This window comes from Heterodontus francisci, chromosome 4 (genome assembly GCF_036365525.1).
Source record: "Heterodontus francisci isolate sHetFra1 chromosome 4, sHetFra1.hap1, whole genome shotgun sequence".
In the NCBI taxonomy this organism is placed as follows: domain Eukaryota; kingdom Metazoa; phylum Chordata; class Chondrichthyes; order Heterodontiformes; family Heterodontidae; genus Heterodontus; species Heterodontus francisci.
Genome location: NC_090374.1, coordinates 185,602,340 through 185,674,428, shown reverse-complemented (window position 1 = coordinate 185,674,428; position 72,089 = coordinate 185,602,340).

The following is a 72,089-nucleotide window of genomic DNA, read 5'->3' as shown; positions in this document are numbered from 1 at the left end:
CCATCCTCAATGATGGGGGAACCCAGCACATCAGTACGAAAGATAAGGCAGAAGCATTTGCAACAATCTTCAGCCAGAAGTGCCGAGTTGATGATCCATCTCGACACCCTCCTGAAGTCCCCAGCATTACAGATGCCGGACTTCAGCCAATTCGATTCACTCCACGTGATATCAAGAAACGACTGAAGGCACTGGATACTGCAAAGGCTATGGGTCCTGACAATTTTCTGGCAATAGTACTGAAGGCCTGTGCTCCAGAACTTGCTGCACCCCTAGCCAAGCTGGTCCAGTATAGCTACAACACTAGCATCGACCCGGCAGTGTGGAAAATTGCCCAGGTATGTCCTGTACACAAAAAGCAGGACAAGTCCAACCCGGCCAATTACCGCCCCATCAGTCTAGTCTCAATCATCAGCAAAATGATGGAAGGTGTCATCAACAGTGCCATCAAGCAGCACTTGCTTAGCAATAATCTGCTCAGTGATACCCAGTTTGGGTTCTGGCAGGGCCACTCAGCACCTGACCTCATTACAGCCTTGGTTCAAACATGGACAAAAGAGCTGAACTCAAGAGGTGAGGTGAGAGTGACTGCCCTTGACATCAAGGCAGCATTTGACCGAGTATGGCATCAAGGAGCCCTAACAAAACTGGAGTCAATGGGAATCAGGGGGAAAACTCTCTGCTGGTTAGAGTCATACCTAGCACAAAGGAAGATGGCTGTGGTTGTTGGAGGTCAATCATCTGAGCTCCAGGACATCACTGCAGGAGTTCCTCAGGGTAGTGTCCTAGGCCCAAACATCTTCAGCTGCTTCATTAATGACCTTCCTTCAATCATAAGGTCAGAAGTGGGGATGTTCGCTGATGATTGCACAATGTTCAGCACCATTCGCGACTCCTCAAATACTGAAGCAGTCCGTGTAGAAATGCAGCAAGACCTGGACAATATCCAGGCTTGGGCTGATAAGTGGCAAGTAACATGTGCGCCACATAAGTGCCAGGCAATGACCATTTCCAACAGAAGAGAATCTAACCATCTCCCCTTGACATTCAATGGCATTACCATCACTGAATCCGCCACTATCAACATCCAAGGGGCTACCATTGACCAGAAACTGAATTGGAGTAGCCATATAAATACCAGGGCTACAAGAGCAGGTCAGAGGCTTAGAATCCTGCTGTGAGTAACTCACCTCCTGACTGCGCAAAGCCTGTCCGCCATCTACAAGGCACAAGTCAGGAGTGTGATGGAATACGCTCCACTTGCCTGGATGGGTGCAGCTCCAACAACACTCAAGAAGCTCGACACCATCCAGGACAAAACAGCCCGCTTGATTGGCACACCATTCACAAACATTCACTCCCTCCACCACTGACGCACAGTGGCAGCAGTGTGTACCATCTGCAAGATGCACTGCAGCAACGCACCAAGGCTCCTTTGACAGCACCTTCCAAACCCGCGACCTCTACCACCTAGAAGGACAAGGGCATCAGATTCATGGGAACATCACCACCTGCAAGTTCCCGTCCAAGTCACACACCATCCTGACTTGGAACTATATCGCCGTTCCTTCGCTGTCGCTGGGTCAAAATCCTGGAACTCCCTTCCTAACAGCACTGTGGGTGTACCTACCCCAAATGGACTGCAGCGGTTCAAGAAGGCAGCTCACCACCACCTTCTCAATGGCAATTAGGGATGGGCAATAAATGCTGGCATAACCAGTGACGCCCACATCCCGTGAATGAATAAAAAAAAATCATGTTTAACTTACTGGAGTTTTTTGAGGAGGTAGCAGAGGGTTGATGAGGGTAATGCTGTTGGTTTGGTGTACATGGACTTTCAAAAGGCATTTGATAGAGTACCACACAACAGACTTGTACACAAAATTATAACTCATGGAATAAAAGGGATGGTAGCAACATGGAGATGAAATTGTCTGAGTGACGGGAAACAGAGAGTAGTGGTTAATGGATGTTCTTCAGGCTGGAAGAAGGTTTGTAGTGGACTTCCTCAGGGGTCAGTATTGGGACTCCTGCTTTTTCTATATATATTAATGACCTAGACCTTGGTGTACAAGGCACATTGGGCGGACAAGTAGCAGATGAAGTTCAATGCAGTGAAATATGACGTCATTCATTATGGTAGGAAGAACATGGACAGACAATATAAAATAAAGGGTACAACTGTAAAGGGGGTGCAAGAGCAGAGGGATATATGTGCATATAACATTGAAGGTGGCCTGACATGTTGAGAGAGTGGTTAATAAAGCATGCAGTATCCTTGGCTTTATTAATAGGGGCATAGAGTACAAGAGCAAGGAGGTTATGTTAAACTTGTATCAGACACTAGTTCAGCCTCAGCTGGAGTATTGCATCCAGTTCTGGGCGCTGCACTTTAGCAAAGATGTGAAGGCTTTGGAGAGAGTGCAGAAAATATTCATGAGAATTGCTCCAGGGATGAGGAACTTCAGGTACAAAGACAGATTGGAGAAGTTGGAACTGTTTTCTTTGGTGAAGGGAAGGGTCAGAGGAGATTTGGTGGAGGTATTCAAAAACATGAGAGGTCTGACAAGAGTGGATAGGGAATAACTGTTCCCACTTGTGAAAGAATTGAGAACGAGAGGGCACAGATTTAAAGTGATTGGAGAAAGAAGCAAAAGCAACATGAAGAAAAAAAATTTCACGCAGTGAGTGTTTAGGATTTGGAATGCACTGCCTGAGAGTGTGGTAGAGGTAGGTTCAAATGAGGCATTCAAGGAATTAGACTGTTATCTGAAAAGGAAGAATGTACAGGGTTACAGAGAGAAGGCAGGGGAATGGCATTAGGTGAAATGCTCATTCAGAGAGACAGTGCAGATATGATGGGCTGAATGGCTTCCTTCTGCACTGTAGCAATTCTGTGATTCTTACCCTGTGCCTCAATTTGTCTCTCTTACCCTCAGTGTCTATCTGCCTCCCAAGCCTCCCCTGTCTCTTGCCATTTGTGTCTCTGCCTCTCACAGCTGTCAGAAATTATAACATTTAAATTTCCTATTGATCAACAAAACAAATGTAATGCTAATCACCCTGTTTGGAAGAAAAGCATTCAAAAATGTAAATTTTCTGCTCCAAGAACAAATTAGGATGAAGAACAATACTGCCAATTTTATATGCCTTATAAAGTATGATATATAGGTTTTATTTCATAATTTAGTTGAAAATATACTCAAATTCATCATCCAGTTATCAAAAGCACATAACTATTGTGTATAGATACACAAGTTGACTTTCTACTAAGAAAAATAAATGTTTGCCATTGTCATGCAGATCCCTACCTGCCAAGAATGAGGCATTTTAATTTTGTCATATGAACATTGATTTTAAACTACTGCTGGAGTGAAGAAATGACTTATTTGAAGATCACCAGACACTGGGCTGGAAGGATATTTGCATACGAAGAAACGCTGCTTGTGGAATCAAAGGACTATTCCCTGCTCTAATTAACCCAAATGGATTTTGCTCACCAGACATTGAAAGTGTAAGGAAGTGCATTCCAGAGACTGTTAATGTAATACAATCCACAAACCTCACAGGACAGACTGTTCCAAATAAGGAGCTAGTCACATGACTAACCTGCTGGGCAACCTGGGTTTTTTGAATTGTGACACAGAAAGGAACAGAAGGCAGTGTGCAACTGAAGCTGGAACAAGGAAGCCCCTCTCTCTCTCTCTCGCTTTCTCCCAAGCCACTGGACCCATGGAAAGCACGTAAACCTCAAGAGAGAAAAGACTCCTACATCGGGGCGGCACAGTGGCGCAGTGGTTAGCACTGCAGCCTCACAGCTCCAGGGACCCGGGTTCGATTCCGGGTACTGCCTGTGTGGAGTTTGCAAGTTCTCCCTGTGTCTGCGTGGGTTTTCTCCGGGTGCTCCGGTTTCCTCCCACAAGCCAAAAGACTTGCAGGTTGATAGGTAAATTGGCCATTATAAATTGTCACTAGTATAGGTAGGTGGTAGGGAAATATAGGGGCAGGTGGGGATGTTTGGTAGGAATATGGGATTAGGGTAGGATTAGTATAAATGGGTGGTTGATGTTCGGCACAGACTCGGTGGGCCGAAGGGCCTGTTTCAGTGCTGTATCTCTAATCTAATCTAATCTAATCTATCGGAACAAGTTGAAGTGTAAACTGGGCCCCAACGAATTGCAAGACTTACCGGCAACCAAAGACTCCACATTGAACTTAAAGGACTGTAATGACCAGATATTGCTTCAAACTTTTCCCCTTTATTCCTTCTACTTTTTCTGTCTCTATCTGCATGTGTGTTTATCGTGAATGCATGCTAGCGTGGTCGCGTTGCATATTCTACCTTTCTTGTTTAAATCTAAGGAAACCTGTTTGATTTCTTTGTCTTACAATTGGAGCAGTGAACAAGGATTCACTGAGGGGGAGCTAAAAACACGGGGTTTAAAATTAAACCCTGTTACGGTTAAACCAGGCAAAGGCCGAGAGGGAACCCCTAGACTCCTTTTCACCTGGTCGTAACACCATTCAAACATAAACAAAAGCTACGCTAGATGGGAAATCAGATTGAATGCAATGTTTGCAATGGAGTTGTCTTTATTCCCTCTTGCTCTAACATGTATACTTGTGAAAGTATACATGCAGAAAACATTCAATGCAAACAATTAAATTTGTCCGGTCACTTTTCTTTAAATAAATATGTACAAACAACCTAACTCGTATTATTGTAAGCTGAAGAAAGACATTCTCGCTCTGAGGCTGAGTAAACGTTGTTGATGTTTCTTACGAAATAGTGCTGACTGGACATGCTCAAACATGGGGATCTGCCTTCACTCTACTGAGTCACAGCTATGAAACGGAGTTCCGAAGAAGGGTCACTGACCCGAAACGTTAACTCTGCTTCTCTTTCCACAGATGCTGCCAGACCTGCTGAGTGAATCCAGCATTTCTTGTTTTTGATCCAGATTTCCAGCATCCGCAGTATTTTGCTTTTATTTTAGAGGAACAAAGGGATCAAGGGGTTTATATTTACAAATCACTACAGGTAAACAGGTTAAGAAGGCCATAAAATGCAAACAAAGCACTGGGGTTAATTTCTCGAGGAATAGAATTAAGACTCAGAGAAGTTATGTTCAACTTATATCGAGCCTTGATAAGATCACACTTACAGTACTAGGTGTAGTGTTTGATTGATCAGGATTTGATCAAGCCAGCTAGAAGCTTCCACAGAACACATTGCTTGGATCTTCTACAAAAAAGTCACTGCTCTAATTGTAGTGAAATCCTGTAAGACCCTTTATAGTTTTTTTTTTTCATGCAGGCCCCCCTGCCAAGCATGAGGCATATTAATTTCGCCACATGGACATTAAATTTCAAACTGTTGTTGAAGTGAAGAAAGGACTTGCTTTAAAAAATTGCCATATCTTGGCTGGAAATACATTTGCATATTAACAGACAACATTTGGAAGGACAAAGCAGCCATTCTCTGACACATTCAACCCACAATGGACCCTTGGCTGGAAAGACATTTGCATATTAACAGTCAGTGCTTGGAAAGGACAAAGGACCATTCCCTGACACATTCAACCCACAATGGACTTTTGATCATCAGACATTGAAGGTGGGGGAGCTCGCATTCCAGGTTGAACTGCTAAGATGGCCGAATACGCAAACGGGCATGGTCAAACCAGCTAGTCACATGACTAACCTGTTGGGCAACCTCAGTTTTTTGAATTTGTACAAACAGTTTGGGCAGAAAGCAGAATGCTCCTGGACTGAGAATATCTCTCCTGGCTTGCGGCCACCACTTCTCCTGTCTGCCTGCTCCTATCTCTTTCTCACAAGCATCTGAATCCACATTAACCCCAAGAGAGAAAAGTCTCCTACAACAAACAAGGTTTAAGAAGAACACTGGGCCCCAACAAAAAGTAAGATCTACCTACAATCAAGGACTCTACAGTGAGCGCGAAGATCCGTAACAAAAACTCTTTAGATATTGCCTCAAACATTTCCACTTTATTTCTTCTCTTTTCTGTCTCTATTTGCATGTGTGTATCGTGTATGCATGCTAGCGTGGGCGCGTCGTGTATCCGTAGGCGTCAACTGAATTAGAGTTTAAGTTTAATAAATTTCAACTTTTCTTCTTTAAATCTAAGAAAGCCTGTTTGTGCTGGTTTCTTTACCTTATAATTGGAAAGCAGTGAACAAGGATTCGCCAATGGAGAGCTAAAAACACGGTGTGTTTAAAATTAAACCCTATTACGGTAGGATCAGGTCTAGGAACTCCTAGACACCTTTCTCACCTGGTCATAACAATAGTTAAGAGCTGTAAATAAACCAGTTGGTTATTTAACACAGTGTAATATCTGCATTGCCCTGAGATTAAATCAGATATCAAAATTAAACCCAGTAACATGGCGTAAACATAACAAAAGTGTGGCGACGAAGATGATTCAACAAATCTAATGTTACCAGCTCCAGAACCTTTTCTGCCAATGCCAGGAAATCCTTCTTTGTGCTGGGTGCGATGGATTCCGGGTTCAAGACCTATTTGCTCACTACGGGGATGGGCAGCCCAGATATAGCAACAAACCATAAGAAAGCAGTACTCGTATAGTGTTTAGGAGCAGAAGGACAGCCAGTCTTTGAGCAGATCACAGAAGATCTACATTTGATACGGCAGTGAGTGCTCTCAAAAAATACTTCGGGCCAAAGAAAAGTGTGATGGTAGAGCGATACACATTCCACCAGTGATCCCAGGGACATTGTGAGCCCATTAAACAATACATGACAGCATTGCAGCAATTGGCATCTACATGTAAATTTGGCACACTAAACAACGAGCTAATACATGAACAATTAATTGAAAATACTTCAATTCCACGAATTAGGGAATGTCTTCTCATGGAGGATGATGACTAACTTTGGAAAAAGCCATAACCTTGGCAGTCCAGGTCGAATCTGCCATGTTAGATTCAAAGAGGTTATGCACACATGAACCCTTAGACTCAGAGTTGCAGACACAGCTTGCCCAACCAGCTTCAGTGCAACGGTTAAGGCCAAGAAGCCTTCAGCAACCTCATCAAAATATGTCCCATCATAGTCAGTTACCTTCAAAACTGTGCCCAAATTGTGGAAATCCTCATCAAGTCACAATGCCATGTCCAGCTCAAGGGAAAAAGTGTAACTCATGTTCAAAGTGCAAAGGAAAAGACTTCATCAGTTTGACATGTTGGGAAGACTCTTCCTGAGAGTGAGGTGCAACATGTATATTTCATCGCAAAAAGTATCACATCAGGTCACTTTAAGAAGTTCTCAGTCGAGATCACAGGCATCTCAGTGTAATTTCTTATCAATGTTGGCACAAAAGTATCTATTTTGAGTGACAAACTCTACCATCAATATTGTTCACAATTCTCTCTCACTCCTGCAACAGACACTCTTCAAGCTTATAACAACACTATCATTCCAGTTGCGGGGATGATCACAGTTCCAGTACGCTACAAAAACGTCACTCTAGACAGCTTCACTTTCTATGTAGCTAAAGGCCAAAGCCTTATAGGGGTAAACCTTTTCGATAAGCTTGGATTCAAACCTGAAGACCCCACCGGAACACACATTAATGGGATTGATAATGCAGATTATATATATATTCCTTATTTACTGGATTTGGGGAGATCAAAGGGTACTGTCATGCTCCTTGCGTCAACACATCAATTCGACCAGTTTCACAAAGTTTTAGCAGGTTGCCATTTGCAATCTATGCTGAAGTGTTACACGAGCTGAAACGACGAGAAGGAGACAGTGTCATTGAATGAATAGACTCATCACCGTGGATATCAAATATGGTCATTTCATTGCATGATGGAAAAATGGCGAACTCCAACTATGCATTGACCTAAAGACAGTCAACAAAGCTATCATGCCAGACAAGTATCCACTTCCTACAATTCAGGAACTGTCAGCATCAATTCATGACTCCACAGTCTTCATAAAGCTTGATATGCGACGATGTTATCTTCAAATACCTCTAGCAGAGCAAAGCCGATATCTTACAGCTTTTGTTACTCATGAAGGTGTGTTTCAGTACCGCAGAATGCCATATGGACTAAGTTCAGCACCTAGCGCATTCCAGAAGATAGTTTCTTCAATCTTGTCGGATGTAGAGGGGACGCTCAACCTACTTGATGACGTTGTTGTTCACGGATGGAACAAAGCTGAACATTTTCAATAATTATCAGCAGTGCTCACTCGACTTATAAACCGCAATTTGACGCACGACAAGGGCAAGTGCATATTTACAGCACCCGAGATTGACTTTCTCGGTTACAGAGTGAGAGCAGCTGGAGTAAAGTTTACACACGACAAAGTCAAAGACTTTCATGCACTTCCAACACTGTCTAATGTGAAAGAATTGGCATTGTTTCTAGGTACTATCAACCTCTATCATAAATTCATTCCTAATTATGCAGAGATTGCAGAGCCTCTTCGGAGACTACTTCATAAAGAGGCTCAGTGGGAATGGACTGTAGCACAGCAATCAGCATTTAAAACATTAAAGGTGAAGATAGCATCTCCGCCAGTCCTCATGCATTTCAGCCCACATGTAGAAACATATGTCATGACAGATGCATCAGGAACTGCAATTGGCGCTGTACTCTCACAGTCCAGTGATGGATGTGAATGACCAATAGCTTATGCATCACATCCATTGTTGGACACTGAACGTAAATATTATACTGAAGAGTGGGAAGCATAAGGCTGTATCTATGCATGTGAGCATTGGCACATATATCTTTTTGGTAGAATGTTTACTCTTCGCACCGATCACCAAGCGTTGACTACATTATTAGCTACGTCATCGATCTCTATGCATCTAAAGATGGTCAGATCGTCGACATCAGTATAACTTCAAGATCGACTACCTTGCAGGTTCACACAACCGAGTAGCAGATATGCTTAGCTGTAATAATGTCGCAGATAGTGTTAATGACAGCACAGCAACTTGCGACGCTGAAGAACTGTGATCGCAGTGATTTCGCATGTGACCGCAAATCTTGTTACACAAGAGGAGTTGGAGACAGAGTCAGCAGCAGACAACATACTGCAGCAAATAAGTCAATACCTCAAATCTGAGTGGCCTCGTGATATAAGGGAAGAACTGATCCCATTTTACAGACTACGCAATGAACTCGCATTGATTGGCGATAACTGTATTGCATGTGGCACTCGGGCAGTTATTCCAAAGGCACGACAGCAATGTGTATTGCATCTTGCTCATGAAGGACATCCGGGTGTCGTTAAGATGAAACAACGATCCAGTGAAGCAGTCTGGTGGCCAGGAATCAATCTCTGTATAGAAGAGTTCATTAAGAACCGTGGAGATTGTGCACTCAGTGAAAAATCTGCTAAACCATGTGTTGCACTCTACAACTGACCCCACGGCTAATAAAACCATGGCAACAACTCCAAGTTGATATATTTTGCAAGCAGACCCTAGGAATCAATGTTTTTTGTTTGTTGTTCACAATCTCCATAGCAAATGGCTGGAAATTGCTGCAACAAGTTCCATTACAACCACTTCAGTCATCCGCATCCTGGACAAGTTACTTACAAAATGGGGTTTGCCGAAGACCATCACTGCGGACAATGGACCACAGTTTGTTTCCAGTCTATTCACACAATTCCTAGCAAGTTATGGAATCCATCACCAGCTGACGTCACACTACAACCTGCAATCAAATGGTGCCATTAAATGATTCAACAGGGGGATAAAGGAAAGTCTGAAAGTTAGTATGTTGGAGGGGAAAACATTCGAACAGTCGGTTCACATTGTACTCCGCACATGCCGATCCACCCCACACTCTCTGACCAGCAAGACACCTGCCGAACTTATGATAAGTCGTACCTTTCACATGCCACTGACTATTCTTCAGCCACCTCTACCTGTTAACAAGGATGTCAGAGCAAAAGCAGATGAAATCACAAAGCGACAAGATAAAACAAAAACATACTTTGAAAAACATACAGGTGTAAGGGAGCCACAATTTAAAATTCGAGATTGGGTTCAAATCAAATGGCCAAATCACAACCACAAAATTGCTTCATCAGTATCAGGTCCAAAGCAGTTTATATGTTTGCTTGGTACAAGTACTTATCTGTTGATTGGCAACAGCAAGTGGAATGCCAGACGTTTGATTGGGAGCAGACCAGGATATTTTGAGGATAGTGATTATGAGGATACATTTCCTTATTCTATGAATGATATTGATAACCCGCCTCATCAGTTGATCATAAATTCACATCGTCAAATTCGTAAATCTAATCGAAGACCTAAGAGACCTTCCTATTTCAAAGACTATTTCTGTACTTAGAGAAAACAGACAAGTTGAACACTAAGAAATAACTTGATGTATTTATGTTTGATGTTTAGAATATTTTAATTTAAAAAATAATATCTTTCATCAAAAGGGGGGGGAAATGTAGTATTTGATTGATCAGGGTTTGATTGTATCAGTTTGTCCACTTATCTGTGTTCACTGTGTTTGATTGCTTAAGTCTCTGGGTGGAGCTACAGAGTAAAAGTGAAACTAAGCCAGCTAGAAGCTTCTACAGAACACACTGCTTGAATCTTCTACTGAAAACACACCACTCTGATTGTACTGAAATCCTGTACGAACCTTTATATTTAAGTGCTATAAATAAACCAGTTGGTTATTTAACACAGTGTAATATCTGCATTGCTCTGAGATTAAATTGGATATCAAAATTAAACCCAATAACCTGGTGTAAACATAACACTGGGCACAATTCTGGTTTTCATATTGGAAAAAGGATATAGAGGCACTGTAGAAGGTGCAGAAAAAAATTACAAGGATGATACCAGAACTTATCAGGAATGATTGAACAAGGTGAGATGAATTTTTTTTTCATTCATTCATGGGATGTGGGCATCGCTGGCCAGGCCAGCATTTATTGCCCATCCCTAATTGCCCTTGAGAAGGTGGTGGTGAGCTGCCTTCTTGAACCGCTGCAGTCCATTTGGGGTAGGTATACCCACAGTGCTGTTAGGAAGGGAGTTTCAGGATTTTGACCCAGCGGCAGTGAAGGAACAGCGATATAATTCCAAGTCAGGATGGTGTGTGACTTGGATGGTGTTCCCATGTATTTGCTGCCCTTGTCCTTCTAGTTGGTAGAGGTCGTGGGTTTGGAAGGTGCTGTCTAAGGAGCCTTGGTGCATTGCTGCAGTGCATCTTGTAGATGGTACACACTGCTGCCACTGTGCGTCAGTGGTAGAGGGAGTGAATGTTTGTAGATGGGGTGCCAATCAAGCGGGCTGCTTTGTCCTGGATGGTGTCGAGCTTCTTGAGTGTTGTTGGAGCTGCACCCATCCAGGCAAGTGGAGAGTATTCCATCACACTCCTGACTTGTGCCTTGTAGATGGTGGACAGGCTTTGGGGAGTCAGGAGGTGAGTTACTCGCCTCAGGATTCCTAGCCTCTGACCTGCTCTTGTAACCATAGTACTTATATGGCTACTCCAGTTCAGTTTCTGTAATAAAGTAGAAGGAGACTTGTGTGGCGCATAAACTCTGTCCTTTCTCTATGCTGTAAATTCTAAGTAAGCACATTAAGAGAGCTGAACACAGATGTAGCTGAAGAGAAAACAGACAAATAGGAAAGCCCTGGGCAGGTATAACTTGCAGCAGGCATTTACATTTTAGAGTATATTGCAATTAAATTAGCTGCATTTTTTCTAGTGCAGGACTCAAACCAGGATTCATATCAACAATAATAAATTTCAGAATTATTTTTCTATTATTTAGGTTTGGTTGGAGACTCTGGATAAAAGTTTTAAATCTAAATATGTTTTATTTAAGCACAAACCCTCTGATAGCATTAAGTACTATTGTAGAAACATATGTCAAAGAAAGAAAAATACCAATTTTTTACTATCTCATTATATTTTACATATTTTTTGGTCTTCACTATAAAAAGTCACCTTAAACAAATGGACAAGAAAGTTTGGCAAAGATTGTTTAATATCAGTTTTAGAGATACAGCACTGAAACAGGCCCTTCGGCCCACCGAGTCTGTGCCGACCATCAACCACCCATTTATACTAATCCTACACTAATCCCATATTCCTACCACATCCCCACCTGTCCCTATATTTCCCTACCACCTACCTAGACTAGGGGCAATTTATAATGGCCAATTTACCTATCAACCTGCAAGTCTTTTGGCTTGTGGGAGGAAACCGGAACACCCGGAGGAAACCCACGCAGACACAGGGAGAACTTGCAAACTCCACACAGGCAGCGCCCAGAATTGAACCCGGGTCGCTGGAGCTGTGAGGCGGCGGTGCTAACCACTGCGCCACTGTATTTATTTATCTACCTATCGCGGTAAGGAAAATGGGATTTATTTATTTTGTTAGCAGGAACCAATTAAAACAGATCATCTAATAAGATCTCTTAAAAACTGCTTTCCAAGTTCTCAGTTGAAATGTGCAACTCCCACTGTTACATCCGACCTTGCAAAATTAAGATGTCTCATCCATGTGAGAATTACCACAAGAGGTCTGTTAATACATTAAGGAACATTTAGAGACACGCACATCACATTCCAATTGTCACCTTGTTGCACGTGCAAATTTCTGTGTCCCATGTAAAAGTGGCAAACTGGGCAGGCTTTCTGGCTGCTGAAAATGAGGCTGGAAAATGGAGCAGATGTTAAAACGGACGAAGGTCCAACAGAACTGTATTCTGCTCTTATTTTCTAATCAAAGCCACCTGATTGTGCCAGTTAAATGGATTCTCCCAGTTAGAAAACCCAGGCTACAATGTCAATACATATCTTTGGCATACAGCTGTACAGAATAAAAATACATCAGCAAAGTCAGTAAGCTTTAGTCCTCCTCAGTTCTTGCCTCACAGAACAAAAGTAAGCATCGACTCTCACAGACAAAAGCTACCATGGATTGGTTTGTAAAGCCTATTTGGATAACTTGTGATCATAGAATGTTAATCATTTTTCAGCATTCATAACCGTACCAGTGCCATTTACATATAAAGAATAAGTCAATTATTTTTACATCTTGTTATCGTGCATGTGTATGTCCCTTAATTAGAAATTCGATGCGATTGACTCATGCACCATGTAAGATATATTTGCAGCACTCAGTGAGGTTTTCAATCATGGCCTGGGACACATGTACTGTTTTATTTTCCTTTGGAGCTAAACCTGTCCCTGGAGAAATTATCGCCAAGGTTAATGTCTTACTGAAGTGGCAGACGCACAACGGTTTGTGAAGAGAGTGAGAGTGCTAAGGACATGGGGCTAATGAAGTGTGAAGAAGTAACAGCAGTGGTAGCTGGTAGCCTGTGAAATCAACATATGTACTCTCATAAACAAGAGATGCGAAGCTCACTTTGAATATCAGCTAAGAGATGCAGTTGCTGCAAAATAAAACACGACAGGCCAACCTGCTGTTTTTATATGAGATTAATCCCGACTTTTTCTCCAGAAATATCTTTGAGATTATGAGAGATTGCCGGGTTCTACAAAAGAAAAATGGATAACTGTGTGTTGCACAGCATGAGCTTGGTACTGACAATCTGCTGTGGCCTAACATTTACTGGAGGTCTGGCAAAATTTCACATCATGGAATGACAGCTCAACGCTGACTTCAACATTGCTCTGCAACTGTCAAAATGTGAGAATAGTTTCTTTTGCAGATGGAAAATAACTATCACATATATATATAAAAATGAAAACACATGGGAAAATGATTTTCTAAATTTACTTAATTCTCTAAATTCATTCTCAAACATATCACAGTCTCTGAGACTCACTGCAGATATTAAACAATGTAAACGGTATTAACAATGCAGTACATTATCACAAAGTAGGGAGTGCTAAACTGAATCAGAGAACACCAATGAGACTGGTACATTAGAAGTTCACAGATCACCCTTTTAGGCACTGCATTCCAGATCACAACAACACACTGCATTAAAGAAGATTCTTTACATCACCTCTAGTTCTTTAGCCAATCACCTTAAATCTGTGTCCTCTGGTTATAGGCACTTCTAGCATTGGAAACAGTTTCTCTTTATCTGCTCTGTCAGCACCATTCTTGATTTTGAGCACATCTATCAAATCTGCTTTTAACTCTAAGGAGAATGACCTCAGCTTTTCCAGTTTCTTCACAAAGCTGAAGTACATCATCCCTGGTACCATTCTAGTAAATCTCTTCTGCATCCTTTCCAAGGCCTTGACATACTTCCTAAATTGTAGTGCCCAGAATTGAACACAATACTCCATCTGAGGCATAGTCAGTGTTTTATAAAGGTTTAACATATCTTCCTTGCTTTTGTACTCTATGTCTCTTTTAATAAAGCTCAGGACTCTGTATGCTTTATCAACAACCTTTTCAGCTTGTCCTGCCACCTTCAAAGATTTGTATACATACACACCCAGGTCTCTCTGTTCCTGTATCTCCTTTAACATTATACTATTTAGTGTGTATTGTCTTTCCTCATTCTTCCTACCAAAATGTATCACTTCACATTTCTCTGCATTAAATTTAATCTGCCATGTGCCTTCCCATTTTACCAGTATGTCTATTACTATTCTCCTCATTATTTACCACATTTCTGAGTTTCAGATTATCTACAAATTGTGAAATTATGCCCTGTATACCCAAGACCCGGCCACTAATAAACATCAAAAAGAGCGGTGGTCCTAACCAATCCCCAAGGAACACCACTGTACACCTCCCCTCTGTCTGGAAAACTAATGTTTGGCACTAAACTCTGATTTCTGTCCTTTGGCCAATTTTGTAACCATGGTGACACTGTTCCTTTCATCCCATTGGCTTTAATTTTGCTAACAATTCTCTTATGTGGTATTTGTCAAATGCCTTTTTGAAAGTCCATATACACAACATTAAAAGCAGTAGCCACATCAATACTTTCTGTTTCTTCATCAAAGAACTCAATCAAGTTAGTCAAACACAATTTGCCTTTAAGAAGTTCACAGTGACTTTCATTTATTAGCCAATACTTTTCAATTGTCAGTTAATTTTGTCCTGGATTATTGTCTCTAAAGGTTTCCTACCACCGACGTTAGCTTCGCTGGCATGTAACTGCTGGGCTTATCCCTTTCCCTTTTTCAGAATATTTGCAATCCTCTAGCTGTCTGACACCACCTCTCTATATAAGGAGGATTGGAAGATTGCGGCCACTGCCATTTCTACCTTCAGTAACCAAGGATGCATTGCATCCTGACTGGGTGACTTTTCTACTTTGAGCATTGACAACCTTTTGAGTACCACCTCTTTATCTAATTTTTATCCTATCCAATATCACTACTGCCTTCTCCTTTATGCTACATTGGCAGCATTGGCTTCTTCAGTGGAGACAAATGTGAATGCTCATTTAGTACCTCAGCCATGCCTGCTGCTTCCACAAGAAGATCTCCTTTTCGGTCCCTAATTGGCCTCAAATTTTCTTTCACTACCTTTTTTTTTACTATTTAAATGTTTATAAAAGACTTTTGGATTCCCTTTTATCGTTAACCACGATTCTAATCTCATATTCTCTCATTTTGTCTCTCTTATTCCCTTCTCATGATCTCCTTTGTACTTTCTGTATTCAGCTTGGTTCTCTATTGTATTATTAACCTTACATTTGGCATAAGCTTCTTTAACAACTTCATTCTAATCACTAAGTCTTTAATCATCCAGGAGCCCTCGTTTTGGATGTCCTTCCTTTCCTCCAGTAGGAATATGCTAATTCTGTATCCAAACCATTTTCTCTTTGAAGGCCTCCATTGTTCAATTATAGTTTTGCCTACCAATTTTGATTCCAATTCACCGGGGCTGGCTCTCTTTTCTACTCAATGAAGATTACACGCCTTCAGTTAAGTATTTTTATGCTTGATTGTTCCTTGACTTTTTCCATAACTGTTCTAAACCTGATATCGTCATAGAGTCATAGAGTCATACAGAACAGAAACAGGTCCTTCGGCCCATAGTGTCTGTGCCAGCCATCAAGCACCTAACTATTCTAGTCCCATTTTCCAGCACTTGGCCCTTAGCCTTGTATGCTGTGGCATTTCAAGTGCTCATCAAAATACTTCTTAAATGTTATGAGGGTTTCTGCCTCTACCACCTCTTCGGGCAGTATATTCCAGATTCCAACCACCCTCTGGGTGAAAATATTTTTCCTCAAATCCCCTCAAAACCTCCTGCCCCTTACCTTAAATCTATGTCCTCTGATTATTGACCCCTCCGTTAAGGGAAAAGGTTTCTTCCTTTCTACCTTATCAATGCCCCTCATAATTTTGTATACCTCAATCAGGTCCCCCCTCAGCCTTCTCTGTTCTAAAGAAAACCTTTTCAGTCTCTCTTCATAGCTGAAATGCTCCAGCCCAAGCAACATCCTGGTGAATCTCCCCTGCACCCTCTCCAGTGCAATCACATCCTTCCTATAGTGTGGTGCCCAGAACTATACACAGTACTCCAGCTGTGGCCTAACCAGCATTTTATACAGCTCCATCATAATGTCCCTGCTCTTATATTCTATGCCTTGGCTAATAAAGGCAAGTATCCCATATGCCTTCCTAACCACCTCATCTACCTGTGCTGCTGCCTTCAGTGATCTATGGACAAGTACACCAAGGTTCCTCTGACCCTCTGTACTTCCAAGGGTCCTGCCATCCATTGTATATTCCCTTGCCTGTTAGTCCTCCCAAAATGCATCACCTCACACTTCTCAGGATTAAATTCCATTTGTCACAGTACCGCCCATCTTACCAGCCCATCTATATTGTCCTGTAATCTAAGGCTTCCCTCCTCACTATTTATGACACCACCAATCACCAATCTTTGTGTCATCTGCGAACTTACTTATCATACCTCCTATATTTGTGTCTAAATCAGTAATGTACACTAAAGACAGCAAGCTCCCTGTGGTACACCACTGGTCACAGGCTTCCACTCGCAAAAACAACCCTTGACCATTACCCTCTATTTTCTGCCACCAAGTCAATTTTGGATCCAATTTGCCAAATTGCCCTGGATCCCATGGGCTCTTACCTTCTTAACCAATCTCCCATGCAGGATCTTATAAAAAGCCTTACTGAAGTCCATGTAGACTACATCAACTGCTTTACCCTCATCTACACACCTAGTCACTGCCTTGAAAAATTCAATCAAGTTAGTTAGACATGATCTCCCCCTAACAAAGCCATGCTGACTATCCCTGATTAATCCCTGCCTCTCCAAGTGGAGATCAATTCTGTCCCTCAGAATTTTTTCCAGTAGTTTCCCAACCACTGATGTTAGACTCACCGGCATGTAATTACCTGGTCTATCCCTGCTACCCTTCTTGAATAATGGTACCACATTCGCTGTCCTCCAGTCCTCTGGCACCACTCCCGTGGCCAAAAAGGATCTGAAAATTTGTGTCAGTGCCCCTGCTATCACCTCCCTTGCCTCACACAACAGCCTGGGATACATCTCATCTGGGCCTGGGGATTTATCCACTTTTAAGCCCTCTAAAGCATCCAATACTTCCTCCCTTTCAATGTTAATATGTTCAAGTATATCGCAATTCCCCTCCCTGATCTCTACACCTACATTGTCGTTCTCCACAGTGAAAACATGTGAAAAGTAATCATTTAAAACCTCACCGATGTCCTCCGGCTCCACACACAGATTGCCACTTTGGTCCCTAATGGCCCTATTCTTTCCCTGGTTATCCTCTTGCCCTTAATATACTTATAAAACGCCTCAGGATTTTCCATTATATTGACTGTCAATGTTTTTCATGTCCCCTCTTCGCTCTCCTAATTACTTTTTTAAGTACCCCCCCCTACACTTTCTATACTCTACCGCCTCTGCTGTTTTCAGCCCTCTGAATCTGTCATAAGCCTCCTTTTTATTCTTGCTCCAATCCTCTATATCCCTGAGTTCCCTGGACTTGTTTGTCCTACCCTTCATCTTAATGGGTATATGTTAACTCTGAACTCTCACTATTTCTTCTTTGAATGACTATCACTGGTCTGATGTAAACTTTCCTACAAGTATTTGCACCCAGTCCACTTTGGCCAGATCCTGTTTTATCAAATTGAAATCAGCCTTCCCCCAATTCAGTGCCTTTATTTCTGGCCCGTTTTTGTCTTTTTCCATGACTACCTTGAATCTTACAGAGTTATGGTCACTATCCCCAAAATGCTCTCCCACTGATCCTTCTACCACTTGCCCAGCTTCATTCCCTAGGATTAGGTCCAGTACTGCCCCTTCTCTTGTAGGACTTTCTACGTACTGGCTCAGTGGGCGGCACAGTGGCGCAGTGTTTAGCACCACAGCCTCACAGCTCCAGCGACCCGGGTTCAGTTCTGGATACTGCCTGTGCGGGGTTTGCAAGTTCTCCCTGTGTCTGCGTGGGTTTCCACCGGGTGCTCCAGTTACCTCCCACCTCCAAAAGACTTGCAGGTTGATAGGTAAATTGGCCATTGTAAATTGCCCCTCGTGTAGGTAGGAGAATGGTGGGGATGTGGTAGAGAATATGGGATTAATGTAGGATAAGTATAAATGGGTGGTTGTTGGTCGGCACAGACTCGGTGGGCCGAAGGGCCTGTTTCAGTGCTGTATCTCTAAATAAAAATAAATAAAAAGCTCTCCTGTATACATTTTAAGAATTCCTCCCTCTTTAAGCCTTTTGCACTAAGATTATCCCAGATGATATTAGGTAAGTTGAAATCCCCTACTATTATTACCCTATAATTTTTACACCTCTATGAGATTTGCCTCCATATCTGTTCCTCTATCTCTCCCTGACTCTTTGGAGGCCTGTAGTACACTCCCAACCAAGTGATTGCCCCCTTTTTGTTTTTAAGTTCTATCCATATGGCCTCATTTGAGGAACCTTCCAAGATATCATCCCTCCTTACTGCAGTAATTAACTCCTTGATCAACAATGCAATACCACCTCATCTTTTATCCCCTCCCCTATCATGCCTGAAGATTCTATACCCTGGAATATTGAGTTGCCAGTCCTGCCCCTCCCTCAGCCATGTCTCTGTGATAGCAATAATATCATAATCCCATGTGCTAATCAATGCCCTCAATTCATCTGCCTTACTAGTAAGACTCCTTGCATTAAAGTATATGCAATCCAAGGTTGCATTTTTCAGTTGTGTCTTAACAGGTCTATATTTGCTCTGCCTTCCAGACTGACTCAGTTTCTCTTCTATATTTGGCTATGCCTCACCCCCTACTGTACCTCCACTCTGTATCCCATCCCCCTGCTAAATTAGTTTAACCACCCCCCCCACTCCCGCCACCCCCCCCAGCCAACAGCACTAGCAAACCTCCCAGCAAGGATGTTGCTCCTGTTCCGGTTCAGGTGCAACCCGTCCAACTTGTATAGGTTGTACCTCTGCCAGAAACAGACCCAGTGATCCAGGTACCTTAAGCCCTCCCCCCTGCACTATCTCCTCAGCCATGCATTCATCCACTCTATACTCTTATTCCTATACTCACTAGCACATGGCACCGGCAGTAATCCAGAGATTACAACCTTTGAGGTCCTGCTTTTTAATCTGCTACCTAGATCCCTAAATTCTTGATTCAGGACCTCATTCCTCTTTCTACCTATGTCGTTGGTACCAATGTGTATCACAACCTCTGACTGCTCACTCTCCCCCTTCAGAATGTCCTGCAGCTACTCCGAGACATCCTTGACCCTAGCACTAGAGAGGCAACATACCATCCTGGAGCCTCGTTTGCAGCCACAGAAACGCCTATCTGCACCCCTTACGATAGAATCCCCTATCACTATCGCTCTTCCACCCCTTTTCCTTCCCTGCTGTGCAGCAGAACCCTCCGTGGTGCCACGAACTTGGCTGTTGCTGTTTTCCCCTGGGAGGTCATCCCCCCAACAGTATCCAAAGCAGTGTATCTGTTTGAGAGGGGGATGGTCACAGGGGACTCCTGCACTACCTGCCTGCACCTACTACTCCATCTGGTGGTCACCCATCTCTTTTCTGTCTGTGCTGCCATTAGCTGAGGTGTGACCACCTCACTAAACATGCCATTCACGACGTCTTCAGCATCGCGGATGCTCCACAGTGAATCCACCCGCAGCTCCAGCTCCGTAATGTGGGTAGCTAGTAGCTGCAGATGAATACACTTCCTACACACATGGTTGTCAGGGACACTGGAAGCGTCCCTGATTTTCCACTTAGCGCAGGAGGAGCATATCACGGCGCTGAGCTCTCCTGTCATGACTTAGATTAATTAGTTACTCCCTTAATTAAAAAATACTAATTACACTAGGGGCCTTGTTCTACAATCTAAAGTCCTTAATAAGTTACACTGAATTTAAAAAAAACAATTTAAAAAAAAACTACTCACCTTATCACCAGAGGTTTTTTCCAACAAAAAAAAAACTTTCCCCTTATTTTTTAAGCTATTTAAATGCACTAACAGCTGCTACTCACCTAACCTATCTCCTTGCAGATTTCCCGTGATGTCACTGTAAGTTTTTTTTTCGAGTCTCAGCGTGTGCCGAGAGAGAGAGCAGGTCCGCCAGCCACCGCCGCTTCTGTCTTTGGGTAAGTGAGGGCCTCGAGCCCCGTGATCTCTTTTACAGCTCCCGCTCCGGATCAGCTTCTGCCCCGGTCCGCCAGCCGCCGCCGCTCCTGTCTTCAGGTATGTGATCGCTGTTCCCCAAATTATCTCCCACTGATTCATGTTTTACTTTCCCCATTTCATTCCCAGAATTAGATCCATCACTCCTTCCTTCCTTGTTGGTGTGGAAACACATTGATCAACAATATTCTCCTATATACATTTCAGGAATTCCTCCCCCCTTTCCCTTTTACACTGTTACTATTCGGTCTAGAATAGGATAACTGAAGTCCACCATTATCATTCCTCTATCATTCTTGCATTTTTCTGCAATTTCTCTGTAATTGCTCTGTAATTTACCTGCAAATTTCCTTCTCTATCTCCTCCCTTCTCATTAGCAAAATAACTCCTCTATTGTTCCCTAATTGTAACCAAATAGGCTGTCTTTGTCACTTCAAATGCATCACCCCTCTCCAGTGGTATAGTTTCCTTGATCAATACTGCCAGTCCCTCCTATTTTGCTTTCCGATCTTTCCTGAATACCTTGTAACCAGGAATATTAAGTTTTCAATCCTTCCTTCTTTGTGCAATGTCTCTGGTGTTGTCGCTATATCATATTTGTGCCTTCAGCTTACCAACCTTATTTATCACACTGTGTGCATTTATGCACATGCACTCCAAACCTATCTTCAACTAACTTTTGCTTGCACTCCTGTTTGATCCCTTATTTTTCTGAACTATTCTTTACTCTCGCGCTATTTGCCTCTCCCAGTCCTCTGTGCACCTTGTTTCTCCTTTCGAATGTTTCATTCCAGTGCCCATCTTCCCCTGCCAAATTAGTTCAAGCCCATAACTCATGTAGTGCAATTTTGTTTAGTCAGAGGATCATTTAATCCTCCATTTGTTTACTAATTTTTTCCACTGATATCATTTAATATGAACATGTTGAGACCAAGAAAATTATAATTCATAAAAACCAATAAAAAAACTATAAAGTATCTTGAATGTAGGGTTATCACCTATCAGGTTTTGAAGAGGACAATCCAGTTTGTGGAGTCGTCACCCAGTAATTTTCTGAGATAATAATTAAATACTAGTTCATTGCATGTTGGGGGAGAAAAATCATGCAATACAAGAGCAAATGGTCCCACATTTTGCAACAGTGAGCAAACCCATTTCTCAACTGTGTATTCACGAGTGCATTGCTTTGCCCATAGGAAAGATATACATTTATATAACCCCTTTCATAAGCACAGGAGGCCCCAAAGTGCTTTACAGCTAATTACAAAGCATCATCACTGTTAAAATGTAAAAAGTGCAGCAGCCAATGTCCCACAAACAGGAATGTGACAACCAGATCATCTGTTTTTAGATGTTGGTTGAGGGATAAATATTGGCCAAGAAACTGTGGAGAACTCTCCTACTCTTCCTAGAAATAATGTCATGGGATCTTTCACTTCCTCTTAAGAGGACAGATGTGGGCCTCAGTTTAGTGTCTGATGTGAAAGATGGCAACTCTGAGAGTGCAGCACTGGAATATCAGCCTAGATTTTTATACTCAAATTTCTAAAGTGGGATTTGAACCCACAACTTTCTGACTCAGACGTGAGAATATTACCAAGTGAACCATGGCCGACGCAGCATGTGCAAATTGAACAGGTTTCCCATGTGTGCGCGCCCATCTTAAAAAAATGGTTCGACATGCCCCATGCCCTCCTGCCTCACCCCCACCATCCCAAACAATTTTAGTCAAACTAACCGATATGTTACAGGAAAAGACAGTGATGGGTGCAGGATTTGAGATTGTAGCCAACATTTGTGGGACATGAAGGTTCAGACAGCACAAATAAACTAGTCAGCCTTTATATTGCTGCTTTACCCTGCCAGATGCTGAACGTTTGCCAACTGTTGATTGTGTGATAGAAAAAGTACCCGAATAAAACAAGCACCATAAACACAACAAAATTTGATGTTGAAAAAAATCTACATCCGACAGCAATTTCAAGGCTGTAATCTTATCTTCAAGGTTCAAATAACATTTCCAAATCTCTCAAGTTTGCTCTTCTAGTTTGCAATCTTATCAGAACTCCTGGATGGGATTATGACCATCGAATCATTCTTCACTTGCCATTAATTTCCTTTTTTTTTTAAATTTTGAGTTCTTTAGAGACCTGGTTGGCATTTTCTTGATTACAACAGCATGCATTTATATGGCTTATGTGGAGCATAAACACCAAGATGGGCCTATTTGGATGAATGGCCTGTTTTTGTGCTGTAAATACAATGTATGTAGCATCTTTAACATGGACACATTTCTTGAGATACTTCACAGATGAAAAGAGCAATTGATGCTGGGGAGTTACGGCAGCCAATTGTTGGTTGAAAAGCTGACATTGAGAAAGGGTTTTAATGGTGGAGTGAAGTAGAGAAGCATAGTTGCTCAGGGAGAGAACTCCAGGAAGTAGGGCTAAGGTGGCTAATGTCTGCTGCTGGTGGCCAAGCAGAGGGAGGGACAGCAGATGACACAAGGCCAAAGTCACAGGTCCAGAGAGTATAAGAGGAGATGTAAGATTATAGGAGGTTGCACAGGTAGGACGTATAAGGCCGTGGAGATCTTTGTCAATGAGGGAAAGAATTTTAAATGTGCTGCATTTGAGATAATGAGCCAGTATGGATCATCAAGGATGGGCGTGAGGGAGAAGGAGGATTTAGTGAAGGGCAGGATGTGGGCAGTCATGTTTTGAACAAGTTGGAATATATTAGTTCCTGTTTCCATCAAATGTACATTATGAGTAGCAATGGCTTCATTAAGATAAGCTACAGAGGTCCAGTGGGGTTTTATTTTCCTCATGAAAGATGACAATGAAATTATCACTGGCTGTACCAGGAAAAATGCCACTACCAGCCAAGAATCATAATTTTGTCTTAAATATATTGTATACAATGTATACGGAATGATATAGATGGGCTGGTAAGATGGGCAGAGCAGTGTCAAATAGAATTTAATCCTGAGAAGTGTGAGGTGATGCATTTTGGGAGGACTAACAAGGCAAGGGAATATACAATGGATGGTAGGACCATAGAAAGTACAGAGGGTCAGAGGGACCTTGGTGTACTTGTCCATAGATCACTGACGGCAGCAGCACAGTGATTAGGTGGTTAGGAAGGCCTATGGGATATTTGCCTTTATTACCCAAGGCATAGAATATAAGAGCTAATTAGGCCACAGCTGGAGTACTGTGTAGAGTTCTGGTCGCCACACTATAGGAAGGATGTGATTGCACTAGAGAGGGTGCAGAGGAGAGTCACCAGGATGTTGCCTGGGCTGGAGTATTTCAGCTATGAAGAGAGACTGAATAGGCTAGGGTTATTTTCCTTACAGTATAGAAGGCTGAGGGGGGACCTGATTGACGTATACAAAATTATGAGGGGCATAGATAGGGTAGATAGGAAGAAACTTTTTCCCTTAGCCCAGGTGAAAATAACTAGGGGGCATAGATTTAAGGTAAGGGGCAGGAGGTTTAGAGGGAATTTGGAGAAATTTATTTTCACCCAGTGGGTGGTTGGAATCTGGAGCACACTGCCTGAAGGGGTGGTAGAAGCAAGAACCCTCACAACATTTAAGAAGTATCTAGATGAACACTTAAAATGCCATAGCATACAAGGCTATGGGCCAAGTGTTGGGAAGTGGGATTAGAATACACAGGCTTGATGGCTGGCACAGACATGGTGGGCCGAAGGGCCTGTTTCTGTGCTGTATAATTCTATGACTCTATGTGTGTCTACACTGTGTGATCTGGGTGATCAATTATGCAGTTTTCTCCTTTGTTCCTGGCTTAAAAGAAGCTTGCACAGCTGGAATCCTGCCATGCATGTCGAAATGGGCCTTGCATTTGGGATCTACCATGACAGGACTAAGGCTAGATGACACCAGCCTTATCTTTGATGCTGACAGCACTGCTAATGTAAACTGTCAATGTTAAGGATCTGTCTGTGTGAGTTCAAATCATTTAACCCAAAATTACAAGCAGTGAATTAAACTGAGCAGCTGGGCTTGCCAGAACGTCACTGTTCATAAACCATTAGCGCAAATCTGTGTTTTACGTTTGCCTCTTCTAAACACAACGAAGTAAGTTTTACAATGGGCACGAGTGTAAAATGCACAATATGGACTCAGCTACCTGTTAAACGCCTCTTCAACTTTTCATTTCTATTGACTTGAACAGAAACTATCACTCAAAGTCAAAATTACCCCCAAAATTGAAGTAAAGTTGTATGACCTCCATCTGCCCTTTGGTACCTTACTCCAGTGGCCTTGCTTCATGAATGAGTTTAGACAGTGAGGTTTGGTTGACTATTCAACTGCGAAAGACAGCACAATTGAGCCCGATCCATTCTTGGTCATTATCCACATATGCACATTTTCTTGCAGGAGCCACTGCAGAACTGCTTTCTGAAGTAAACTGAGCATTGACAAATATGAGCTATCTAAATATCTTAACTTGTTCAATATTACTTATGGAAATCTTAAGTTAGTTGACAGGTTCAAAAATCAGTCGCAATGGCTAATAGGGAAATGTGCTTTATGCTTAGCTGACTGTTTCACAAAATTGGCAAATAGAGGGGAATATACCGCATACCTATATTAGAAAGGATACAGAGAAGAGTGATGAGGCAGATCCCAAGACTAAAAGGGGATGAGTGATAAGAAAAAATGAGGGAAGTGTAATCTTTACTCTCAAAAGAAGCTGATTAAAGGGGTCCTTGTTGAAGGAGATGGTGAGTTAAATGTTATAGATAGGTCCAGGTAAAAGCCAGATTATTATTTAAAGTGCATCAAAGAAAGAAGATTCCAGGACATAATCAGAAATTAGCAAGAAATAAGTTCAGAACATATATTAGGAAACGCATATTTACTGAAAGAGTGATAAAAGTTTGAAATAATCACACTTTGTGGGTTGTACAAAATACAGATAGATATCTCAATGAGCTATAATGGATAGAATGACTTTCTCATATGTTACTTTTGTGATGTCCTTGGGATTTGAGTGAGGTTTAGCCAAGTTTGGTATAGGATATGAGGCAAAGACAGAGAGACAAAGACTACAGCAGCTGAACATAAAGGCTTCTCCATTTATTCTGTCTGTTTTTGTTTCACTTTGCTTGCATGTGTGTTCTACAGCAGCCTCTAGAGTACACAATGCACAATGCAATTGCAATTTCAAAACACTACAACACTACAACTTTTAACGAAACACTCAAGGAACACTGAAATGGTTTCACTGTCCTGTCTAGTATAGCTGTGTGCCTTTGACAGTAAGTGGCAGTGTTGCTGTTGGTGGCAGTGCTGCCCTCAAAGGTGTCAACTAACACCACCTCCGACAGCACCACTTTGCAACTAATCTTGGAGCTATTATTGATGGTGAAGGAACAAAGTGAATGGTGTACAAAATACTGAGAAGCATGTTGTAAAGCCAACAAAGTTGATGATGCCAGTTTATTTTTCTTTCCTTGCATTATGGTTAAGCATATATTTAAGAAAGCAGGTATAGTGCAGTGTTCATTTTCAAGTATACAGAACGCCTTGATGCACATGTGCTCCTTATTGAAAAATTGTTGGAGCCATAAGCTGGCATACGAATTGCAGTTGAATATATTTTCATCCCTATAATTTTAAGCTATCCAAAAGTAATATCTTTCTGTGCATCGTTTTTCTGCATTATCTTCCTGGTGTTAAGATAATTGGGTCATTTCAGGTATTCAAGCTTGCTATTGATTCAACGACATTGTTCCTCACAACATCAAAACATTTAAACTGAAGTTCCAAGTCTACCGCTAAGAAGCACCTGATACTATCAAAGCAAAAGACTTATAACATCAATGTGTCTTGCCATCACACAGCCATGACAACTGGCAAGCTCCATTTTGATGATGACTTTATTTTTAGAGTTTGAATGAGCTTGGTAACTCATGGATAACAGCAAAGGATAGAAGCTGGAGATTTGTGCCTCCTGGCTCTCAGACACAAACACCAACCAGCTCTAGTATATATCGGAGTTTTCTGATTATCATTTGGCCTTCCTTTTTAAACAATTATACCTCAGAGCTTTATGCTCTAAATGAAGATAGAAAGGTAACCAAGAATATCTTAGTAAAATACGAGCAGAACTGTCAAGTCACTGTGTATCATGGGTTGGAGAATATGCTGTATTCTACTCACTGGAGCATTATAACAAGTGACACACAATGTATGCTGTGGATCTCCTGTGGCATTGCTCATGGTGCATTGGGGAGGAGATTAAACAAATAAATAAGCAAAAAAAAACATTCCGAGCAGAAGGCTAATAAAAAAAAATGGAGCATGTCCAAGACTGAGGAAAGGCCAAGGAGGATGAGGAGGGTTAATCCACCGTGGTCACAGCTGCAGAAAATGTGATTTGAAACTTTGTTTAGGTACATTTTAGTGCTGTGAGAGGGTAGAAACTTGAATAAAAGGATTCAAATAATGAGCTGGGGAGGGAGGAACATGGATCTGGAAGATGATGGAAAGTTCAAGGAGAAGAAGAGAAGATTGGAAATGAGACCATAATTTGCATGGATCAAGGTGTTTTTTTTCATGAGAGGGTTTGGATGTCAAAGCCTTTGAAAGGGATGAGGACAGTACCTGAGGAGAGGAAATTGTTTATACTGCCAGCTAGCATGGGGGCTAAGAAGGGAAGTTGGGTGGCTAACAGTTTAATGGGAATGGAATTGAGAGAGACTGAAGTTAGATGGGAATGGTAGTGTAGTAGTTATGTTACTGGACTTGTAATACAGAAGCCCGGAGTAATGATCTGGACACATGACTTCACAGCAGCTGGGGAACTTAAATTCAGTTAATAAATAAATCTGGAATAACAAACTATTGTCAGTAATGGTGACCATGAAACCACCGATTGTCATAAAAGCCCATCTGGTTCATGAATGACTAGTTGTTTGCAATTGCTTTTGTGTATTCTCGATGCTGCCGTAGAACACACATACTAGAAAAGGGGAAGTGAAACTAAAAACAGAATAAAGACACCATTATGCTCTGTCGCCTGCAGTCTTTATCTCTCTGTCTTTGCCTCATATCCTATACAAAACTCGGCTAAACCTCACTCCAGTCCCGAGAGACATTTCAAAATCCTTTAGGGAGGACAAACTCCTGGCCTTACCCGGTCTGGCCTATGTGTGATTCCAGACCCAGAGCAATCTCTTAACTGCTCTCTGAAAAAGGCCGAGGAAGCCACTCAGTTCAGGGCAATTAGGGATGGGCAATAAATACTGACCTTGACAGTGATGTCCACATCCTTTTAATGTATAAAGAAAATTGGCTATTGTGGATGAGATGAGCTTGGAGAGAGCATGAGAGGAGATAGGAGAAAACTAAAGAGAGATGGGATTCAGTGCTAGGGTCTTGGATGAGGTTTGTCTTGGTGGGCAGAAGGAAGGGGGGAAGCAGTTAGGTGCAGCTTTCCCCTGGGGACAAAGAAGTTCATGAGCTCCACACACCTGTTCCCAAAGGTGAGGCCAGAAGGAGGAGGAGTGAGCGGTTTATGGAAGTGGTGGATAGCGCTCTCCAGGATTATCTTTGAGCATTGACCTGTATTGACAGAGGACGGTGAGGCCCAGTACAGATTGATATGGTCCAGCCAGGTCTGGCTATCAACAACTATGCCTGTTGTTACCAGATAAACTCAAGTCTGCACCCCTTGAACTTGAGAGAGCAAAAGTGGAAGCCCATACCAGGGAAAATGACTTGGTTGAGCAAATCATGGCAAATATAGAACCAAAAGGCTAGGCACTCAAGAGTTTGTAAATGCACTTGTTAGTAGCTTAGGAAATAGTTTATTCCAAGTGTAGAGATAGAGGTAGTGGTGTTAGAAGGCACTAGGGATTGCAGGTGGAAAGTGAGATCAGGATGTTGTTACAACCAGGTGAGAAAGAGGTCTATGGTTCCCTTTCAGCCTTCACCTGGTCTTACTGTGGCAGAGCTTAATTTTTAACACACCGTGTTTTTAGCTCCCCCTTGGTGAATTCTTGTTCACCATTTTCCAATTATAAGGCAAAGAAACCAGCACAAACAGGCTTTCTTAGGTTTAAATCAAGTTGAAATTGATTAAACTTGAACTTAAACTCTATTTCGGTTGATGTCTACAGATACATGACATACCCACGCTAGCATGCATACATGATACACACATGCAAATAGAGACAGAAAAGAGCAGATGAAAAAATAAGGTGGAAAAGTTTGAGGCAATATCTGAAGAGTTTTTGTTATGGTTCTTCAAGCTCACTGTAGGGTCCTTGATTGTAGGTAGTTCTTGCTTTTTATTGGGGCCCAGTATTCTTCTTAAACCTAATTTGTTTTTGGAGACTTTTCTCTCTTGGGGTTCATGTGTCTTCAGTGGATTCAGAGGCTTCTGAGAAAGAGATGGGCACAGACAGGAAAGATCTTCTCAGTTCAGGAACAAACAGACTTTCTGAGTTCAAACTGTTAGTGCAATTCAGAAAACCCCAGTTTGCCAATTAGGGTAGTCATGTGACTAACTGGTCTGACCACGTCTTGGATTGTATCACCTTAGCAGTCTCTGGAATGCTCCTCTTACACACAATATCTGGTGATCAAGGTCCATTGTGGGTTGAATGTGTTAGGGAATGGTCCTTTGTCCTTCCAATCAATGTCTGTTAATATGCAAATGTCTTTCCAGCCATAGCTGATCTGTTTAACAAGTCCTTTCTTCACTCCAGTAACAGTTTAAAATCAATGTTCATGACAAAATTAATGTGCCTCATTCTTGGCAGATGGGGGCCTAGCATGACAACATGATTGGAAATGGCTTTGTGGATCAAGTAATTTAATAAGCAAAAAGAAAAAAAAAATTCCAACAATAATGAAGGTCTGATGCTGACACTGAATGGGTCTACTCCTGCAGCCAAGCAATCCACACACTGCGGCATCCATTTCAAATCCACAAGCAGCATTGACAGCAAGGACGCTGTATTGTTTATTCAGTATCCAACAAAATTTCAAAGCTTAAATACACATGCTGTTTAATGTTGAGCCATTTTCTGCTACCAACATCTATCAATCTTTCAACTGCTCCCAAGTCAAAGAGAAGAGTCAGAGAACATCCTGAGTTTGACTTCTAATATACATATCAGTATGTCGCTTTCCTCAGAAGAAAATGAATGTATAACTAAAAAAAATTGTCAACAAAAAAATCTGGATTACCATTGGGGTTCTTCCGAAGTCCTGCTGTAACTTTGGCGGAAGATCTCGGGGAAACGGTACATATGGCCATTTGTGGCATTCTTTAGCTGATCTTTTGCTGAAATTAAGATGGACCCTGTGGATATTCTAGCCCATGAAACCCAGGGCCACAATATTCCAGGGGTTGGTGAGGTGGAAAGACCAACTTCCACCCGGGGAAGCCAGGAACTTGGGGTAGATCTTGGTTCCACTGGGATTTTGTCCCATTTAGATTGTCCCTCTAAATTCTGGCTGGGGAGCAGCATGGCCCACAGGCTTCAATGGAATTCATACCGGTTAAGTTATCAATTACAGTCCCCATCAGATTTTCCCCCTGCATACTGTGGATGTTAAATCCATCAGACTCCCTAATAGCCTTATAGCACAAGAACAAATATCACTGACAAGCATAGGTTTACCTTAGCATGTCTGCTAAACAATTTATTCCAGCGGTGATGAGGGGGTGTTTATGTCAGAACTCAGTACACCGATGAATCAATCAAATTTGCTGAGATCAAAGCCCTGGAACTGTTTAAGAGACAGTTAGACTGTGATAGGGGCAGATGGTAGCTGATCCCAAATTTGGAGCAAACGGTACCATAGTACCCAAGAGTCTCCCATTTCATAAAGACTGTTTCATGCTGGTTATTGACAGTGTATTGGGAAGGGAAATTGCTTCTCAACATACAATTAATAATAAATAATTTTAAGTCTGAGATTGATAGACTTTTGCGAGACAATGGCATAAAAAGATATGAAGCTAAGGCAGGTGAATGGAGTTAAAATAGATCAGCCATGATCTCATTGATTGGCAGAACAGGCTCAAGGGGTTGAATTGCCCATCTTTGTTCCTATGTTTTTATGTTCCTTATGTCTAATAAGTAAATGCAGAGTAAACAGCCATTTGAAAGGCCCAAATTAGTCAACCCGCTAATACGGTTTAAGCGCACCTTTGATCGACACCTATGCTGATGGCAAATGGTCGGCATCTTCGTCCGATATAGGCAGCTGTCCAGGATAAATGAGGGTGGTGCAAGAGAACAAGAAGAACACAAGAAATTGGAGCACGAGAAGACCATATGGCCCGTCGAGCCTGCTCTGCCATTCAAAACAATCATGGCTGATCTTAGGATTCAACTCTAATTTCCCATCCATTCCCCATACCCCTTGATTCCCTGAACAACCAAAAATCTCTCTATCCCAGCCTTAAATGTATTCAACAATGAAGCATCCACAACCCTCTGGGGTAGAGAATTCCAAAGATTCACAACCCTCTGAGTGAAATAATTTCTCCTCATTTCAGTCGTAAATGATCGGCCCCTTATCCTGAGATAGTGCACCCCTGTTTTAGAGTCCTCTGACCAGCAGAAATAATCTCTCAGTGTTTCCCCTATCCAGCCCCTTTAGAATTTTATATGTTTCAATGAGATCACCTCTTATTCTTCTAAACTCCAGAGAATACAGGCCCAATTTACTTAGTCTCTCATTATAGGGACAACACCCTCATCCCAGGGACCTATCTAGTGAACCTTCACTGCACTGCCTCCAATGCAAGCATTTCCTTTCTTAAATATGGAGACCCAAACTACACACAGTATTCCAGATGTGGTCTCACCAAAACCCTGTACAATTGGAGCAATACTTCCTTATTTCTGTACTCCAATCCCCTTGCAATTAAGGCCAACATGCCATTTGCCTTTCTAACTGCTTGTTGTACCTGCATGGTAACTTTCTGCATTCCTTGAACAAGCATACCAAAATCTTTTTGAACATCAACACTTACAAGTTGCACACCTTTTAAAAAATATTCAGCTTTTCTATTTTTACGACCAAAGTGAATAACTTCACACTTCCCTACATTATACTCCATCTGCCATCTTGTTGCCCACTAACTTAACCTGTTTATATCGCTCTGCAGCCTCTCAGTGTCCTCCCCACAGCTTACCTTTCCATCTACCTTTGTATCACCAGCAAACTTAGATACATTACTCTCTGGCTCTTCATCTAATTCATTAATATAGATTGTAAATAGCTGAGGCCCCAGCACTTTACCTTGTGGCACTCCACTATTTACTGCCTGCCAACTTGAAAATTCCTCGTTTATGCCAACTCGTTGCTTCCTGTCTGTTAACCAATCATCTATCCATGCTAATATATTACCCCCAAATTCATGAACCCTTATCTTGCCAATTAACCTATTGTGTGGCACCTTATCGAATGTCTTTTGGAAATCCAGGTATACTACATCTACAGGCCCCCCTTTATCTACCCTACTAGTTACATCCTCAAAAAATGCTAATAAATTTGTCAAACAGGATTTCCCTTCAGTAAGACCATGTTGACTTGTTTTAATCATGCTATGCTTTTCAAAGTGCATTGTTAAGACTTCCTTAATGATGGATTCCAGCATTTTCCCAATGACTGATGTTAGTTTAACTGGCCTGTAGTTCTATGTTTTCTGTCTCCCTCCTTTCTTGAAAAGCGATGTCACATTTGCCAACTTCCAATCTAACGGGACTGTTCCCGAATCTAAATGAATTTTGGAATATCATAGCTCGTGCATCCACCATGTCTACAGTTTTTTCTCTTAGAACTCTAGGATGTAGGCCATCAGGTCCTGGAGATTTATCAGATTTTAGCTCCTTAAGTTTCTTCAATATTTTTTCTCTGCTGATATGAATTTCCTTAATCTCCTCGCTCTTTTTAGCCCCAAGGTTACTGTCTATTTCTGGAATGGAACTTGTGTCTTCCATTCTGAAGACAAACACAAAATATTTGTTCAATGCCTCTGTCATTTCTTCATTCCCCATGATCATTTCTCCTGTCTCTACATCCGAGGGGTCAACATTTACTTTAGCTACTCTCTTCCTTTTGATAAACCTATAAATGCTCTTACAATATATTTTTATGTTACTAACTAGTTTACTCTCATATTCTATTTTTTTTCTTTTGGAACAACGTTTTGATGGCCCTTTGCTGGTTTCTAAAACACTCCAATCCCCAGACCTGATAATCTTTTTTGCAACATTGTAAGACTTTTCTTTTAATCTAATACTATCCTTACCTTCCTGAGTAAGTCACCGATGGGTCTTTCTGGCGGAATTTTTGTTTTTCAAAGGAATGTATTTTTGTTGAACAGTTTGAATTGTTTCTTTCAAGGTTTCCCACTGTTCATTTACCACCATACCATTTAGTCTATTTACCCAATTTACATTAGCCAGTTCTCCCCTCATGCCTACTTAATTTATTTGTTTAAGTTTAAGATTCTTGTTTGTAATTGGAGGATGTCACTTTCAAACTTAACATGGAAGTCAATGGTATTATGATCACTGTTTCCCAGTGGATCTTTTACTGTGATATTATTTATTAACCCTGCTTCATCGCACAATACTAGATTTAAGATAGCTTTATCCCCAGTTGGCTCAACAATATATTGCTCCAAGAAACGGTCCCAAAAACATTCTACAAACTCATCTTCTAAACCACTCCTGCTAATTTCATTGTCCTAGTCTATATGAAGATTAGAGTCCCCCACAATTATTACAAGAGGTTGGGATTGTACCTTTAAAAAAAAATGGTGAATGATTCCCATCACAGCTGAAAAGATATTTAGCTTTTTACACTTCAGCGCCAAGTTGGACCTCAGGGTCCCCTAACCGAATGGAATTGGGCCACTCCACCTTCCAACAGACAGATCAGGGACCACTCAAGCACTCTTGCAGGTACGATGGCCCATCTAGTCATATAAATAGCTCAGTCCCTATGATTTGGGATGGGGTTTCTGGCTTCAGGTTAGATAGGCAAGGGTTCCACTCCTTTACACTGATGCCAGTGGAGAAGGACTTCTGGAATTTCACAGTCTATGTCATCTATAATATATACGTAATAGAGGTCTTTAAAATTTCAAAGGGGTTTGCTAGGGTCAGTGTAGAGAAGCGGGAATCCACACTAGGAGCCATAAATATGATAGTTACTAATAAATCCAATGAGAAATTCAAGAGAAACATCTTTACCCAGAGTGTGGTTGGAACCTGGAACTCCCTACCATTTGGAGTTGAGGCGAATAGCATAGATGTATTTAAGGGGAAGCTAGATAAGCACATGAGGGAAAAAGGAATAGAAGGATATGTAGATAGGGTGAGATGAAGTACAGTGGGATAAGACTTGTGTGGAATATAAACAACGGCATAGACCTATTGGGCTGAATGGCCTTTTACTGTGTTGTAAATTCTATGTACGTCTATATAATTCTATGTAACTATAAAACACAGCAGTTTTAGTATTACTCGCTCAAATAAAGCCACTAAGAGATGAAATAATGGTTACATTCTTTTCACACTATTCGAACACTGTCACAAATTGTTCCTGGAGCGTAGACTGTATATATTTTTAAAATGACAATTTCTTGCTTGGAAAAGAGGAAGGTTAAAGGGTGTGGGGATTCGACTAGAAGATTTACATAGAGAACAGCTTGGTGCAGATTTGATGAAATAAATAGCCAGTTTTCTATGCTGTAATGTTCTGTGAATCCTTGTTGTTATGGCAGCAGGATTGTTATTCATCGTGCTTATGAGAGGTTTAAATTGCCATGCTGGCTTACTGTTTTGTTGATTAACCACCATCGCCTTTTTTTGTGTTCTAGAAATCCTAGAATGATACAGCATCGAAGGAGGCCATTCAGCCCATCATGCCTGTGCTCAGTCTTCTAAAGAGCTATCTAAATTAGTCCCACCCTCCTGCTCTTTCCCTGTGGGCCTGCAAATTTTTCCTTTTCAAGTATATATCCAAATTCTTTTTGAAATTTACTGTTGAATCTTCTTCCACCACCCTTCCAGATAGTCTGTTCCAGTGCTGTCTTGTAGCTGGTTAGGTAGCTGTATTGCTGTTTTGGACTGTGTAAGTAGATTCTCACCCTGTCCTATAAATTATACGTGGGTTTTCCCAATGGTATTTCCAGTTCATCCAAAGGATACTTTAATTTTTGTTTGCAACATTGTCAGATTCAATATCTCCTCCCTTTTCCCTGTTGGCTGAATCCGAACAGATTTTTCTTCTGCAACTTGATCCAATTCCTTTGTACTTTAATGGTAGAACTGGGCTGATTTGCCTTTTCTGATGTGAGGAGGATAGTAGCAGACTTCAGGAGAACACAGACAGGCTGGTGAAATGGGCAGACTCATGGCAGATGAAATTTCTTGCAGAGAAATGTGAAGTGATGCATTTTTAAAGAAAGAATAGAAGAAACCAAATGGAACAATTTTGAAGAGGGTGACAAGTGATCTGAGGTTCAAAAAACAAGTCTTCGAAGTTGATGACACAAGTTGAGAAGGCTGTTCAAAAAACATACATGATATTTGGCTTTCTAAATAGAGGCTTAGAGTGCAAAAGTACTGAAGCTATGGTAAACCTTTACAAACCACTGGTTAGACCTCAATTCTGGGCATCACGCTTTAGGAAGGATATCAAGGCCCTGGAGAAGGTGCAGAAGAGATTTTCTAGAATGATACCAGGGGTGAGGGACTTCAGTTATGGGGAGAGACTAGTGAAGCTGGAATTGACTCCTTAGAGTAGACAAGATTAAAGGTAAATTTAATTGAGAGGTTCTAAATTATGAAGCTGTTTTGAGAGAGCAAATGGAGACTGTTTCCGTTGGCAGGAGGGTCGAGAACCAGAGGAATCAAGTTGAAGAAAATTGACAAAAAGAATCGGGGGGTGCGGGGATGTGGGGGTGGGTGGGTAGGGGGTGGGGTGGTGGTGGTAGTGTCAGGGAGATGAAGAAAATATCTTTCACACAGTCAGTTGTCATGATCTGAAATACACTACCTGAAAGGGTGGAAGCAGATTCAAAAGTAAAATGTACCGATGAATTGAATTAATATCTGTGCAAGCAATCATAGAAATGCATAGAAGGTATAAGATAGAAATGGACCATTTGGACAAACAGATTCCTGTTGGTGCTTTCCGTCCATGTCAGCAAATTGGCCTAATCACATTTATCTGTCCCGTTCCTATATCTGTTCAAGCTCACTTCCTTCATCCATCTATCCAATTTAATCTTGAAACTTGACATAGCGGGCTGAATTTTACCAGCCCCTTGATGTCGGGGGTCATGGTGGGGGCCCACCACGATTTCCGATTCTGAGAAGGCCCCCGACGCATTTTACCGGCAACGAGGCCTCAGTGAGGCCCCCACCCTCGCCGGCGTCTGTCCCACGACAATATTGCGGCCAATGGTGGCGGTCCCGTGCCTTCCGAACCCCATTTGGGGATTCAAGGTGTGACACTAGTGGGGAGGGGGGAGGAGTGAAATTATTAGGGTGGGAGGGGGAGGGAGCGGGAAAAACACATTTTATTGGCTGTGGGAATGGTGGAAAGGTGTTGAAGGACAAATGTGATGAGGTTGGGGGGGGGAAGTTTGGGTTGGGAGTGAAATATATTATTGAGGTATAGGCCAATAAAAAAAACATTGTGGGGTGGGGGGCGGGGGTTGGGAAAGGGCCTCCAGCTTTTAATTACATTTTTAAAGATGATTCACACAAATGTACCTTAAAAATTCACTTTGTTCCTAAGAGCTTGAAGCCCTTTAAAAATAGCGCCTGCGCCTGCGCGGTGGCGTCGGACGCCGCTGCTGGGGACAGAGCGGCGGCCGCCTGGACATCATCGGGGATGGCCGTTCCGCCCCCTCCATTAAATGAGTCGCTGCGTGTAATTCTGCAGCGGTGCATCCGCACCTGAAGGCCGCCGACTTCAAAGCGCATCGCCATGATCCGTATCGTGCTAATAAAATTCATCCCGCTCCTCAACAGCTAATCCTGGAAGTGAATCAAAATTCTTTGTGCAGGAAGGAGTGTCTTTCTCTTTAAATTACTCCCCTCAGCTATGTCTAGGAAAGAAGAACAGAGGAATGATTATATCTACTACGAGTAATTAAACACTATTGATTATTTGGCTTCATCAAAACCTACCAGTTTGGATGATTTCCACTGCTAATCATGCCAGCAGTATTAGTTAGTGAAAGGAAGGAAGGAAAGACATACATCAGTATATCATCTTTCACATCATCAGAACACTACAAAGTATTTCACAGCCAAAGAATTACACAAATATTATCGGCATTGTTGTCATGCAAGCAAATGTGACAGCCCATTTGTGCACAGCAAAGACCCAAAGACAGTAATGGTGCTGGTTAAAGGATTAAAGTTGGCCAGGATGCCAGGAGGTAACTCCCTCCTCACCCTTGAACAGGCAGACTTAGTTGGGCGTCTCACCCAAAAGATAGAAGGAAGTTGAGCATGTGTCCCCCAGTGGTTTAATTCATTTTATCGGAGCCACAAATGCTGGAAGATGCTCCAGAAGTCAACCAGGATGGATAGTTTGGGAAAGCAATTCCTGGGAGGATGCAGATACATATACCATCACCTGAAGTGTTTGTCTACAACAAATCACATTCTGTAAAAAAGCAGTAGAATGAATGAGAAGTTATCAGTTAAAATGTCAACTGAGGCCGCAAAATTCGGCTCCATGGTACCAATGCTACAGAAGCCAGAAACTTCAAAAATATTGTCTGGACTACTTCTGGCCATTTATGGCACAGCCCATGGGGCACACTCTGACAGTAGAAACGCTAGATTGGCTGTGTTGTGCATGCGCTGGTAGCATGCAGAGTGAGTGGATTGTGATATCAAAGAGTACCTAACACTGATTTGGTGCTAGAATTGCCATTTTGGACCTCATAGGTCCTGTTACTGCCCTCTCTTAATCATGAGTTCAGCTACATGAGGGACCCTCTAAAAGGCTGACTATGGTACTTCCAGCTGAGGTGATTTTGACTGTCTTTTGCTGCTCCAGTGTCAGTAGAAACACTGTGTCGAGTGTTATTGGAGGAGTTTGGAAAACTTTATGGATTTAAAAGGGAGTGGTGCTAGACTTTGACAAGGAGGTTAGAGCAGTTTGAAGGCCCTTCAGGGGAAAGATTGCTTTCAGTAATGGGGACTATAGTTGCAAGTTCTCTTGGGCTGCAGCATAACTTGGAGGCAGCAGAGGGGGGAAGCTGTGCACCGAGGGAGTTGGAGGGCTCTCAATAGAAGGCTGTACCCAACAAGGATCTTCAGCTAGCACTTTTCCTACCTTAACTCAGCCAGGAGCAGAGTCTGAGATGTTTCCCATTCACCAAAGAAGTGGTGACTGAACTGTGCCACCTCCTCCAACCAGACCTGCACCCAAAAGGCGAGGACAGCGCTGTTAATGGCTTTGAAAATCACTGTGGCCTTCAATTTCTACACCATCGGATCCTTCAAGGTGGGAGGAGGTGAAATTAGTGATATTTCAGTTTGCTATATATTGTTGCATCAGGAAGGTGACAGAGGTGCTGCACAGAAGGAGGAGCTTCATTGTTTTCTCACTGACCAGCCAGCAGGAGAAGGAGTGAGCATTTGTCTTTGCCAGGCTAACGGGATTTCCAATGGGACAGAGTGCCATTGACTGCATGCATGTGGCTCTGCGGACCCCACTTGTTAACAGGGAGATGTACCACAACTGCAAGGGCTACTACTCCTTGAATATGGGAGGGAAACCAGTAGTTGTAGTATACTTGGATTTCCAAAAGGCATTTGGTAAGGTGCCACACAAAAGGTTAATACACAGGATAAGAGCTCTTGGAGTTGGGGGTAATATATTAGCATGGATAGAGGATTGGTTAACAGACAAGAAGCAGAGAGTAGGGATAAACGGAGCACTTTCAAGTTGACAGGCTGTGAGTAGTAGAGTGCCATAAGGATCAGTGCTGGGGCCTCAGCTGTTTACAGCCTATATTAATGACTTAGACAAAGAGACTGAGATTATCTAGGTTTGCTGATGATACAAAGCTAGGTGGGAATGTAAGCTTGAGGAGGACACAAACAGGCTGCAAGGAGATATAAACAGGTCAAGTGAGTGGGTAACAAAATGGCAGATGGAGTATAATGTGATGAAGTGTGAGGTTTTTCACTTTGAGAGTAAGAATAGAAAAACAGAATGTTTTTTAAAAGGCGTAAAACTTTTAAATATTGATGTTCAGAAAGACTTGGGGTATACTCGTACAAGGAATGTAAAGAGTTCAGGTTCAGCAAGCAATTAGGAAGACAAATGGCATGTTGGCCTTTATTGCAAGGGGATTGGAGTACAGGAATAAGGAAGTATTGCTACAATTGTGCAGGGCTTTGGTGAGACTCATCTGGAGAACTGTGTGCAGTTTTGGTCCCCATATCAAAGGAAGGATACACTTGCACTGGAGACAGTACAGCAAAGGTCAACACAATTGGTTCCTGGGACGAGAGGGTTGTCCTGTGATGAGATGCAGCATAAATTAGGCCTATATTCTCTCGAGTTTAGAAGAATAAAAGATGATCTAATTGAAACATACATGATTCTGAAGGGGCTTGACAGGGTAGACACTGAGAGGTTGTTTCCCCTGCCTGGGAATCTGGAAGACAGGGGCACAGTTGCAGGATAAGGGGCCGATCATTTAGAACTGAGATGAGGAGAAATTTCTTCACTCAGAGTGTTATGAATCTTTGAAATTGTTTATCTCAGAGGGTAGTGGATATTCCATTGTTAAGTATATTCAAAACTGGCATTGATCTCTCAGGGAATCTAGAGATATGGGAAATGGGTAAGAAAGTGGATTTGAGGTAGACTATCCATGATCATATAGAATGGCAAAGCAGGCTCAAGGGGCCGTATGGTCTACTCCTGCTCCTATTTACTAAGTTCTTTCTTATGTTCTTAGGCAGTTGCTGTGCAACCATGCACAGAATATCATGTCAGTGATTGCCCACTATTCTGACAGCCAAGTTGCAAACGACCTCCTCCACTCTGCTTGACAGGGATGATAGGCTCTGTGGCAGGCCTGCCAATGCACCAAGCATCTCTGTGTGCATGCGCATCAGCATTCTCTTATATGCTGCCCCATCAAAGTCCTCATCTCAGTCCCCTGTAGCAGAAATCATGTGTGACCTCACATGTCTGGGAGCTGACACACCTGCTATCTTTTCTCCCTGGCCTGGCTGCAGCCTACTCATGCCTGGTGACTCACCACATGCAGATCCCACCTCTATACAACCCGCAAAGGTGCATGAAGTGCCACTATCTTCCTTGCGTCCTTCATAATGAGGCTATCTGAAAGCAGAAATACAGTAAGAGAGGGTTGTGATGAGGTTATGACGGGTTGGGCGGAAAGCAAGAAGTCCATGGTCACATAATCTGTAGCTTGCATTTCATGCCAAATAGCAGGATGAGGGTGAAATGGGATTTGAGAAGATGCATAAGGCAGGAACATCCTGTCATTATCAATGTTCTCACTGATGCTGGATGCAATGGCCTCATTCACAGTTAACCCCATGATACAGAGCACTGTCTCCTTCAATGGGCTCACGAGATGCAGGCGTACCTGTCACCTGCCGGTTCTCTGCTACTCCTTGCGGTTATGTGAGACCTTGTCTTGCCAGGGACAGGGAGGAATGCCAGTAGTGTGTTGCAATGTATTTAAGTTGTGCCCCTGCCATAGCTGAATAGCTGGAGATATGTGGAAGCTGTGAGAGGTGGGTGTGAATCTGGCAGCATTGTAAGCATGTGAGGGTGAGGAATGTTAAGCACAAGTCCTGATTGTTGATGGGTGAGTGATGGGGCTGTGGTGCACTGAGCAGTGTGAGAGATTGGTTGTGCAGTGGGTAGGAGATGTCATTTGAAGATGCATTCACTGACCTTGACCACCCATGTGAGGTCATTGAACTTTTTCCTGCACTCGAGCCAGGACTTCGGGGTCAGAATTCACCACCCTGGCCACCTGCTGCTATTCCCTTCGCAGGATGTGCCTTGAGGGCCTCTTGGTCCCCTTCCCTCGACTTCCTGGACAAAGGCCTCCAGCCCTGTCTCTGGCCTGCTGCTCCATTACCAGTCTTGTTCCTTCCACCAAAGCCTTGCTGAGATTGTTCCAACAGCTGCTGTAGCCTGGGGGCACCTCCTCTTGAAAAAGTGCAGGATAGCTCTATGTCAAGCTAGCCACACATGCTGCTTGGCCACCCCCCATGAAGTGGCAGCCAGTCAGCAGAGTGTTGCACACTGGAGGGCCTGCCTGCATGTTACGATCATGTTGAACGGACAGCGCAAAGTTTGCATGTTGCCTGCCGTAACCGGAGCAAACAATGGGTAATCTCGCATCACGATTCCTGTGCCTGAAAATAAGCCTTATTGAAATTTTCCTCCTGAATGTTTCAAAAGACCTTTATAATTTAGAATTGGAGCTGTTACATTTAGTTTAGTTTAGAGATGCAGCACTGAAACAGGCCCTTCAGCCCACCGAGTCTGTGCCGACCATCAACCACCCATTTATACTAATCCTACACTAATCCCATATTCCTACCATATCCCCACCTGTCCCTATATTTCCCTACCACCTACCTATACTAGGGGCAATTTATAATCGCCAATTTACCTATCAACCAGCAAGTCTTTTGGCTTGTGGGAGGAAACTGGAGCACCCGGAGGAAACCCACGCAGACACAGGGAGAACTTGCAAACTCCACACAGGCAGTACCCAGAACTGAACCCGGGTCGCTGGAGCTGTGAGGCTGCGGTGCTAACCACTGCGCCACTGTGCCTTTCAAAAGGCTTGTGTACAATTTTGGTACCCTTATTTAAGGAAATGTATACTTGCTTGAGAGGCGATACAGCAAAGGATCACAAGATTGGTTAGAGGATTGTCCAATGATGAGAGGTTGGTTGGAGTGGGCCTACATTCTTTGGAGTTTAGAAGAATGAGAGGCGCCCCTTTAAGAATTTAAACTTCACCCCTTGACTCTTAACGAGCTTTTAAGCAGCTTTATTCAAGAGTACAGCAGGATTCCTGTCCCACCCTCTCCCTGCCCTGGTGATTATTACTGGTGCCGCAAATGGTGTCTTGAAACTGACACATCACCTGGTGCTAGTATTTTCAGGCCGCACCTCCTTTCCCGACTTCGACAGGCCCCGAAAATTGAGCCCCAGATCTCTGCTAGGAGGACTCTTTCCCCTCTGATTTCTTTCTCTCCATTAATCAATACTATTTCTCTCCACAGTGTCTCCAATCTGTCTGATGATCTTCCAAGATTTGGATATATTTGATGATCACGCTAGTCTTTAAGCTCTCCCCCTGTTGCTCTCTCATGATCAAATACAGCTTGTGTCACTTTGCTGAATTTTCTGTTTCTGTGTTGTCCTAGTTTTCATCGGGAGACCAGGTTACATAACCCCTCAATTATGATGTGGCCCTGGGCCATGTGCCCATGTAAGTCCTGCCAGCTCTTGGTGCCAGTGTAAGGTGGGTGGTGGGGGTTAAGGCCTAGACGTGAGATACAGACCATATGGACAAGGCAACATTCGCATCATAATTGTTTTTATTTGTTTGTTGACAGGAAGTAAACTCAAAAGGAATTAAAGCCGCTTCATGGTGTCATTAGGAAGCTGTTGTGACATCAGAATGCTTGTTCCACTCTTCTTTCCTTTAAAATCCTTGTTCTCTGCTGCTTACCGCCCCAGGTTTCCCACCCACTGTTCCTCCCTGCTTTCCGCTTTCAGTCTCTGGACTCAGTGACACCTCATCGTCAGTCACTTCAGTCTCCATATCAATTCCCCATGTCTTTCCTCTGATTTTACTGCCCTCCTCTCATCCCTTAAACTCTCCTACCAATATTCACTGTCACCACCTCAACTTTGACATCTCCCCCATCTTCAATACGTTAATTGTCTCTATTACTGATAAAGGCATCACTGACCAGTTCCTTGAATCACCCACAATTCTCTACCTCTTTACAACCCCACTTTCTTCTACATGCGCCCTTTCAAAAATCTCTCTCTTATAAGAGAAGAAGGCCATTCAGCTCCTTAAGTTTGCTCTGCCATTCACTTAAATCATTTTGATCTGCACCTCAACTTTATTTAGCTGCTTATGCTCCATATCCCTTGATACCCTTACTTATTAATATTCTATCTATATCAGTCTTGAATGTTCCAATTGTCATAGTCCTTTGGGGGAGAGAGTTATAGATTTCCACTACACTTTTTGTGACAAAGTCTTTCCTGATTTCATCCCAAATGATTTAGCTCCCATTAAAAAAATTATGTCTCCTTGAATGCCTTTGATGCCTTGTCCCCAGTGAAATCCTAACTCTTGTCGACCCTGGTTGTTTTCTCTGGTACAAGTCCCATCCTCAGTACCCCAATTCCAAGGGACACAGACTTTAGCATCTCTGATGCACAACTGGTTTAGCCATTTCTAGTGAGCACTGGCTACAATACATCAAGCACTATTTGGTCCTGCTCTTCTCTGCCAAAACTGATTATTCTGTAAAGCAAAGAAAATCCGTGCTTTCTCTTCACTACCAGCTGTCTTCTTAAACACCTATCCCCTTCCTCCTTCACCCTCACTTCCAAGGTCACCACCTCACCCTCCTGTCCCTCTCTCCTGTAGTAGCTGGTGCTGCTCTGCTTGCCCTCATCTTCTCCTCTCATTCCTTGTCTAGACCAAGGAGGAGCCCTAAAGATATGTCCATGATCAAGCTCTCCCTTTCCTCTGGTGACTCCTGTGAGGTGACCAATGGGGTGGAGACCCCTGCTTCTCATCATATGCATCAATGATTGAGACGTAAATGTAGTGGGCATGTATAAGAAGGTTGCAGATGATTCAAAAATTGGCCGTGTGATTGACACTTTGGAAGAAAGCTGTGAACTGCACAAAGATATCATTGCACTCGTCTGGGCAGAAAAGTGGCAAATGGAATTCACTCTGGACAAGTTTTAGGTAATGCATTTGGGGAGGGCAAATGAGCAAGGGAATACACATTAAAGGGTAGGATACTGAGAGGTGCAAAGGAAGTGGGACCATGGAGTGCATGCCCACAGGTCCCTGAAGGTTGCAGGACAGGTAGGTAAGGCAGCTAAGAAAGCATATGGGATACTTTCCTTGCTTAACTGAGGAATAGAATATAAGAGCAAGGAGGTTATGCAACTGACTGGATTGTTCTACAGAGCATGGACTCAATGGGCCAAATGGCCTCCTTCTGTGCCGTAATGACTTTATGACTCTATATGGCTATTACACAGTCAGATCCCACTGATGTTACAAGGCACAGTAATATGTTAACTAATCATGCTTAGTAGGAACAGTAATGCCTATTAATAGCACATTTACCATAATAATAAGGCCAGCAGTGACAATGTAGTACTGTTGCTGAGTTATCAAAATAGTGAGGAAGAGATACAAGTAGTTAGTGCAATCTTTTTGTAAGTGCTACACTTCAGAAATAGAATTCTCACAGGCAATGGCATTTTATATTTTCTGTTTGTCATCCTTCATCATTGCGTTTGAGAGCTGCCATTGTTGCTATCAGGAGAGGGAAATAGGTTAGCAATAGGCTGAGGAACAGTGCAGCCTTTTAAACAGAAAATGGAAGATGGAAGGAAAATATTTCAGCCTGGAAACCAGGAGGTGTGTGAAACAGTTTTGAGCACACATACACAGACAGGGAAATGCATCAACAGAGAATGCTTGAGACTATTTAATCCAGCAGCCAGTCATGGGCCCGGTTATGGTCAGTAGTTGCATATTGCAACTCCATTTTTAAGTGGGGCTCATAGTCAGCCAGTGGCATAAAACAAATATTTTCTGTTGATTTGTCTATGCGTTCCGCATCTGATTACCCGTTCCATGTGGAATGGCCCATCTTCCACCCACTGGGCTCGAGGCACTGAAATTGACATTTTTATCACTTTGTCAGCAGATCAATTGGATAAATAGTTGGTCAATTTAAATAATCTTGGGGTCATTAAATCAGGCATGTTTGACATTGTGCCAGATCTGATGATATTATCCTATTATACAACACATTTGCTGACGATGCTGCTTTAACATCTCACACTGAAGAGTGCCTGCAGAGTCTCATCGAAGGTTTGTGGCTGCCTGCAATGAATTTGGCCCAACCATCAGCCTCAAGAAAACGAACATCATGGGGGCAGGAAGTCAGAAATGCTCCATCCATCAATATTGGCGACCATGCTCTGGAAGTGGTTCAAGAGTTCACCTACCTAGGCTCAACTATCACCAGTAACCTGTCTCTCGATGCAGAAATCAACAAGCGCATTGGGAAAGGCTTCCACTGCTATGTCCAGACTGGCCAAGAGAGTGTGGGAAAATAGCGCACTGACACGGAACACAAAAGTCCGAGTGTATCAAGCCTGTGTCCTCAGTACCTTGCTCTATGGCAGCGAGGCCTGGACAATGTATGTCAGCCAAGAGCGATGTCTCAATTCATTCCATCTTCGCTGCCTCCGGAGAATACTTGGCATCAGGTGGCAGGACCGTATCTCCAATACAGAAGTCCTCGAGGCGGCCAACATCCCCAGCTTATACATACTACTGAGTCAGCGGCGCTTGAGATGGCTTGGCCATGTGAGCCGCATGGAAGATGGCAGGATCCCCAAAGACACATTGTACAGCGAGCTCGCCACTGGCATCAGACCCACCGGCCGTCCATGTCTCCGCTTTAAAGACGTCTGCAAATGCGACATGAAATCCTGTGACATTGATCACAAGTCGTGGGAGTCAGTTGCCAGCGTTCGCCAGAGCTGGCGGGCAGCCATAAAGGCGAGGCTAAAGTGTGGCGAGTCGAAGAGACTTAGTAGTTGGCAGGAAAAAAGACAGAGGCGCAAGGAGAGAGCCAACTGTGTAACAGCCCCGACAAACACATTTTTCTGCAGCACCTGTGGAAGAGCCTGTCACTCTAGAATTGGCCTTTATAGCCACTCCAGGCGCTGCTCCACACACCACTGACCACCTCCAGGTGCTTACCCATTGTCTCTGGAGATAAGGAGGCCAAAGAGATACAACACATTCATAATTAATCATTTAAAGGTTATTTTGTAAATATTAATCCTTCTACATATTTATTATATGAGAAACACATACATCTACACACGCTTGCTGTAGCACTAAGCTTTTGCAATCATGTTTTGTTGATTGACTGAAAGTAATGCAGCAAAACATCAAAACTGAGGAAGGGAGGAATGTTCAAATCAGAAGTGAGGAAGCTGACTGGAAAATAAAAGTAGGGAACTACTAAAGATTTATGAAAACAACTATTCCTAATTAACCTGTCACTTAAAGAATGAAAACACTTCTGGGAAAAGAATAGCTGACATTTTTAATCTCAGTAACTGAAATGACTAATATCAAAAATTAGGTTGGTAACATAAAATATTAGTGGCAAAGATTTTGCAGTGGTAATGATGTCAAAACTGTCAGCATTCACTGCCATTACTACTGTCAGTCGCAGTAACTTTGGCAGTTCGTACGTGCGCAAAATAATGCAGAAATCCAGAGGTGGCTGTCAGTGATTTTACGCTTCTCCGGAGGGTGCACTGTTGAGGTCCCCCCAGATTGCAATTAATTAGTGATCACTGATCTGACAACAACTTCCAATATTATGTTTTTAGTCTCGTTCGAAAAAATTGCACCTTGTTGAATGAGGTGTAACTGTGTTTTTAATGCCACACGAAGCTGATAATTACTGCTAAACACCCTCATTGACCCTGGAAGAGTTATATTTGTTGAATGCCAAATTTCTCCATTATGGTAAGAAATTCCACATATTTTTAAAATAGTATTTTTTTATAGTTTGTTTTGCATGATATTTTGGCAACTATCTTAATCTATTTTGTCATGGAAGGAGCAGATGAGATTGAGGAGATTTAGTGGACAGTCAATATTTTCCCCAAATCTTGTAGAGCCCTGCTCTGCTGACAGTGTTGAATACTTTTGTGAGATGTACAAAAGAAAGGTAAAGGAGTATACTCTGTTCCCTGCACTTCTCTTGTAGCTGATATATGGAGAAGATCAGAATAATAAAAGCAAAATACTGCGGATGCTGGAAATCTGAAACAAAAACAAGAAATGCTGGAATCACTCAGCAGGTCTGGCAGCATCTGTGGAAAGAGAAGCAGAGTTAACGTTTTGGGTCAGTGACCCTTCTTCGGAACTGACAAATATTAGAAAAGTCACAGATTATAAACAAGTGAGGTGGGGGTTGGGCAAGAGATAACAAAGGAGAAGGTGCAGATTGGACCAGGCCACATAGCTGACCAAAAGGTCACGGAGCAAAGGCAAACAATATGTTAATGGGGTGTTGAAAGACAAAGCATTAGTACAGATTAGGTGTGAATATACTGAATATTGAACAGCAGCAAGTGCAAACCTGAAGAAAAACAACCTGAAAAAAACAGTGGGTAAGCAAACTGAACAAACCAAGATGAAATGAAATAAATGCAAAAAAAGATTGTAAAAAATGTAAAAAGGAATGTAAAAAAAAAAGGGAAGAAAAAATAACTAAAAATGAAAGTAAAAAGGTGGGGATGTCATGCTCTGAAATTATTGAACTCAATGTTCAGTCCAGCAGGCTGTAGTGTGCCTAATCGGTAGATGAGATGCTGTTCCTCGAGCTTGCGTTGATGTTCACTGGAACACTGCAGCAATCCCAGGACAGAGATGTGAGCATGAGAGCAGGGGGAAGTGTTGAAATGGCAAGCAACCGGAAGCTCAGGGTCCTGCTTGCGGACTGAGCGGAGATGTTCCGCAAAGCGGTCACCCAGTCTGCGCTTGGTCTCCCCAATGTAGAGGAGACCACACTGTGAGCAGCGAATACAGTATACTACATTGAAAGAAGTACAAGTAAATCGCTGCTTCACCTGAAAGGAGTGTTTGGGGCCTAGGATAGTGAGGAGAGAGGAGGTAAATGGGCAGGTATTACACCTCCTGCGATTGCAGGGGAAGGTGCCCTGGGACGGGGACGAGGTGGTGGGGGTAATGGAGGAGTGGACCAGGGTGTCGCGGAGGGAACGATCCCTTCGGAATGCTGACAGGGGAAGGGAGGGGAAGATGCGACTGGTAGTGGCATCACGCTGGAGGTGGCGAAAATGGCGGAGGATGATCCTTTGGATATGGAGGCTGGTGGGATGAAAAGTGAGGACAAGGGGAACCCTGTCACGGTTCTGGGAGGGAGGGGAAGGGGTGAGGGTAGAGGTGCGGGGAATGGGTCGGACACAGTTGAGGGCCCTGTCAACCACAGTGGGGGGAAATCCTCGGTTGAGGAAAAAGGAGGTCATATCAGAAGCACCGTCATGGAAGGTAGCATCATCAGAGCAGATGCGTCGGAGACGGAGAAACTGAGAGAATGGAATGGAGTCCTTACAGGAGGTAGGGTGTGAAGAAGTGTAGTCGAGGTAGCTGTGGGAGTCGGTGGGCTTATAATGGATATTGGTAGACAACCTATTCCCAGAGATGGAGACAGAGAAGTCGAGGAAGGGAAGGGAAGTGTCAGAGATGGACCATGTAAAGGTGAGAGAAGGGTGGAAATTGGAAGCAAAGTTGATAAAGTTTTCTAGTTCAGGGCGGGAGCAGGAAATGGCACCGATACAGTCATCAATGTACCGGAAAAAGAGTTGGGGGAGGGGGCCTGAGTAGGACTGGAACAAAGAATGCTCGACATATCCCACAAAAAGACAGGCATAACTAGGACCCATGTGGGTACCCATAGCGACACCTTTTACTTGAAGGAAGTGCATGGAGTTGAAGGAGAAGTTGTTCAATGTGAGAACAAGTTCAGCCAGGCGGAGGAGGGTGGTGGTGGATGGGGACTGGTTGGGCCTCTGTTCCAGGAAGAAGCGGAGAGCCCTCAAACCATCCTGGTGGGGGATGGAGGTGTAGAGCGATTGGACGTCCATAGTGAAGAGGAGGCAGTTGGGACCAGGAAACTGGAAATTGTCAAAATGACGTAGGGCGTCAGAAGAGTCACGGATGTAGGTGGGAAGAGACTGGACCAGCGGAGAAAAGATAGAGTCTAGATAGGAAGAAATAAGTTCAGTGGGTCAGGAGCAGGCTGACACAATGGGTCTGCCGGGACAGTCCCGTTTGTGGATTTTGGGAAGGAGGTAGAAGCGGGCTGTCCGGGGTTGTGGGACTATAAGGTTGGAAGCCGTAGAGGGAAGAGCTCCAGAGGAGATGAGGTCAGTGACAGTCCTTTGGACGGTGGCTTGATGTTCGGTGGTGGGGTCATGGTCCAGAGGGAGGTAGGAAGAAGTGTCCGTGAGTTGGCGTTGAGCTTCTGCAAGGTAGAGGTCGGTACGCCATACAACAACAGCACCACCCTTGTCTGCAGGTTTGATGACCATGTCGGGGTTAGACCTGAGAGAACGGAGTGCCTCAAGTTCAGAAGGGGACAGGTTAGAGTGAGTGAGGTGGGCAGAGAAATTGAGACGACCAATGTCTCGCCGACAGTTTTCAATGAAGAGATCAAGAGCGGGTAAGAGGCCAGGGGGAGGGGTCCAGGTAGAGGGAGAATGCTGGAGGCGGGTGAATGGGTCTGCTGGTCGGGGGGAGGACTCCTGGTCTGAGAAGTGAGCCCGGAGGCGGAGGCGATGGAAGAAGAGCTCAACTTCATGCTGAGCACGAAATGCATTGAGGTGGGGGCGTAAGGGGATAAAACTGAGACCTTTGCTGAGTACAGAACGCTCAGCATCAGAGAGGGGGAGGTCAGAGGGTATAATGAATACACGGCAAGGGGTCAGATCAGAAGGGGTGGGGTCAGAGGGAAGTGAAGCGGAAGGAGGATCTGGAGGGGCATTAGTCCCCATCAGCTGGAGAAGATCATGTTCACAGTAGATCTGCCGGCACGGAAATCGCACTGTACTTCCGGGTACACTTGATCTGCAAGGCAATGGAATATTTTAAGTATGACCCTAGCAAAGGCCTTCCCTGTGACACTAAGGAGTGAGATGCCCCAGTAGTTGTTTCAGTCTTCTCTGTCGCCTTTGTTTTGTATAGTGTGATGGTTTTGGCGTCACGCATCTCACTTTTTACAGTCTGATGAAGAATGGAGTGAAACTAGAGTGTCCTTGCCCCCACTCTGTTTAGCATCTTCTTTTCCATGCTCCTGACCTTCGCCTTCTCTACAGATATGGAAGGACTCTTCTTGCACACTAGGTGAGACAGCAAGCTTTAAAATCTATTAAGGCTGAAAGCAAAGACAAGAACGCATCACGTCGTGATCAGAGAATTTCTCTATGCTGATGATGATGCGTTCATTGCTCATACAGAAACTCAGCTATAAAGCTGTCTCTCCCATGTCTGTAACTTTTTCTCCTTGACTATAAGTGCCAAGAAAACTGTGGTCATGGGACAAGCTGTTGCATCTCCACCCCTGATCACACTAAGCAACATCCCACTGAAAGTGGTTAGCAAATTCTGCCAACTTGGGTCCATGGTGACAGACAATCTGTCCCTTGATGCAGAGCTCGACACGTGCATAGGGAAAGCAGCCACCACCTTTGGCTCATTTGCGAAACGTGCATGGGATAGCACCAAGCTGACCCTTAGGATCAAGCTGAAGGTTTTCAGGAATGTGTTCTCAGCACCTTGCTGTATGGCTGTGAAACATGGGCAACTTACAGCTACCAGAAAAAGAGCTCAATAATTTCCATCTTCGCTGTCTGCAGCACAGCATATCCTGGCACAACAAAATCACAAATGTGGCAGTCCTGTCAAAGGCAGAGCTCCCAAGTGTGTTGGTACTAATCAAACAGAGGTGGCTTCGGTGGATCAGACACGTCAGCAGGATGGAAGATGGTCATATACCCAAGGACCTTCTGTATGGTGAGCTGGGGCCAGATGACTAGTGGGGCGCTCAAAGCTCCGCTTCAAGAAAGCTTGCAAGCGTAACATGAAAGCCCCAAATTTCGACCATCACAACTGGGAGTCACTAGATGGTGAAAGAGGGAAATGGTGACACATCCTGTGGACTGATGTGCACCACCACCACGGCCAGTGGCTACAGCAGCTTGGTAACAGGCACCAATGCCAAAAACAACAACTCACAGCATCACTTAGCAGCTTCATTTGTGGCAGAACTTGCCTCTCAAGGATTGGCCTTCACAGCCATCAGCAAAGATGCACCAAGAGAAGACACCCCACCTAAATGGATTTTTTGCTGCATGTCCATCATCTTTCGTAGATGGAAGGATGCTAGCCAACCATCTTAATCCATTCATAATTATTTATTTCACTGTCAGAAAATTTGAATTGAAAGTGAAGGATAAAGTGCTTGTATCTTTCTGCTTTGCTGTCTGTGAGAATGCTTAAATGTGATTGGCTGCATAACCTGCTTGATGACATCACTGCTGCTGGGTGCCTGGAGATCTCCTTGACTTGGCACCAGATTTAAACTTCCACTGGGAGAGAAGAAATCCAAGCCACAGAGATCTTTGTGGGCAGCTTTCTTTGAGGTTTGCAGTGACCACAATGGCTTCACCACTGACTGCAAAATCCTGGTCAGTAAAAATTGCACCTTTCATAGTAACATGATTAAACTTAATCATGAAGTGTCTTTTTTGTCTTTGTGTACCTTCAATATGGTTTCACTTGAAGACCTCAACAGCTTTCAAAAGCTCATACCTGGACTCTGTCCAGAGCTACGACTCTGTTAGCTGAAGGCAGAGCCAATAGTCCGAGCAAGTGCAGTGTGCGCATATTTCCAGCATGCATGTTCTAAGCAAATGAGTCAAAGTCCCTATTCCCCCAAACAGAATCTGATCACCTGTTTTAAAAAATATTTGAAGGAAATCTAGTATTATGAAAGATGGACTTTGTAATGTGATTATGTGTTAAAACCTGTGATTTTTATAAGTTTAAGATGGAGTCAGAAAAGTCAGGTGACCTCACATCATCTCTGCTTAAAGACAAAGATCTTGGTTACCAGGACAACAAAGATCCCAGAGCAAAGACCTTTTGTTAAAAGGCAGAGATTGCAGTGGTATAACACCTGAAGAACAATGGGTTTCACCCTCCCAGACTTTAGGATCATTAAAAAGAAAAAGGAGTCAGTAATTCTGAGGATGTAAATGTGCATGGCAGCTACTAGCACATGGCAACAATGGAAATCCAGGGTCACTCTGATGTAGCCATGTTTGTAGACTTTGCATATTGCCAAAGGACAATGGGATGTTGACTTTTGATTCCAGATAAATCCAACAGATTTTCTGAAGGCAGACAGGCTGTACAGAAGTCCAGCAGTGGCAGCGTCAGAGAGGCTGTCAGGAAGTGGACCAGCAGTGGCAGCCTCAAGAGAGAGAGAGAGAGAGGGAACACGTGCTCTCAGAGAAGACTGATACAGCGAAATGCTGCAATGACTTGAGCCTGTTTTGAAAGTTGATGTTTGCGAAGAAGTAAAACACCAACAGGATCAACAGGGATCATCATATTCAGTGATGTCCAGGTCGAAAGTGCTCGGAAAAGTGAGTGACAAAGACAATGACTTTGAGAAAGTCTGGGAGATCCAACCTATTGCAACTGGAAGGAATTTGCGACTTTTAACTGCAAAGATTCCAAGGAATGTGTAACGTATAAGTGTGATGTGAGGTTTTCAAGTACTTTAATAGGTAAAGAAAATACCTTTCCTTGTAATTTGGGGATATCAGCTACTTACAAAGTGCTATTTAGTTAATGGGGATTTCTTTTGGTTTAGTTGTTATAATAAAAGTCTTAAAATGTGAAATCTTGTGTATTTCTTTAAATTGGTCTGGGAATTCGTATCTTGCATTTTTACGTTAACGGTCATAACACAAGGGGATTTTTTTTAAATTCTAGTAAATTTCATATTTATTGCTCTTTTGACGGAGAGATTTTCTGTTTGTGCATGAGAGAGGGAAATGAAGATCCATTTCAGAAATGACAGACTGTACTGAGTATGCATAGATGAAAGTTTATTTTGTACGTTTGGATTCTACACAATTTATTATTTTTTTCAGTGGAAAGTGATAATTGTGTTTCTGACGATAAAGTCATAACTTTATAGAGCGCTCATCACACGCTAACTATTGATCTCTAGTCACTGCTGTTATGTAGACAAGTGCAGCAGCTAATTTAGATAAATAATAGCTGATGGATTAAAGGTTGATCGAGCCTAACATTTCAGGTTGGCTTCTCCTGATCTCCCACTATACCTTTGGTGGAAGTTTGGTGCAAACCCTGGAGAGTCTAGAAGGCTTTGTTGCCTACCCAGTTTCAGGATTCCTCCCATCTCAGGGTTAGACAGGAACTTGCAGTGGGAGGGGAAGGATCAGTTGTCATGGTCCATGTGGGTATCAATGACATAGATAGGACTAGGAAAGAGGTTCTGCATAGGGAGTACGAGCAGCTAGGGGCTAAGTTAAAAAGCAGAACCTTAAAGGTAATAATCTCTGGCTCAAAGATTGATGCAGGAGAAATGGGTTTCAATTCATGGAGCACAGGCACCAGTACTGGGGAAAGTGGGAGCTGTACTGTTGGGACAGTCTTCACCTGAACCATGCTGGGATCAGTGTTCTGACAAGTCGTATAACGAGGGCAGTAGAGAGGGCTTTAAACTAAATAGTGGAGTGAGGGATCAAGTGAGAGAAAGTATGATAAATTAAAGACAAAGAACAATGCAATAGAGCAAGATAATAATGAGTATGGCAGGAAGGACAGAATGAACAAAATTAAGAGTGTGCAAGCAGCGAAGGCTAGAGATTGCATAAATAGTAAAAAGACAGAACTAAAGGCTCTGTATTTGAATACATGTAGCATTGAGAACAAAACAAATGAATTGATAGCTCAAATATAAATAAATATGTATGATCTGATAGCCATTACAGAGACATGGCTGCAAGATGACAAAGACTGGGTGCTGAATATTCAAGGGTACATGACATTTCGGATGGACAGGAAACTAGGAAAAGATGGAGGGGTATCTCTGTTAATTAAGGGTGACATTAGTACAATAGAGAAAGGTGACTTTAGTCATAAAAATCAAGATGTAGAATCAGTTTGGGTAGAGATAAGAAATAGTAAAGGTAGGAAGTCACTTGTGGGAGTAGTTTATAGGTCCCCTAACAGTAACTGCACTGTAGGATGAGGTATTGCAGGAATAAATAATTGGGGCTTGTGAAAAAGGTACAGCAATAACCATGGGTGATTTTTATCTACAGATAGATTGGACAAATCAGATTGGCAAAGGTAGCCTGGAAGATGAGTTCATGGAGTGTTTTCAGGACAGTTTCTTAGAGCAGAACATTCTAGAGCCAACCAGAGAGCAGGCTACTCTTGATCTGGTAATATGTAATGAGATAGGATTGATTAATGACCTCATAGTGAAGGTGCCCCAGGTAGCAGTGATCACATGATTGAATTTTGCATTCAGTTTGAGGGTGAGAAGAGTCGATCTAAGCCTAGTGTTTTAAACTTAAATAAGGGCAATTACGAGGGTTTGAAGACAGAGCTGGCTAAAGTAAACTGGGAAATTAGGTTAAGGGATAGGTCAATAGAGATGCAGATATTTAAGGAGATATTTCATAATGCTCAGCAAAGATACCTGCCAGTGAGAAAAAAAGACTCTAGGGGAAGACGTGCCATCTGTGGCTAATGAAGGAAGTTAAAGACAGTATCAAATTGAAAGAAAAAGCATACCATTCAGTGAAGAGTAGTGGCAGGTCAGAAGATCGGACAGAATATAAAAAACAGCAAAGAATGACTAAAAGAATAATGAGAGAAATTAGAGTACGAGAAAAAGCTAGCTCGAAATATAAAAATGGATAGTAAGAGTTTCTACACTCCAGAGAGTGAGACTGGGGAGTTAATAATGGAGAATAAGGAAATGCTAGAGGAACTGAACAGATTTTTTTTATATCTGCTTTCACTGTAGAGGATACAAATAACATCCCAGATATAATTGTGAATCAAGAGTTGAAAGGGAGGGAGGAACTTAAAACAATTACCATCACCATGGAAAGGGTACTGAGAAAATTATTAGAACTAAAAGCTCACAAATCCCCAGGTCCTGATGGACTTCATCCTAGGGTCTGAAAAGAAGTGGCTGCTGAGATAGTCAATGCATTGGTTTTAATTTTCCAAAATTCCCTAGATTCTGGAAAGGTCCCATCAGATTGGAAGATAGCAAATGTAACTCCACTATTCAAGAAAGGAGGAAAACAGAAAGCAGGAAACCATAGGCCAGTTAGCTTAACATTTGTCTTAGGGAAAATGCTGGAATCTATTATTAAGGAGGTTATGGCAGGTCATTTAGAAAATCTAAATAAAATCTGACAGAATCAACATGGTTTTGTGAAAGGGAAATCATGTTTGACTAATTTGTTAGAGTTCTTTGAGGAAGTAACAAGCAATATGGATAAAGGGGAATCTGTGGATGTGGTGCACTTGGATTTCCGGAAGGCATTTGACAAGGTGCCACATCAAAGGTTACGAAACAAAATAAGAGCCCATGGTGTAGGGGGTAACATATTAGCATAGATATAGGATTAGTTAGCGAACAGGAAACAGAGAGTAGGCATAAATGGGTTGTTTTCAAGTTGGCAAGCTGTAACTAGTGGAGTGACACAAAGATCAGTGCTGGGGCCTCAACTATTTACAATCTATATCAATGACTTGGATGAAAGCACAGAGTGTATGGTTGCTAAATTTGCTGATGACACAACGATAGGCAGGGGAGTAAGTGGTGAAGAGGACATAGGGGGCTGAGTTTTACTCCACCCCAGTGGGTCGGATGGTGGCGTGAGGGCAGCGTAAAATTGAGCGGGAGGCTCCGGGAGGCCTACCAGCCCCGCTCCTGCCGCTGGTCAACTTTACAGCGGTCAGGCGAGGGGGGTGTGGGGGAAACAGCCCGCCTGCCTGAGGCCAATCAAGGCCCTTAAGTGGCCACTTAATGGTCACTTAAGGGCCCTCGCCTGCCTCCATGGGTGTTTTACCCATAGGAAGTGGGCATGCTGGGGATGTGAAAGGCCGCCCAGCGATAACTGCTGGCCTTTCCGCACTCCCCGGTGGGTGGGGGGGGGAAGGTGGTGCCATGGCAGTCGAGCACAGGGTGCTCGATTGAGGGCTGCCCCTGCCTCCCAACCCACCCCCGGGACCCAAGACGCACCCCCCTCCCCCTAAATGACCACTACAGCCTCACCAGGGAAGGCCCGATCTCCCTGGTGAGGCATGCCCAATCTACCATCACTCATGGCTCCATCTGGTCGGCTGGGATGCAGTCCCAGCAGTGGCCACCGTTCCCAGTGGTGCTGCTGGGACTAAGAGCTGCCATCTCGCTGATTGGCCGGCAGCTCACTGAGGCTGGACCTCCTCCCATCAGCCCATGGAGTTTGCAAAGGGATATAGATAGGTTAAGTGAGTGGAAAAAGATTTGGCAGATGGAGTATAATGAGGTAAAGTGTGAATTTGTCCATTTTGGCTGGCAAAATAGCAAAGCAGCATATTAATTAATTGGACAGAGTTTGCAAAACTCTGAGGTACAGAGGAATCTGGGTGTCCTAGTACACAGAACACAGAACGTTAGTATGCAGATACAGCAAGTGATTAAGAAGGCAAATGCGATGCTGCTGTTTATTGCAAGGGGAATGGAATATAAAAGTAGAGATGTTTTGCTACAGTTGTACAGAGCATTGGTGAGACCACATCTGGAGTATTATGTGCAGTTTTGGTCTCCTTAGTTAAGAAAGGATATAATTGTTTTGGAAGCAGTTCAGAGAAGTTTCACTTGACTGATTCTTAGGATGAGAAGGTTATCTTATGAGGAAAGGTTGGACAAGTTGGGTCTGTATCCATTGGAGTTTCGAAGGGTGAGAGGTGATCTTATTGAAACAAAAAAGATCCTGAGGGCACCTGACAGGGTGGATGTTGAAAAGATATTTCCCCTTGAGGGAGAGACTAAAACTAGGGGGCACAGTTTAAAAATAAGGGGGCTCTCATTTAAGATGGAGATGAGGAGAAATTTTTTTTCTCAGATGGTCATGAGTCTGTGGAACTCTCTTCCCCGGAGAGCGGTGGCGGCAGGGTGATTGAATGTTTTTAAGGCAGAGGTAGACAGATTCTTGACAAACAAGGGAGTCATAGGGGATCGGGGGTAGGCAGGAAAGTGGAGTGGAGTCCATAAACAGATCAGCCATGATCTTATAGAATGGCAGAGCAGGCTTGAGGGGTCAAATGGCCTACTCCTTCTCCTTGTTCATATGCTTGTAAATATTTGTGCCATTTCTCTGGAGTCTACACCAATTTTCCACTGAATAATGCCAGTTGATAGTGAGAAGCACCGGGGAAATGGTAAGCCACGACAACTGCCCTGCTCTTCTACAAATAGTTCCGTGAGATCTTTCATATTCACCTAAACAGGCAGATGGATCCTGAATTTAATACCTGAGAAATCTCAACAGGGTGGAAGTCTCAACAGCGTAATTTATGCTTTGATTTGATTTTCAGCTTTTCAGGATGGGTTATTTATATTCTGAGATCTTTTCTGTGTGACTATGTGTTATTAAAAATGATTAATGGGGTGTGGGGGGGTTAGCTACAGAGCAACGTGGTACAAAGACACTTTACATCAAAGTGCACTAAAGAACTTATCAACAGCACAGTTCACATTTAACCAGGCATCTTGCACTCTGGAAATATGCAGGAGGGACGATGCATGTGAGATTTAAACTTGCTGCTAAGTGGAACATCCATTTATCAAATCTATAAAGTGAACAGCCAACCCATATTAGAGAGAAAAAATGAATTATTCCATGGCATTTCCTGCACAATAGAAGATTTGTCGTGTTTAAATATTGTAGGTTACTGTTTGAAAACTAGAACAGAAAATAATTAAAATTATATCATTCAGTTCACATACATAATCAGGGCAGCACCTTATCTCAAATACATTTTAATGGTGTGTCAAAGCTTCTCGAAAGCACTGTTTTATTGTCAAAGCAATCTTCATCCTGAATTCACAGCTTTGCTTTATCTTATAATATTACCATTAATCTATTTGAACTCCAGTTGTGAATCATTATTCCCAGCTCTGAAAACATCACCGTGCACTTTTGTGTCGCAGTAATTAACATTTGCCAGTGTACTTGGCACTTTTCCTTTTGACTTATCCTGCAAGATAATCCACTACTGTTTCACCTGTATCACATCTGTTGTTTTTGTCCTGAATCCTGGTACTGATGTCATCAATATTAATTGTGTCAGTACGTAGTAGCTTACATTATTTAAAGGCTGTTACTATTCTTTCTGCTATATACGGGCAGAGTTAAGGGGGAGGGGTGAGGAGATGCCATCCTACCCTCCTCAAAACTAATTAACACACTGGGGTAGAAATCTGTCCAGGGCAGGAGAACAAATGGGATGGTGTCACATTGACTGCCTTGCCCAGTATTCAATCTCATTAACTTCAGTTTAACTGAATATTGGATGGAGCATATAACAGGTACTCCATGCGTACCGCGCACTTTGCGTGAGCAGCCACAATGAATATCTACTCCTTGGAGGCAGATGCTGGCAGTGGCTCTCAGGAATGATGTGGAGCCAGGAGAACATTTCCTGTTCTCCCTGGCCCCACACTGAAATGCAGTTTTTATTTCCTACTGCACTTGATGGCGGCCACCTGCTAGGCCGCATCCACAGCTGGTAATCCTAAGCACGGCACCTATTCTGCTTAGGATTTCCCAGTGGGGTCCTGAAGCAGGTGTTAGGCCCTTCAATTAGCCTATGCAAGTGACTTAACACCTGTTTTAGGCAGCCAGCCCAAACGCCTGAAAAATGGCTCGCTCAGGGCAGACGTTTCTCATGCAGGTGTTGGTCCCCAAAATTTGTCCTTGTTGCGGCCATTTTAAATGCAATTAGATCCAATTTCTAGGCTATAACATTGAATGATGTCTAGCTATAACAGCATGGTTAACAAAAAAGCATTACAACCTTTTTCCTTGGAACCCCAAATATGTATTCATTATGAGCAGAGCTATTAACTGATAGCATCTGGAACAGCTGAATTTACAGTATTGTCAAAATTTCAGCTGGAATTTCTGCCCGTATTGACTGCACTGAAGCTGGCACATAAGGATTCAGTCTTGTTGAAATGATAAATCATCATCAGACCTAGGTAACCTTTCCCCGCCAATTTTGACATTTTAATTCTCATCACATTCATACTCAAACTCCTATGTCTTCCCGCTTGTCCCCCACAAAATCACACCCACACATTATAATACCAGGAGCCTGATTCATTTTTCTAAATTGTGGGAGACAGAATGCCTGATACTGCTGTACATGACGTCCAGTTCAATTATTTTTTAGATAACTCCAAAAACGAAAACATTAATGCACAAAGAACATTCATTTGCATCCTTTTCTTAATAGGAAGCAACATAGGAACCTGTGTCAGCCATTCAGCCCCTCATACCTGTTCTGCCATTCATTTTGATCATGGCTGAACTGTATTGTAACTCTATCTATCCACCTTGGTTCCATCACTCCTAATACCCTTGCTTAACAAAAAATCTATCAATCTCACTTTGAAATTTTCAATTGACCCTCCAGCCTCAACAGCTTTTCGCAGGGAGAAGGTTCCTGATTTCTATTACCCTTTGTGTGAAGAAGTGCTTTCTGACATCATCCCTGAATGGCCAAACTCTAATTTTAAGGTTATGCCCATTGTTCCAGACTCCCTTGCCAGAAGAAAAAGTTTCTTTCTATATCCTCCATCAAATCCTTTAATCATCTAAAACATCTGAGTTATATAACCCTTCATCTTCTGTACACAAGTGAATACAAGCTTCGTCTATGCAACCTGTCCTCATGAATTAAGCCTTTTAGCCCTGGTATCATTCAGGTGAATCAGTGCAGCAGTCCCTCCAAGGCTAATATATTGTTCCTGAAGTGGGATGCACAGAACTGATGCAGTACTCCAGATGTGCTCTAAACAGAGCTTTATGCAACAGTATCCTAACTTCCACCTCTTTGTACTTCAACCCTTAAACCTTAGTGTTTGATATTTTTTGACAAATTGCAAAGCGGCAGCCTTGCATCTGAATAGAAAGATGACATTTTTTGGAAGGACTGGCACATTTATGGAAATGTTCACATTTATGTAACACATAAAATCGAGTGCCCTGTCATGTCAAAGTTATTAATCAGTGGAGCTTTTTTTCTTAATTCATTCTGGACATTATAGGTGTCACTGGCAAGGCCAGCATTTATTGCTCATCTCCAGTTCCCCTTCAGAATGTGCTGGCGAGCCTCCCAAAAGGAAGGCCCCAGCAGGGTGTGTCCAATGTTTCGTCCTTCCAAGATGGATAAGGCTGGTCAGGTAGGCATAAAGGAAGAGAATGTGCACAGTGCCTATCACACTGTAAAAGTATCTGTCCAGACACTCTTGGCTGCTCACCAATGGAATCAGAGACTGACACTGTGTCGAAAAAAAAACAAAGGGAGATAATTTTAACACTTGAGTGGGCAGCTGGTAGAACAGGGGGGCAGGCTTTCTGGCTGGTGGCTGTAAGAGGCCCAGTCAATTTTAATGAACAGGTCTCAATTAAAGGTGGCCTGTCTGGCCAAAATAGGCATCCAGGGATAGCTCACCAGGTTTCAACCAGCAAATACTGGGCAGCCAAGGGCCACTAGGCCACCATTCAGATAAGTTATGATCTGGGTGGGGAGTGTGGGGAGTTTCACAAACATGGAGGGTGGGGAGGGGAAGATAGCTCAGGGCAGTAGCTGGCCAAACATTCTTTCTGGTGCCCAGAGGCGCATACCCAGCCACACAAGGATGGGTTTTGTGATTTCTGACCCCACATTCTCTCAACAACGACAACTTGCACCTTTAACATAATAAAACATCCCAAGATGCTTCACAGGAGCGTTATCTAACAGCATTTGACACTGAGCATAGAAAAGAGACTACCCACTTCCACCTCCATAACATTGCCTGTCTCCACAATGTTTCAGCTCACCTGCTGCTGAAACCTTCATCCATGCCTTTATTATCTCCTGACTCAATTATTCCAATTCTTTCCTGGCCTATTGCCTTGTACCCTCCACAAACTTTATCTAATTCAAAACTCTGCTGCCTAACTTGCACCAAGTTCCAATCACTCATCAACCCTGTGCTCATTGACCTTCACAGAATGAAGAGCTTTTTGGAACTGTTTTATTCTTTCATGGGATGTGGGCGTTGCTGGCTAGGCCAGCATTTGTTGCCCATCCCTAATTGCCCTTGAGATGGTGGTGGTGAGCGGCCTTCTTGAACCCCGGCAGTTCACCTGGTGTAAGTACACAGTGCTGTTAGGAAGGGAGTCCCAGGATTTTGACCCAGTCTTCTTCTTCTTTCTTCTTCTTTGGCCTCCTTGTCTCGGGAGACAGTGGGTAAGCACCTGGAGGTGGTCAGTGGTTTGTGGAGCAGCGCCTGGAGTGGCTATAAAGACCGATACTAGAGTGACAGACTCTTCCACAGGTGCTGCAGATAAAATTGGTTGCCAGGGCTGTTTCGCAGTTGGCTCTCCCCTTGCGCTTCTGTCTTTTTTCCTGTCAACTGCTAAGTCTCTTCGACTCGCACACTTTAGCCTTGCCTTTATGGCTGCCCGCCAGCTCTGGCGATCGCTGGCAACTGACTCCCACAACTTGTGATCAATGTCACAGGACTTCATGTCACGTTTGCAGACATCTTCAAAGCGGAGACATGGACGGCCGGTGGGTCTGATACCAGTGGTGAGCTCGCTGTACAATGTGTCCTTGGGGATCCTGCCATCTTCCATGCGGCTCACATGGCCAAGCCATCTCAAGCGCCGCTGACTCAGTAGGGTGTATAAGCTGGGGATGTTGGCCGCCTTGAGGACTTCTGTGTTGGAGATACGGTCCTGCCACCTGATGCCAAGGGTTCTCCGGAGGCAGCAAAGATGGAATGAATTGAGACGTCGCTCTTGACTGACATACGTTGTCCAGGCCTCGCTGCCGTAGAGCAAGGTACTGAGGACACAGGCCTGATACACTCGGACTTTTGTGTTCCGTGTCAGTGCGCCAATTTCCCACACTCTCTTGGCCAGTCTGGACATAGTAGTGGAAGCCTTTCCCATGCGCTTGTTGATTTCTGCATCTAGAGACAGGTTACTGGTGATAGTTGAGCCTAGGTAGGTGAACTCTAGAACCACTTCCAGAGCTTGGTCGCCGATATTGATGGATGGAGCATTTCTGGCGTCCTGTCCCATGATGTTCGTTTTCTTGAGGCTGATGGTTAGGCCAAATTCGTTGCAGGCAGCCGCAAACCTGTCGATGAGACTCTGCAGACACTCTTCAGTGTGAGCTGTTAATTAGAATTTTTTAGAATTAGAATATTACAGCGCAGTACAGGCCCTTCGGCCCTCGATGTTGCGCCGATCATCTGACCTACACTATTCCATTTACATCCATATGTCTATCCAATGACCACTTAAATGCCCTTAAAGTTGGCGAGTCTACTACTGTTGCAGGCAGGGCGTTCCACGCCCCTACTACTCTCTGCGTAAAGAAACTACCTCTGACATCTGTCCTATATCTTTCACCCCTCAACTTAAAGCTATGTCCCCTCGTGTTTGCCATCCTCATCCGAGGAAAAAGACTCTCACTATCCACCCTATCTAACCCTCTGATTATCTTGTATGTCTCTATTAAGTCACCTCTCCTCCTCCTTCTCTCTAACGAAAACAACCCCAAGTCCCTCAGCCTTTCCTCGTAAGACCTTCCTTCCATACCAGGCAACATCCTAGTAAATCTCCTCTGCACCCTTTCCAAAGCTTCGACATCCTTCCTATAATGCGGTGACCAGAACTGCACGCAATACTCCAGGTGCGGCCTCACCAGAGTTTTGTACAGCTGCATCATGACCCCGTGGCTCTGAAACTCGATCCCCCTACTAATAAAGGCTAACACACCATATGCCTTCTTAACAGCCCTATTAACCTGGGTAGCAACTTTCAGGGATTTATGTACCTGGATACCAAGATCTCTCTGCTCATCTACACTACCAAGAATCTTCCCATTAGCCCAGTACTCTGCATTGCTGTTACTCCTTCCAAAGTGAATCACCTCACACTTCTCCGCATTAAACTCCATTTGCCATCTCTCAGCCCAGCTCTGCAGCCTATCTATGTCCCTCTGTACCCTACAACACCCTTCGACACTATCCACAACTCCACCGACCTTCGTGTCATCCGCAAATTTACTAACCCACCCTTCTACACCCTCATCCAGGTCGTTTATAAAAATGACAAACAGCAGTGGCCCCAAAACAGAACCTTGTGGTACACCACTAGTAACTAAACTCCAGGATGAACATTTGCCATCAACCACCACCCTCTGTCTTCTTTCAGCTAGCCAATTTCTGATCCAAAGCTCTAAATCACCTTCAACCCCATACTTGCGTATTTTCTGCAATAGCCTACCGTGGGGAACCTTATCAAACGCCTTACTGAAATCCATATACACCACATCCACGGCTTTACCCTCATCCACCTGTTTGGTCACCTTCTCGAAAAACTCAATAAGGTTTGTGAGGCACGACCTACCTTTCACAAAACCGTGCTGACTATCGCAAATGAACTTATTCTTTTCAAGATGATTATAAATCCTGTCTCTTATAACCTTTTCCAACATTTTACCCACAACCGAAGTAAGGCTCACAGGTCTATAATTACCAGGGCTGTCTCTACTCCCCTTCTTGAACAAGGGGACAACATTTGCTATCCTCCAGTCCTCCGGCACTACTCCTGTCGACAATGACGACTTGAAGATCAACAACAACGGCTCTGCAATCTCCTCCCTGGCTTCCCAGAGAATCCTAGGATAAATCCCATCTGGCCCAGGGGACTTATCTATTTTCACTCTTTCCAAAATTGCTAACACCTCCTCCTTGTGAATCTCAATCCCATCTAGCCTAGTAGGCTGTATCTCAGTAATCTCCTCGGCAACATTTTCTTTCTCTACTGTAAATACTGACGAAAAATATTCATTTAACGCTTCCCCTATCTCCTCTGATTCCGCACACAACTTCCCACTACTATCCTTGATTGGCCCTGTTCTAACTCTTATCATTCGTTTATTCCTGATATACCTATAGAAAGCCTTAGGGTTTTCTTTGATCCTATCCGCCAATGACTTCTCGTGTCCTCTCCTTGCTCTTCTTAGCCCTCCCTTTAGATCCTTCCTGGCTAGCTTGTAACTCTCAAGCGCCCTAACTGAGCCTTCACGTCTCATCCTAACATAAGCCGCCCTCTTCCTCTTGACAAGCGCTTCAACTTCTTGAGTAAACCACGGCTCCCTTGCTCGACAACTTCCTCCCTGCCTGACAGGTACATACTTATCAAGGACACGCATTAGCTGCTCCTTGAATAAGCTCCACATTTCGTTTGTGCCCATCCCCTGCAGTTTCCTTCCCCATCCTACACATCCTAAATCTTGCCTAATCGCGTCATAATTTCCTTTCCCCCAGCTATAATTCTTGCCCTGCGGTATATACCTGTCCCTGCCCATCGCTAAGGTAAACCTAACCGAATTGTGATCACTATCGCCAAAGTGCTCACCTACATCTAAATCGAACACCTGGCCGGGTTCATTACCCAGTACCAAATCCAATGTGGCATCGCCCCTGGTTGGCCTGTCCACATACTGTGTCAGAAAACCCTCCTGCACACACTGGACAAAAACAGACCCATCTAAAGTACTCGAACTATAGTATTTCCAGTCAATATTTGGAAAGTTAAAGTCCCCCATAACCACTACCCTGTTACTCTCGCTCCTGTCGAGAATCATCTTCGCTATCCTTTCCTCTACATCTCTGGAACTATTTGGAGGTCTATAGAAAACTCCCAACAGGGTGACCTCTCCTCTCCTGTTTCTAACCTCGGCCCATACTACCTCAGTAGACGAGTCCTCAAACGTCCTTTCTGCCGCTGTAATACTTTCCTTGATTAACAATGCCACACCCCCCCCCTCTTTTACCCTCTTCTCTGTTCTTTCTGAAACATCTGCAGCATCATCAGCAAAGAAGAGTTCCCTGATGAGAACTTTCCATACTTTGGTCTTCGCTCTTAGACGGGCAAGGTTGAACAACCTGCCACCTGATCTTGCATGGAGGAAAATTCCTTCTTCTGAAGACTTGAACGCATGTGAAAGCAGCAGCCCTATAAACCTCCTGTGCTTCAAGTATTTATCCACTTTACCGTTAAAAGATTCTGTGGTCATTGCTTCAACTACTCTCTGTAGCAAAAACATTCAATAATCTTAACAACCCTCTGCATAAAGAGGTTTCTCCTCACGTCTCTCTCTTGCTCTTGGTGATAATTTATAATTGATGAGCCCTCAACACTGAACCCCAGAAAGAGAAAACAGTCTTTTCCTATTCATTCTATCAAAACAGTTCATAATTTTAAAAGCTTGTATTAAATCTCCTGTTATCCTTCTTTGTCAGTGGTGATACGACCAGGTGAGAACGGGGTCTAGGGGTTCCCTCTCAGCCTTTTCCTAGTTTGACCGTAACAGGGTTTAATTTTTAAAACACTGTGTTTTTAGCTTCCCCTCAGTGTCCTTGTTCACTGCTCTCCAATTATAATGGCAAAGATATCAACCAGACAGGTTTTCTTAGAATTAAACAGGAAAGGTGTAAGTTTATTAACCTTAAAACTCTAATTCAGTTAAAACTACTAAAAATATGTGACACGACCATGCTAGCATGCATATGCAATAAACACACACACAGACAGAGACAGAAAAGGAGAAAGAATCAAGGGGAAAGGTTTGAAGCAATAGCTGGAGTTCATTTTCTGTCTTTTGAGTTCGATGTAAAATCTTTGATTGCAGTTAAATAGTGCCGTCTCGTTGGGGTCCAGTGCACTCTTTCAAACTTGTTTCAATGGTTTTCTGTCTTGGCTTAGTTTCTTCCATCGGTCCCTGTCTTTGCATGAGAGGGAGAGAGAGACCTGCCTTCTCTGTTGTTTTTAAGTTGCCGTCAGACTCAAACCGTTCTGTGAATGCAATTCAAAACCAAACTTGGGCCAGCAGGTTAGGCATGTGAACAGCTTTTAACTTTTAACAACCTCTCCTATGTTTTTGTGGATTCTCCATCTTAGCAGACACCCTCAGTGTGGCCGGGGGTGGGGGATGGGGTGAATGGAATGCTGGTTTTTTACACATTCAATATCTGGGGATCAAAATCCATTTGAGTTAATTGCATCAGGGAGCAGTTCTATTGTCTTCTCCAGGCAACTGTCTCTTAGAATGCAAATGTTTCCAGTCACTGCTGTGATCTCTTTAAACAAGTCATCTTTTCAGTCCAGCAACAGTTTAAAATTAATGTTGCATATGACAAAATTAATATGCCTCCTTTATGGCAGGTGGGGTTTTCATGACAGTGGAAATAATGAGCATCTCAAGTCTTTCCTTATAACTATAGTTCCCCATCCCTGGCAATATACTGCTGAATTTATGCTATATGCTTTCTGTGGTTTTCGATAATAGGATTCAAAAAACTGCACACAGTAGTCTAATCATGGTCTGGGTGTCAAAACACATAACCTCTTTACCCTGTAGCAAAAGCATTACAACTTAGGCAAGCCAGCAAATGAATGAAGCTACTGATTCAGCACAAGCAACTTTACCATATGAGATGCCTCTTTAAGCAAGAAAATGTAACCATATTCAATCATGTACAAAAATTTACATTTCCTGTAGGAGTATGTATGTGTCAATAGTGCACATCACCAGGAGGTAGATATGAAGCAGCAAATGATTGCCGATACTAGCTGTTCGAAACGAGCAGTGGAATTTGGAGATCTGTAGGACCACCTCCTGCTCACCCATGTGCAGACTATGGATGAGCCACTTCATGCGATAAAGGTGTGCAATGGTGTAATCCATTGAGAAAAGAAGACCATGAGCAATGAGTGAGATGTAAACAAAAAATACTGGACATACTCATCAGGTCAGGAAGCATTTATGTGGAGAGAAACATCAATGTTTCAGGTTGCTGACCTTTTGTCAGGACTGGAAAATGTTACAGGTGTAATGGATTTTTAAGCAAGTACAGGACCAGAGAAAGTAGGTAGAAGGGAGGAAAGAACAAAAGTGAAGGACTGTGATAGGGTGGAAGGCTGGAGAGATTAAATGAACAGCAGAATCATGTCAGTACCCGCTGTCCAAAAACGTGAGTGTAACTTATAAGTATCATGCACACGAGTAACTATGAGCCTTTCAAGAACTGAAAAAAGGTGGGGAATTGCAATAATTAATACCACAGAATATGTTAATTCCAGTGTAAATGGATAATTGATAATCATTTAAAGTCTGATCAGTTCAAGTTTTATTAAACCCATGTATGGTCTGTGTTATAAAATACACAGAGGTTGAGGCACACAAATTGCTTCATTCATTCAACAGAAAACTTACCAGTATAATTTGACTAAAATAACCATTTCCTCTTTAGAAATCGAGCCCCATTGATTCAACTAGTGTAGAATAGAATTTTATGGTCCTTGTAGATCCCAGCTCCTATCTGGTCTCGGCTCAATTAGCTGACCTTTGTCAGGGCAGCAGTGCAGGGGACTACAATTGGTTTCAGTCGCCTTGGCCAAACGATAAATCCAAGCCCGCAAACTTTCATTGTCCAGTTCCACAAGTGAAAGATGGTCATGACAGAATGACTGAAAAGATGGCTACAATCCATAAAGGGGCCCTGCAGTCCAAATCAGCGCCATCAGCAGAGAGGAGAAAATTATGTGGGGAATAATGCTACTTATCCCTTATTGTTATACCTGTCTGCACAAACCTAATGATTTCATTCGACATATGCTTACTTGCAACCACCCATTCACTCACACATCCCACCCATCCACCTGACACCTCCCCTGAAAAATAAACAGATCAGGACATGACAAAGTATGGAAGAGAAGAAAGACTGACTATGAATTTAAGAAAACAAAAGTGCAAACCATCCAAATTTCTGTAATGCTGTGTCAAGTTGGAAATGCTGTCAGCTGACTGTCCAGTGGTCATCTGTGACTTCACAATAACCAAGTAGAAGTATCCGATTCACAGCAACGAAATTTCAGGGTGGAGTTTCCACTTTGGGCGCAATTGGGAAATTTTGTCCAAAATGCTTTTGAAATTGTACTTTTTAGGTTAGGCTTCAAGTTTCTGATCAAATTCATTTGCATAATCACAAACGTATGACCTTCAATGAACCAACGCAACAAGCAGTGCCCTAGAATGTAATAATTCCTTGATGTATTTAAGTGTGTAACCTGGTGCAGTTTTGGTAATACAGCTGAAAATGATCTTATCACAAGAAATAAGCATTTTTACTGATGGTATCCAGTCCTCCACCTATGAAACCTGATTTTAAATCACTGAAAATGGCTTAAAAAAAGCTTACTAAAGCTTACATTTAATATGTTCATTGATGTACACTTTTGAGTTTCTTAGTAAATTAAATATAAGCCCAGATTTTGTGCTTTTAATGACTGTGAAACTGTCAGTGTTCATCATCATCACAGCTGTGAAACTGACAGAAACTTCTGGCATCTGCATAAGCGCAGTTAAATGCAGAAATCCAGAAGTTTCTGTCAATGATTCCCTGCTCCTCAATAGGGAGCATTGCTGAAATCACTGCAGATGGAACTCAATTAGAAATCATTGAATTGATGAGAATGTGCACTTTTATATTGTAATATCACTGTTAAAACTTCCCTAAACATTACGCCTTGTTAATAAGGTGAAACTAGGTTTTTAATGGTGTACTAAGTCATAACTATTGCTGAAGAACCTCTCTGGCCCTGGAAAATAATTTTATATTTATGTAATGTAATTCTTTTTCATTTTGATATAAATTCCAGTATTTTTAACATGATAAAAATGTATTTTAAAACATTTGTTTATGATATTTCAGCTTCTTATGTGCATGTCCCAATCTTTATTTTGTTCTTTGTATAAGTTGTAAGTAGTGAAGGATAATCAGTACATTTTATTTCCTGGTTTGCTGTCTGTGAGAATGGTTCAGCGTGATTGGCTGCTTACTGTGCTTGATGACATCACTGTTGCTGGATGTCTGGCGATCCCCTTGACTTGGCACCAGATTCAAATTAGTGTCAGGAAAGGTGAAATCCATGCCAGAGATCGCTAAATCTTTGTGGGCAGTTTTCTTCGAGGTCAGCAGCAAGCACTGTCACTTCACCAATGATCACAAATTCCTAGCCAATCTTTGATATGTGTTAAAATGTGTCTACTAGTGCCTATGCAGCTGAGAAAATGAGCACAGTTTGAAGAGCCTGCCAGATTCAGCACAATCAGTAGAATCTTGCCATTTAGAATCTTGAGCGTGGCCAGTTTTGTTGGGCATGGGGTGCGGATTATCTAGGTAAATTGAATCTTGAACCAGTGTAAAACATGACTGTAAGTGCGTAACTCATTTAACGTTTAAAATACCCTGATAGTTTAGACTGGTTTGGCCAATTCCACCCAGATTGCGCTGATACAACTAACAAAATTTACCCACTTCATGTTTACTTTTATCTACAACAATAATAACAAGGGAATAACACCATCATTTGAAGCACAAACAAGAACAGCTTTCTGCCAGCAGTGTTTCCAGTTGCTAATGATGTTCCAGTGCAGCGATTAGCATTTCAGAGCCATGTTGTTGTTTGGCAGAGCACATTTTGCTTGATGAAAAATTTACAAAAGAACTCACTTGACCCGCATTGTTGACATCTGGAGTTGAGAGGTGAAGAAAGACATGTTAATTATTAAGCAGCGTTGTTCAATTTCACTGAGCTTTCAAGCCTTTCATATGAGTTTTGGCTCAAAGTATTTGCTGTTGGGATTTCTGTCATTGCCAAGCTGAAAAATTGAAACTTCCACTCAGCTACTGAAAAAATGCAGAGTCCAATGAAGAAATTACAAAATATTGTCAGCTTTATGCATATTGGCTCTCCAATATGTATCTCGATCAGTAGATTACCTTTGATCCTTGCCAGCCGAAAACTGTGCGCCCATAGACTCCTAGAATTGGAGAGGGAGTAGGTTGCATTTACATTTGAGGGTGGGGGGTCCACTTCATTTGAACCGGACCGTTAAATTCCAATAAGAAGAGACGGGTCTTCTACCTGCCCCATCTCCACCCCCTGCCCCCACATCAAGAGGCCATGTTGGGCAGAGTTCTTGGGCTTCCCTAGAGACATTACTTCCTTTACACCTGTGAAAGTCCTTAGCAGAACTCACAATGGTTGTAGAGCTAGTGTGAGTCCATCTGAGGCCTACTAAAGGGCCCAAACTTTTACTGGAGTATGACAATCAAACACGGAGAACCTGCAGATACCTTCCTTCAATCAGAGTATCTCTAGTAGGAGCCAAAGAGTTTTAACTAAAAAAAAAATTCTTCCGCCCATTTGGGTCTCCTGAGGATTCTGCTCCATTTTACGAGGGCAGGTAGAGTCGAGCCCTTGCTGGCTCCAACAACCTGTTGCATCTTGGCAAATAACCTCATCCCAGGAATTTGGAAGGAATCTCCAGCCTTCAGCAAGGGCAAGCGGAGTCACACTGACTAAAGAAGGTAACTGAAGACCTCGTAGGATTATCATACTCTCGTGAAAGTTTGAGTCCTTTAAAGGCCTCAAAGGGATTCACACTGGGTCGCAAATGCACTAATAGCAAATACTAAGCAATCATTTACTATTAGAATAATAGTTGCAGAGATAAGTATGGAAATATGTGAATAAATACTCTGCAGGAGCATGTCTGTTTCAATCCTTTTGGGACCATGTTGTGGTGTGTGAGTTACAGCCATTTGAAGCTCAGAATGCATTGTTAGATGGCTACCCTGGAGATTTTGTTTGATCATCTTCGACAGTCCAACAGAATATGGTGTTGGTGGTATGGGGTAAGGGTGGTGGGGGTTGGGGAGGGGGTTGTGGGTCGGGGAGGGAGGCGTGCTGAGGGCAAGATTGCTAGGGATTTCTCGGCCTGTATTTTTGAGGAACCGATCAGGGCAGAAGTCAGATAATATCTAGTCCCTGGGGAAATCTATAACAGTAAGTAAAATTCAGGAGGAGATAAATCAGTGAGGTTTCTGTTGGACTGTCGAAGATGATCAAACAAAATCTCCAGGGTAGCCATCTAACAATGCATTCTGAGCTTCAAATGGCTGTAACTCACACACCACAACATGGTCCCAAAAGGATTGAAACAGACATGCTCCTGCAGAGTATTTATTCACATATTTCCATACTTATCTCTGCAACTATTATTCTAATAGTAAATGATTGCTTAGTATTTGGGAGTGACTGCAGATGGCAAGTTCTTGAAAACATTGAATATTGGGAAGTGCAGTAATTCCTTTTTAATCAAGTGTATTAAAGATACAATGTTTAACTTGCATATCAACAATAACTGCATTTTAAAAATAGTTCACTGTGAGAAGTCCTTGTGTGAAGTTTTGACTTATTAAGGCACTGTAGAAATACGATTATTTTTACCTTATTTCAAATAATCTAAAAGAGTGAAGGAGCTTGGTAGGCAGTGTGTTAGCAAAATGGAAGTAACCTTCTAACACTATGGGCTGAATTTTGCGGCTGGGCTCTATGGGTCCTGACGTCATGACCGAAAGCAGGTGCCGCTTCCATTCGGGCATTGAATGGCTGGTGACACACGATCTAACAGTAGCCGGCCAATGAACACTGGGGTGGACCAGGGGCTGCCACTCACAATGGAGATGCGGGAAGGGAGGTGGCAGAGGCGGTGTCAGCTGATGCTGCGGTAGGTGCTGGCGCTCTAGTTAAAGGGCTGCATGCCCTGCACTCACTGCCTGCCTTCCCTCCAGGAGTTACGACCTGCCTTCCCTCCAACAGTTACAGCCTGCCTTCCCTCCAGGAGCTATAGCCTGAATCAGGTGATCAGAGACGTTATTGGAAACGGCCAATACACCGGTGGAAGGACCCTGCATGGCCCCACTGTCAGCGATGCTTCCCTGCAGGCTCTCTTCCAGGCTGCAAGGGCAAGACAGGAGAAAGAGTCTGGCTCGTCTGACCAAGCAAGTTTGGATAAAGATTGCAGAGGAGGTCAGCGGCCATGGGGTCATCCCAGGAACCTGGATCCAGTGCAGCAAGGATGTCAATGACCTTATTTAGTCTGGGCAGGTGAGTATTCCATACCTGTTTTCCCTTTGGGGCTTCTATGTGGCAAGGTGAGAGGGTGTGCTTGGTGGAAAGGGAGTGACCACCCAGTCGGTGGCAATGGGGCTAGGCAGTAG